The 71391-nt window shown below is 47.8% G+C and overlaps 1 pseudogene; it reads left to right on the top strand.

Annotated features, from left to right (window-relative positions):
* The first annotated feature begins 31955 nt into the window (after positions 1-31955).
* On the top strand, positions 31956-38579 carry LOC148774622 (uncharacterized; annotated as a pseudogene).
* The last annotated feature ends 32812 nt before the right edge of the window (positions 38580-71391 follow it).

Raw genomic sequence — 71391 nt, 5'->3', positions numbered from 1 at the left:
GAGAATTTCATGGTTTTTCTCGAATTGCGTCTGGAAGCTTGAAGGTTTTCTCTAGTTGCGACAGGAACCACTGGGACCCACTAGTTTTGCTTCAGAGAATTCAGGTCTGCTTTCCTGTTGAAAGTGGAACCTCGGGATTCCTTTCGAGTCGATGCAGGGCATGAGGGCCACATTTACACTTGAGTGAGAAAACTCACAGTTCCTCTCCAGTGGTCACAGGGATCCTTGGGTTGCTATGAAGTTTCCACTGGCGAGTCAGGCCTAGTCTTTGTTGAGGATGGAACTCTGCTTTCCTCCCGCCTTTAAAAGGATTTTCAGGTCTGCTGTCTGTTCAAGCGGGGAATTTGGGCTGTCTCGAGAAGCTCAGCATGTGATTCATGTCTCAGTTCAAGTTGCTAGTTGATAATCTGTGTTCCACTGGAGGTGCTTTAAGTGCACCATGGCTCATCTCTAGTTGAGTGTGAACTCGGAGGCCTTTGATCTTGCTGCAGGATCCACAGGGTTGCCCTTGAGTGTCAAAAGATGTGAAAGGACTCGACAAGTTGTGGGAGGGGAAGTTGGAATTCCTCTTCAGTTGAAAGTGGAATAGCCCATTATCTTCAGCGGAGGTGTGACCACAGGGCTTCTCTTAAATCGTGGCTCGAAATTCGGTTTTCTTCTCTCATTGGGTTGGGTATCTCTGAGCAACCAATCAGTTGCATCAAGGATTTCAAAACTCATATCGATATGGAGAAGGAAGTCGGGACTTCTGTCTATGTGCTGCAGGAAAAAAGGGGGCTCATCTTGCTTTCAAAGAGGAATTTCGTGGTTTTTCGTGAGTTGCTGCAGGAAGTGTGGTGATCCTCGCAAGTAATGACGGGAATATCAGGGAGACTCCTGTGTTGTCTCTCGGAAGTCAGAACACCTTTCCTTTTGCAAGGGGAACCTCGGGATTCCTTGGGAATCGCTGCAGAGAAATAGGTCTGCATCTAGATTCGAGACCGTTTAACTCAGGATTCCTCTCCAGTAGCAACAGGGAATTCGGGGTTGCTCTGAAAGTTCACCTGGGGAGTCAGGCCTCATCTCGTGTTCAGACATGTTTACTACACTTTCTTCCCCAGATGCAAAAGGGATGTTAGGCCACAGTTGAATTGAATTTGGACCTGGAGGTTTTATTGAGAATGCTCGGGGAGTCAGGTCTCCACTAGTCTTGTGAGTTGATACTCAAAGATACATTAGAATCTGTGCAATGGAATCAGACAATATTTCAAGTGGGTGGGGGCATCGGTACCTTTTCCAAGTGTGTTTTGAAATCTCGGGGATTCTGCTGAGTTTCAAGGTGGTACCAGCCTCCTCATACTGTGCGACGGGAACTTCTGGTTTCCATTCCAGACAAAGCTGGGGATCCTGCTGTCATCTGGAAAAGAGGACTGGAAAACGGTGCACTTTGTCAGTTGTGGTGGGAAATTCGGTGTTCCTCTTGATTGGGGCTGAGTATGTCAGTGTAGTTTTTGAGTGACATAAAGGATATTAAGTCACTTGTCGAGTTTCAAGCGGGAATGTGGGACTTATCTTGAGAATCTGCAACGCAAATGTTCCTCATCTCGCCTTGAGGGCAGAATCTTGTGGTTTTTCTCGAGTTGCGGTGGGAAGCTTGGGGTCTCTCTCGAGTTGCAACGGGGACCTAGGAACTCGCTCATGTTGCTTCAGGGAAGTCAGGTCTCCTTTCGTGCTGGAAGGGGTACTTCGGGATTACTCATCTACTGTTGATTCCGAAAATTGTGTGTTCCTCTCCAGTGGGGACGGCTATATCGGTAGATTTTGAGTCGAATAAAGGGGATCAAGTACCCGTTCGGGTTTCAAGCTGGAATGTGGGATTTATCTTGAGAATCTGCAGCGGACAATTTTCTCATCTCGCATTGAGGGGAGAATCTTGTGGTTTTTCTCCTGTTGCGGTCAGAAGCTTTGGGTTCTTCTTCACTTGTGACTTGGACCAACGAACTCGCTGGTGTTGCCCCAGGGAATTCAGGTCTGCTATCGTGCAGAAGGGAAACCTCTGGATTCCTCTTGAGGCACAGCAGAGGAATAGTGCCGCATGCAGCGTTGAGTCGGTCAACTGTGTGTTCTTCTGCAGTGACGACGGGGATCTCGGGGTTGCTATGAAGGTTCTACTGGGGAGTGAGGTTTAGTCTCGATTTGAGGCATTGAATTCTGCTTTCCTTTCGAGTTGTAAAAGGGGAATCAGTCCTCCTGTGGTGATCAGGCGGCTCATTAGGGCTTTTTCTCTCGGCTCAGCATGGGTGTCAGGTATCCCATCATGTTTTGATGTCAAGTCGGTGTTCCCTTGGAGCTTTGCTAGATCATCAGGATTTACCTCAACTGGAGGGGGATTTCAGAGTCCTTTATCCCTGTAGCAGTATCCGCGGGAGTGCACTCTAGTTTCAATAGGAGACAGAGACCTCCTCTTGTGATGGGAGAATAAGAAAGGATTCCTCTTGATTTAAAGCAGGGTTTGAACCCTCATATCGTGAGGAGGTTAGGAATACGGAGCTCTTCTAGAAGTGTGGACAGAAACTCAAGGTTTCTCTTGATTGAAGACGGGTATTCTGGGAGCCCCTTGAATTGTAAATAGGAATTCAAGCCTCCTATCATTATCTTATGAGAGAAGTCCGGATTGCTCTCCAGGAGCTGCAGAAAAGAATGACATCTGGTGACGATGACTGGGGCATCTCTTGGTTTTGGCGAGTTGCGGGGGAAGTTTGGCATTCCTTTCGAGTTTTGATGGGGAACTCAGGTTGACACTCTGTTGCCTCAGGGAAGTTTAGTTGCGAGGGGAAGGTCGTGATTGCTCTCGAGTCAATGCAGAGGAATCGGGCTTCAATTCGCATTGAAAGGGATAACCCCAAAGTTTTTCTCGACTTGGGGCAGGAAATTTTCAGATTCCACGCTTGGCAACAGGGGTTTCAAGGAGCCTCTCAAGTTGTCTGTGGGAAGTCCGGAATCCTTTTGAGGTGTGAGGAGACTTTGGGATGCCTTTGGATGCAGTGCAGGGGAATAGGGTCTCATCTGGTGTTGAGGCGCTATCCTCAGGGTGCCTCACCAGTTCCGACAAGGATCTCAGTGATCCTATGAAGTTTCAACAGGAGAGTCATGCCACGTCTCTTGTTGAGGCCTGGATCTCCGCTATCTTTTCGAGTTGTAAAGGGGGTTGGAGGCCTCCTGTCGAGTTGAATTTTTGTCCTGGGGCTTTTTCTCCATGATGCACCTGGGAAGTCAGGCCTCCCTCTGTGGTGTTAATTGATCCCAGGGGTTCTCTTTGAATCAGTACAGTGGAATCAGTCCTTAAATTGGGCGGATGTGGAAATCGGTGTTATTTCAACTGTGGCATGACTGCCTGGGGTCCTTTCGATTTTCAAGGGGAGATTGGCCTCCTCTTCAAATTCGCCGGGAACATAGGGATTAATTACCAGACGAGGCAGGGGAATCGATCCTCCCCTAGAGATGACAAGTGCAAAATGTGTCTCTTCTTGAGCTGTGGCAGGAACCAGGCTGCTCCTCTCAATTTTGGCCGGGATCTCGGTGAACTTCTTGAGTTGCGTATAGGGTGCCAATTATCCTTCTGTGTTTGAAGAGCGAATGTGGGATTTCTCTTATTACGCTGCAGTGGAAAGGGGCGTCCTGTGGTGTGGAGTGGAGAATTTCATGGTTTTTCTCAAGTTGCATCTTGATGCATGGAGGTCTTCTCGAGTTACGTCAAGAACCACTGGTACCCGCTAGTTTTGTTTCAGAGAAGTCAGGTCTGCTTGCCTGTTGAAAGTGGAACCTCGGGATTCCTTTCGAGTCACTGCAGTTCATGAGGGCCACATTTAGACTTGAGTGGGTAAACTCAGTGTTCCTCTCCAGTTGCCACAGGAATCTTGGGTTTGCTATGAAGTTTCCAGTGGGGAGTCAGGCCTAGTATTTGTTGAGGATGAACTCTGCTTTCCCCCCGAGTTTAAAAGGATTGTCAGGGCTGCTGTCTGTTCAAGTGTGAAATTTGGGCTGTCTCAAGAGGCTCAGCAGGGGATTCATGCCTCAGTTCATGTTGCGAGGTGATACTTCATGTTCCACTGGAGCTACCTTAAGTGCAACATGACTCATCTCTAGTTGAGTGTGAACTCGGAGGCGTTTGACCTTTGTGCACGATCCACGGGGTTGCCCTGGAGTGTCAATAGAGGTGAAAGGACTCGACAAATGGTGAGAGGAGAAGTTTGGATTCCTCTTCAGTTGAAAGTGGAATGGCCCCTTATCTTCAGCTGAGGTGTGACCACGGGGCTTCTCTTAAATTGTGGCGGGACATTCGGTTTTCTTCTCTCATCGGGACGGGTACCTCTGGGAGACCCTTCAGTTGCATCACGAATTTCAAAACTAACATCGATTTGGAGAAGGAAGTCGGGACTTCTGTCTATGAGGGACAGGAAAAAAAGAGCCTCATCTGGCTTTCAAAGAGGAATCTTGAGGTTTTTTGTGAGTTGCTGTGGGAAGTGTGGTGATCCTCTCGAGTAACAACGGGAATATCAGGGAGCCTCCTGTGTTTTCTCAAGGAGGTCAGAACGCCTTTCCATTTGCAAGGGTAAGCTAGGGATTCCTTTGGAGTCGCTTTAGAGAAATAAGTCTGCATCTAGGTTCGAGTCCGTTTAATTCAGGATTCCTCTCCAGTATTAACAGAGTTCTCGGGATTACTTTCAAAATTCACCTGGGGAGTCAGGCCTCGTCTCCTGTTCAGTCATGTAACTCCACTTTCTACTTGATTTGTAAAAGGGGTGTGAGGCCACAGGCCTGTTGAATTTGTACCTGGAGATTGTTTTGAGAATGGTCGGGGAGTCATTGTGAGTCGATACTCGAGGATACATTTGAATCTGTTCAGTGGAATCAGACAATACCTCGAGTGGGTGGGGACATTGATACCTTTTGTAATTGTGTTTTGAAACCCCGGGATTCTTCCAAGTTTCAAGGTGGTACCAGTCAACTCATACTGTGCGACGGGAACGTCCGGATTCCATTTCAGGAAAAGCAGAGGAATCGACTACCATCTGGAAATGAGGACTAGAAAATGGGACACTGTCAGTTGTGACTGGAAATTCGGTGTTCCTCTTGGTTGGGACTGAGTATGTCGGTGTAATTTTTGAGTCGCATAAATGACGTTAAATAACCTGTCTAGTTTCTTGCGGGAATGTGGGATTTCTCTTGATAATCTGCAACGGAAATGTTTCTCATCTCGCCATGAGGGCAGAATCTTTTGGTTTTTCTCGAGTTGTGGCGGGAAGCTTCGGGTCCCTCTGAGTATGCGACGGGGACCTCAGGAACTTGCTCGTGTGGCTTCAGGGAAGTCAGGTCTCCTTCCATTTTGGAAGGGGAACTTCAGGATTACTCTTGAGGCGTGGAATTGGAATAAGGGCTCATCTAGAGTTGAGTCCGTAAATTGTGTGCTAATCTTCAGAGGGGACGGCTATGTCACGGAACTTTTTGAGTCGCATAAAGGGTGTCAAATAACCATTCAAGTTTCTTGTGGGAATGTTGGATTTCTCTTGAGACTCTGCAGCAGAAAAATTCCTCACCTCGCATTGATGGGGCAGTCTTGTGGTTTTTCACGAGCTGTGGTGGGAAGCTTGGGGTTCCACTCGAGTTGCGACGGGGACCTCAGGAACTCGCTTGTGTTATCACAGGGAAATCAAGTCTCCTTTCTTGTTGGAAGGGGAACCTTGGCATTCCTTTCGAAGAGTGGCAGAGGAATAGGGCTGCATCTAGCTTTGTTTACGTAAACTGCGTGCTCCTCTTCATTGAGGATGGCTACGTTTGGGAATTTTTGAGTCACATAAAGGGTGTCAAGTAGCCGTTCTAATTTCAAGTGGGAATGAGGGATTTCTCTTGAGACTCTGCAGCAGAAAATGTCCTCATCTCGCATTGAGGGGAGAATCTTGTGGCTTTTCTTGAGTTGCGGCAGGAAGTTTGGTGTTCTTCTCAAGTTGGGACGGGGAACTCAGGAACTCACTCGTGTTGCCCCAGGGATTTCAGGTCTCCTCTGGTGTTCAAAGGGAAACCTTGGGATTTCTCTCAAGGCGCAGCAGAGGAATAGGGCCGCCTCTAGCATTGGGTCGGTAAACTGTGTCTTCCTCACCAGTGGCGACAGGGATCTCGGGGTGGCTATGAAGGTTCCACTGGGGAGTAAGTCTTCGTCTCGATTTGAAGCATGGAATTCTGCTTTCCTTTCGAGTTGTAAAATGGGAATCAGTCCTCTTGTAGTGATCAGGCTGTTCATTAGTGCTTTTTCTAAAGACTTCGCATGGTTGTCAGGTTAACGATCATTTACTGAGGGTATATTTGGTATTCCATGGGAGCTTTGCTAGATGCTCAGGACTTACCTCAATTGGAGGGGGAACTCACAGTCCCTTATCCTTGCAGCAGGAACCGCGGGAGTGCACTTGAGTCTCAATAGGAGACAGAGGCCTCCTCTTTTGGTGGGAGAGAAAGAAAGGATTTCTCTAGTGTTGAAGCTGTGTAAGAACGCTAATATCATGATTAGTTGGGGAATACGGAGCTCTTCTAGAGCTGTGGATGGAAACTTAGGGTTTCTCTCGATTGAAGATGGGTATTCTGGGAGCTCCTTGAATTGTAAACAGGGATTCAAGCCTCCTATGGTATCTTGAAAGAGAACTCTGGATTGCTTTCCAGGCGCTGCAGGAAAAAAAGTGCCTCATGTGATGTTGCCTGGGGTTTCTCGTGGTTTTTGGGGAGTTGCAGAGGGAAGTTTGGCTTTCCTTTCTAGTTATGACAGGGAACTCAGGGAGACAATCGTGTTGTCTCGGGAAGTCAGGTTGCGAGGGGAAGGTCGTGATTGCTCTCCAGTCAATGCAGAAGAATCAGGCTTCAATTAGTATTGAAAAGGGTAATCCCACAGTGTTTCTCGAGTTGGGGCAGTAATCTATCGGATCCCTCGAGTTACAAAAGGGGCTCACGGAGCCTCTCAAGATGTCTCTGGGAAGTCCAGAATCCTTTTGAGGTGTGAGGAGCCTTTGGAATGCCTTTCGTGTTAGTGCAGGGGCATAGGTTCTGATCTGGTGTTGAGGCGCTAACCTCAGGGTGTCTCTCCAGTTCTGAAATGGATCTCAGTGTTCCTATGAAGTTTCAACAGGGGAGTCACGCCATGTCTCTTGTTGAGGCATGGAACTCCGCAATCTTTTCGAGTTGTCAATGGGGTGGGAGGCCTCCTGTCAAGTTGAATTTCAGTCCTGGGGCTTTTTTTCCCATGATGCACTGGGGAAGTATGGCCTCTCTTCCTGATGTTAGTTGACCCCGGGAGTTCTCTTTGAATCAGTACAGTGGAATCAGTCTTTATGTCGAGTGAATGAGGGAAATACGTGTCTTTATGAATTGTGGCATGACTCCCTGGGTCCTGTCGAGTCTCAAGGGGACATCGGCCTCCTCTTCAGATTCGATGGGAACATCGGGATTCATTTCCACACGAAGCAATGGCATCAATACTCACCTCGATGTGACGAGTGGAAAACGGGTCTCTTCTTGAGCTTTGGCAGGAACCTGGTTGCTCCTCTCGAGTTTGAGTTGCCTATAGGGTGCCGAGTATCCTTTGGAGTTTGAAGAGGGAATGTGGGATTTCTCTTAAGTCAATGCACTGGAAGGGGGCGTCCTGTCTGGTGGAGTGGAGAATTACATGGTTTTTCTCGAGTTGCGGCTTGAAGGTTGGAGGTCTTCTGGAGTTACGACGGGAACCACTGGAACTCGCTAGTATTGCCTCAGGGAAGTCAGGTCTCCTTCTGTGTTGAAAGTGGAACCTCCGGATTAAATTCGAGTCACTGCAGGGCATGAGGGCCACATTTAGACTTGAGAGGGTATACTCAGTTTTCCTGTCTCATGTCCACATGGATCCTGGGGTTGCTATGTAGGTTCCACTGGTAGTCAGACCTAGTCTTTGTTGAGGAGGGAACTGTGCTTTCCCCCCGAGTTGTAAAAGGATTGCCATGTCTGCTATCTGTTTTAACGGGAAATTTGGGATTTTTCCAGAGGTTCAGCGGCAAATTCATGCCTCCAATCATGTTGGGAGTTGATACTCCATGTTCCACTGGAGCTGCTGCAAACACAACACGACTCATTTTTAGTTGAGTGTGAACTCGGAATCCTTTGACCTTGCTGCAGTATCTAAGGGTTTGCCCCCGAGTGTCAATAGATGTCACAGGACTCATCAAGTGGTGCGAGTGGAAGTTGGGATTCCTCTTCAGTTGAAAGTGGAATGTCCCATTATCTTCAGGTGAGGTGTTATCACTGGCCTTCTCTTAAATTGTGGCAGGGAACTTCGGCTTTCTTCTCTCATCGGGACAAGTATCTCTGGGAGACCCTTAAGTTACATAAACAATTCAAGCCTCATATCGAATTTAGAGAAGGTATTTGGGACTTCTGTCTATGAACTGAAGGAAAAAAAAAGGGCCTCATCTTGCTTTAGAAAGAGGAATCTCGAGGTTTTTTGTGAGTTGCTGTGGGAAGTGTGGTGATCCCCTCGAATAACAACGGAAATATCAGGGAGCCTCCTGTGTTTTCTCAAGGAAGTCAGAACGCCTTTCCATTTGCAAGGGTAAGCTCATGATTCCCTTGGAGTCGCTTTAGAGAAATAAGTCTGCATCTAGATTTGAGTCCGTTTAACTCAGGATTCCTCTCCAGTAGGAACAGAGTTCTCGGGATTACTTTCAAAATTCACCTGGGGACTCAGGCCTTGTCTCGTGTTCAGACATGCAACTCCGCTTTCTACTTGATTTGTAAAAGGGGTGTGAGGCCACAGTCGTGTTGAATTTGCACCTGAGATTGTTTTGAGAATGGTCGGGGAGTCAGGTCTCCACTCTTCTTGTGAGTTGATACTCGAGGATACATTTGAATCTGTGCAGTGGAATCAGACAATATCTCGAGTGTTTGGGACAATGGTAACTTTTCTAATTGTGTTTTAAAACCCTGGGTATCCTCCCGAGTTTCAAGTTGGCACCAGCCTCCTCGTACTGTGTGAATGGATTGTCCGGATTCCAATACAAACATAGCAGGGGAATCGTCTGTCATCTGGAAAAGAGGACTGGAAAATGGGATACTTTGTCAGGTGTGGCAGGAATTTCGGTGTTCCTCTCGATTGGGACTCGGTATGTAGGTGTAACTTTTGACTTGCCTAAATGATGTTAATTAACCTGTCGAGTTTCAAGCAGGAATGTGGAATTTCTCTTGAAAATCTGCAATGGAAATATTCCTCATCTCGCCTTGGGGGCAGAATCATGTGGTTTATCTCGATTTGTGGCGGGAATCTTCGGGTCCCTCTCGAGTTGCAACGGGAACCTCAGGAACTCGCTCCTGTTACTTCAGGGAAGTCAGGTCTCCTTTCATGTTGGAAAGGGAACTTCGGGATTACTCTCAAGGCATGGAATTGGAATAAAGGCTCATCTAGAGTTGAGTACGTAAACTGTGTGTTCCTCTTCAGTGGGGATGGTTATGTCGGGGAAGTTTTGAGTCCCATAACGGGTGTAAAGTACCCATTCGAATTTCAAGCGGGAATGTGGGATTTCTCTTGAGAGTCTGCAGCGGAAAATTTCCTCATCTCGCATTGAGGGGAGAATCTGATGGTGTTTCTTGGATTGCTGCGGGAAACTTGGTGTTCTTCTCGAGTTGAGATGGGGACTTTAGGGACTCGCACGTGTTGCCTCAGGGATTTAGGTCTCCTCTCATGTTGAAAGGGGAACCTCGCATTTTCTATCGAGGCACAGCAGAGGAATACGGCCGCATCTAGCATTGAGTCGGTCAACTCTGTGTTCCTCTTCAGTGGCGACAGGGATCTCTGGGTTGTTATGAAGGTTTTACTGGGGAGTCAGGCTTCCTATCGATTTGAGGCATGGAATTCTCCTTTCCTTTCGAGTTGTAAAAGGGGAATCTGTCCTCGTGCCGTGATGAGGCGTTTCATTAGGGCCTTTTGTATCAGCTCAGCATGGGTGTCAGGTTTCCCATCCTGTTGTGAGGGGATCGTCGGTGTTCCATTATAGTTTTGTTAGATGATCAAGACCTACCTCGATTGGAGGGGAGACTCAGAGTCCTTTATCTTGCAGCAGGATTCTTGGGAGTGCACTCAAGTTTCAACAGGAGACAGGGGCCTCCTCTTGTGGTGGGAGAAGAGGAAAGGATTCCTCTAGAGTTGAAGCAGGATTTGAACATTCATATCATGAGGAGGTGTGGATTACAGAGTTCTTCTAGAGCTCTGGTCGGAAACACGGGTTTTCTCTCGATTGAAGGTGGGTCACTGAGAGCCACTTGATTTGTAAATAGGATTCAAACCTCCTATGGTATCTTTAGAGAGAACTCGGGATTGCTCTCCAGGCGCTGCAGGAAAAAGAGGGAGTCATGAGACGTTGCCTGGGGCTTCTCGTGGTTTCTAGCGAGTTGCGAAGAGAAGTTTGGCTTTCCTTTCGAGTTGCGACGGGGAACTCAGGGAGACACTCATGTTGCCTCAGGGAATTCAAGTTGCTAGGGGAAGGTCATGATTTCTCTCGAGTCAATGCAGAGGAATCAGATTTAATTTGCATTGAATGAGGGTAATCCCAAAGTGTTTCTCAAGTTGGGGCAGGAATCTTTCAGATCACTCAAGTTGAAAAAGTTGCCTCACGGAGCGTCTCAAGTTGCCTCTCAGAAGTCTGGTATCCTTTTGCGGTGTGAAAACCCTTTGGAATGCGTTTCGAGTCAGTAGAGTGGAATAGGGTCTGATATGGTGTTGAGGCGCTAACCTCAGGGTGCCTCTCCAGTCCTGACATGGATGTCAGTGTTCCTATGATGTTTCAACAGGGGAGTCATGCCACGTCTCTTGTTGAGGCATGGAACTCCGCTATGTTTTCGAGTTGCAAAATGTGTGGGAGGTGTCCTGTGGAGTTGAATTTCTGTCCTGGGGCTTTTTCTCCATGATGCTCCTGGGAAGACAGGCTTCCCTTCTTGGTGTTAGTTGATCCCGGGGGTTCTCTTTGAATCGGTACATTGGAATCTGTCCTTATTTCGAACGGATGTGGAAATCATTATCTTTTTGAATTGTGGCATGACTCCACAGGGTCCTCTCGAGTTTCAAGGGGACATCGGCCTCCTCTTCAGATTCGACGGGAACATCGGGATTAATTTCCAGATGAAGCAGGGGAATCAATCCTCACCACGAGATGACGAGTGGAAAACGGTTCTCTTCTCGAGCTGTAGCAGGAACCTCGCTTCTCCTCTCGAGTTTGTCTGGGTATCTCGGGTAACTACTGTGTTGCATATATGGTGCCAAGTATCTTTTCGAGTTTGAAGAGGGGATGTGGTATTTCTCTTAAGACGCTGCAGCGGAATGCATTGTCCTGAAGGGTGGAGTGAAGAATTTCATGGTTATTCTCGAGTTGCGGCTTGGAGGTCTTCTCGAGTTATGATGGGAACCATTGGGACTCACTTGTTTAGCCTCAGGAAAGTCACGTCTCCTTTCCTGATGAAAGTTTAACCTCGGGATTCCTTTCGAGTCACTGCAGGGCATGTGGGCCACATTTAAACTTGAGTGGGTAAACTCAGTGTTCCTCTCCAGTGGTCACAGGGATCTTGGGGTTGCTATAAAGGTTCCAGTGGGGAGTCAGGCCTAGTGTTTGTTGAAGAGGGAACTCTGCTTTCCCCTCGAGTTTTAAGAGGATTGTAAGGTCTGCTATCTGTTTTAGCTGGAAATTTGGGCTTTTTCGAGAAGCTCAGTGGGGGATTCATGCCTCCGATCATGTTGGAAGGTCATACTCGGTGTTCCACTGGAACTGCTGCAAATACAACATGACTCATCTCTAGTTGGGTGTGAAGTCAGAGTCCTTTGACCTTGCTGCAAGATCCACGGGGTTGCCCTTGAGTGTCAATAGATGTGACTGGACTCGTCACGTGGTGCTAGGGGAAGTTGGGATTCCTCTTCAGTTGAAAGTGGATTGGCCCATTATCTTCAGCTAAGGTTTGATCACGGGCCTTCTCTTAAATTGTGGCGGGGAAATTCGGTTTTCTTCTCTCATCGGGATGGGTGCCTCTGGGAGACCCTTAAGTTGCATCAAGGAAATCTAGCCTCATATCGAAGTTGCAGAAGGAATTCAGGACTTCTGTCTATGTGCTGCAGGAAGAAAAGGGCCTCATCTTGCTTTGAAAGAGTAATCTCAAGGTTTTGCTCAAGTTGCTGTGGGAAGTTTGGAGATCCTCTCGAATAACGACTGGAATATCAGGGAACCTAATGTGTTGTCTCTAGGAAGTCAGAATTCCTTTCCATTTGCAACGGAAACTTCAGGATTCCTTTGGATTTGCTGCAGAGAAACAGGTCTGCATCTAGTTTCGAGTCCGTTTAACTCGATTCCTCTCCAGTATCAACACAGTTCTCGGGGTTGCTCTCAAAACTCCCCTGGGGAATCAGGACTCATCTCGTGTTCAGACACGGAACTTCACTTTCTTCTCAAGTTGTAAAAGGAGTTTTAGGCCACAGTCGAGTTGTTTTAGTACCTGGAGATTGTATTGAGAATGCTTGGGGAGTCAGGTCTCCACTAGTCTTGTGAGTTGATACTAAAGGATACATTTGAATCTGGGCAGTGGAATCATACAATATCTCGAGTGGGTGGGAACATCGGTACCTTTTGCAATTGTGTTTTGAAACCCTGGTGATCCTCCCGATTTCATGGTCGTCCTTTGCGATGGGAACATCCGGATTCCATTCCAGACAAAGTAGGGGAATCGACTGTCATCAGGAAAAGAAGACTGGAAAACGGGACCCTTGTCAGTTGTGGCAGGAAATTCGGTGTTCCTAATTTTTGAGTCGCATACAGGATGTTAATTAACCTGTCTTGTTTCAAACTAGAATTTGGGATTTTTCTTGAGAATCTGCAACGGCAGATTCGCCTTGAGGGCAGAATCTTGTGGTCTTTCTCGAGTTGTGACGGGAAGCTTGGGGTTTCACTCGAGTTGTGACGGGACCTCAGGAACTCGCTCGTGTTTCCCAGGGAAGTCAGGTCTACTTTCTTGTTGAAAGGGGAACCTCCAGATACCTCTCGTGGCGCGGCATAGGAATAGGGCCGCATCTAGAGTTGTGTACATAAAGCGTGTGCTCCTCTTCAGTGTGGACGGCTATGTCGGGGAAGTTTTGAGTCGCATAAAGGGTGTCAAGTACCCATTCGAATTTCACGCGGGAATGTTGGATTTCTCTTGAGACTCTGCAGCGGAAAATTTCCTCATCTCCCATTGAGGGGAGAATCTGGTGATTTTTCTCGAATTGCAGCAGGAAGCTTGGGGTTTTTCTCTACTTGCTACGTGGGCCCTTAGGAACTCGCTCCTGTTTCCCCATGGAAGTCAGGTCTCCTCTCGTGCTGAAATGGGAACCTTGGGAATACTCTCGATGTGCAGCAGAGGAATAGGGCTTCATCAAATGTGGAGTCAGTCAACTGTGTGTTCCTCTCCAGTGGAAACAGGCATCTCGGGGTTGCTATGAAGATTCTACTGGGGAGTCAGGCTTCGTCTCGATTTAAGGCATGGCATTCTGCTTTCCTTTCGAGTTGTAAAAAGGGAATCAGTTCCCTTGTCGTGATCAAGCGGTTCATTAGGGCTTTTTCTATCGGCTCAGCATGGGTGTCAGCTTTCCCGTCACCTTGTGAGGGGATAGTCATTCTTCCATTGGAGCTTTGCTAGATCACCAGGACCTACCTCGATTGGAGTGGGAACTCAGAGTCCTTTATACTTGCAGCAGGATACGCGGGAGTGCACTCGAGTTTCAATAGAAGACAGACGCCTCTTCTTGTTGTGGGAGAGGAAGAAAGGATTCCTCTAGAATTGAAGCAGGGTTTGAATGCTCATATCGTGAGAAGGTGGGGAATACGGATCCCTTCTACAGCTGTGGACGGAAACTTGGGCTTTCTCTCGCTTGAAATGGGTATCCTGCGAGCCCCTTGAATTGTAAATAGGGATTCAAGCCTCCTCTAGTATCTTGAGAGAGAACTCGAGATTGCTCTCCTGGCGCTGCAGGGAAAAAGGGCCTCAAGTGACGTGACCTGGTGTTTCTCGTGGTTTTTGGCGAGTTGCGGAGGGAAATTTGACTTTCCTTTCGAGATACGACAGGGAACTCAGGGAGATACTCGTGTTGCCTTAGGGAAATCAAGTTGTGAGGGGAAGGTTGTGATTGCTCTCGAGTCAATGCAGAGGAATCAGGCTTCAATTCGCCTTGAAAGGCGTAATCCCAAAGTGTTTCTCAAGTTGGGGCAGTAATCTTTCAGATCCCTCGAGTTGCAAAGGGGCCTAACGAAGTATCTCAAGTTGTCTCTGGGAATTCCGGAGTTCTTTGGAGGTGGGAGGAGCCTTTGGGATGCCTTTCGAGTCAGTGCAGGAGCATAGGATCTGATCTGGAGTTGAGGCGCTATCCTCAGGTTGCCTCTCCAGTTCTGACATGGATCTCAGTCTTCCTATGAAGTTTCAACAGGGAAGTCATGCCACGTCTCTTGTTGAGGCATGGAACTTCACTATCTTTTTGATTTGTCAAAGGGGTGGGAGGCATCCTGTCGGGTTGAATTTCTGTCCTGGGGTTTTTTCTCCATGATGCACCTGGGAAGTCAGGACTCTGTTCTTGGTGTTAGTTGATCCTGGGAGTTCTCTTTGAATCAGCCCTTATGTCGAGCATATGGGGAAATCGATGTCTTTTTGAACTGTGGCACGACTCTGTGCGGTCCTCTCGAGTTTCAAGGGGACCTCGGCCTCCTCTTCAGATTCAAAGGGAACATCGGAATTAATTTCTAAATGAAGCAGGGGAATCGACCTCACCTCGAGATGACGAGTGGAAAACGGGTCTCTTCTTGAGCTGTGGCAGGAACCTCCCTACTCCTCTCGTGTTTGGCCGGGTATATCGGGAACTTCATATTTTTTTTTTATTGGAGGCTAATTATTTTACAATATTTTATTGGTTGGTTTTGCCGTACATTGACATGAATCTGCCCCTGGTGTACATGAGTTCCCCTTCCTGAACCCACTCCTTCCTCCCTCCTCCCTTTATCCTCCCTCTGGGTCATCCCCTCACACCAGCCCTGAGCATCCTGTAACATGCATTGACCCTGAACTGGTGGTTCATTTCACATATGACAACATACATGTTTCAATGCCATTCTCCCAAATCATTGCACCCTCACCCTCTCCCACAGAGTCCCAAAGACTGTTCTATACATCTGTGTCTCTTTTGCTGTCTCATATACAGGTTTATCGTTTGCATGCAAATAGAGACCAAAAGAAAGAAGGAATAACAATACTCATATCAGATAAAATAGACTTTAAAACAAAGGCTGTGAAAAGAGAAAAGAATGAAACTAAATAATTATCAAAGGATCAATCCAAGAAGAGGAAATAACAATTATAAATATTGATGCACACAACATAGGAGCACCACAATATGTTAGACAATTACTAACAATTATGAAAGATGAAATTATCAACAATGCAATAATAGTTGGAGATTTTAATACCCCATTTACATCTATGGATAGATCAGCTAAACAGAAAATTAACAAGGAAACATAAACTTTAAATGATACAATAGACCAGTTAGACCTAATAGATATCTACAGGACATTTCACCCCAGAACAATGAATTTCACCTTTTTCTCAAGCGCACACGGAAGCTTTTCCAGGATAGATCACATCCTGGGCCATAAATCTAGCCTTGGTAAATTAAAAAAAAATGAAATCATTCCAAGCATCTTTTCTGACCACAATGCAGTAGATTAGATCTCAATTACAGGAGAAAAGCTATTAAAAATGCCAACATATGGAGGCTGAGCAACACGCTGCTGAATAATGAACAAATCATAGAAGAAATCAAAAGAGAAATCAAAATATGCATAGAAATGAATGAAAATGAAAACACAACAACCCAAAGCCTCTGGGACACTGTAAAAGCAGTGCTAAGGGGGAAGTTAATAGCAATACAGGCACACCTCAAGAAACAAGAAAAAAGTCAACTAAATAACCTAACTCTACATCTAAAGCAACTAGAAAAGGAAGAAATGAAGAATCCCAGGGTCAGTAGAAGGAAAGAAATTATAAAAATTAGGGCAGAGATAAATGCAAAAGAAGCAAAAGAGACCATAGCAAAAATCAACAAAGCCAAAAACTAGTTCTTTGAGAAGGTAAATAAAATTGACAAACCACTATCCAGACTCATTAAGAAACAAAGGGAGAAGAACCAAATCAATAAAATTAGAAATGAAAATGGAGAGATCACAACCGACAACACAGAAATACAAAGGATTATTAGAGAAAACTATCAGCAGTTATATGGCAATAAAATGAATAACCTGGAAGAAATGGACAAATTTCTAGAAAAGTACAACCTTACAAAACTGAACCAGGAAGAAATAGAAAATCTAAACAGACCCAACACAAGCACGGAACTAGAGGCTGTAATCAGAAATCTTCCAGCAAACAAAAGCCCAGGTCCAGACGGCTTCACAGCTGAATTCTACCAAAAATTTAGAGAAGAGTTACCACCTATTCTACTCAAACTCTTCCAGAAAATTGCTGAGGAAGGGAAACTTCCAAACTCATTCTATGAGGCTACCATCACCCTAATCCCAAAACCTGGTAAAGATCCCACAAAAAAAGAAAATTACAGGCCAATATCACTGATGAACATAGATGCAAAAATCCTTAATGAAATTCTAGCAATCAGAATCCAACAATACATTAAGAAGATCATACATCATGACCAAGTGGGCTTTATCCCAGGAATGCAAGGATTCTTCAATATCCGCAAATCAATCAATGTAATACAACAGATTAAAAAACTGAAAAATAGAAATCATATGATTATCTCAATAGATGCAGAAAAAACCTTCGACAAAATTCAACATCCATTTATGATTAAAAAAAAAAACCCTCCAGAAAGTGGAAATAGAAGGGACATAGCTCAACATAATAAAAGCTATATATGACAAACCCACAGCAAACATTATCCTCAATGGTGAAAAACTGAAAGCATTTCCCCTAAAGTCAGGAATAAGACAAGGGTGCCCACTGTCACCACTACTATTCAACATAGTTCTGGAAGTTTTGGCTACAGCAATCAGAGCAGAAAAACACATAAAAGGAATCCAAATTGGAAAAGAAGAAGTAAAATTTTCACTGTTCATTGATGACATGATCCTCTACAAAAAAAAAATCCTAAAAACTCTACCAGAATACTACTAGAGCTAATCAATGAATACAGTAAATTTGCAGGATATAAAATCAACCACAAAAATCCCTTGCATTCCTATACACTAATAATGAGAAAATAGAAAGAGAAATTAAGGAAAGTATTACATTCACTGTTGCAATGAAAAAAATTAAATAATTAGGTAGAATATGTCTACCTAAGGAAAAAAAAAGACTTGTACATAGAAAACTATAAAACACTAGTGAAAGAAATCATAGAGGTCACTAATATATGGGCGAACTTCTTGAGTTGTGTATAGGTGCCAAGTATCCTTTCGAGTTTGAAGAGGGAATGTGGGATTTCTCTTAAGACACTGCAGCAGAAAGGGGCGTCCTGTCGCGTGGAGTGGAGAATATCATGGTTTTTCCCGAGCTGTGGCTTGAAGCTTGGAGGTCTTCTCGAGTTATGACGGGAACCACTGGGACTCACTAGTTTTGCCTCAGGGAAGTCAGGTCTCCTTTCGTGTTGAAAGGGGAACCTCGGGATTCCTTCCGAGTCTCTGAAGGGCATGAGGGCCATATTTAGACTTGAGTGGGTAAACTGAGAGTTCCTCTCCAGTGGCCACAGGGATCTTGGGGTTGCTATGAATGTTCCATTGTGAAGTCAGGCCGAGTGTTTGTTGAGAAGGGAACTCTGGTTTCGCCCCGAGTTGTAAAAGGACTGTCAGAGCTGTTATCTCTTTTAGTGGTAAATTTCGGCTTTTTTGAGAGGCTAAGCAGGGTATTCATGCCTCTGATCATTATGGGAGGTGATACTCCGTGTTCCACTGGAGCAGCTGCAAACACAACACGACTCATCTCTAGTTGAGTGTTAAGTCTGAGTCCTTTGAGCTAGCTGCAGAATCTACGGGATTGCCCTCGAGTGTCAATAGATGTGACAGGACTCGTCAAATGGTGCGAGAGGAAGCTGGGATTCCTCTTCAGTTGAAAGTGGAATGGCCCATTATCTTCAGCTAAGCTGTGATCACGGGCCTTCTCTTAAAATGTGGTGGGGAAATTCGGTTTTCTTCTCTCTGGGCGACCCTTAAGATGCATCAACGAATTCAAGCCTCATATCAAATTTGGAGAAAGAATTCGGGACTTCTGTCTATGTGCTGCAGGAAAAAAAGGGCCTCATCTTGCTTTGAAAGAGGAATCTTGAGGTTTTGCACGAGTTACAGAGGGAAGTGTGGTGATCCTCTAAAGTAACGACGGGAATATCAGGGAGCCTCCCGTGTTGTCTCTCAGAAGTCAGAACGCCTTTCCATTTGCAAGGGGAACCTTGGGATTCCTTTGGAATCGCTGCAGAGAAATAGGTCTGCATCTAGATTCGAGTCCGTTTAACTCAGGATTCCTCTCCAGTAGCAACAGAGTTCTCGGGGTGGCTCTCAAGATTCACCTGGGGAGTCATGCCTCGTCTCGTGTTCAGACATGGAACTCCGGTTTCTTCTCGAGTTGTAAAAGGGGTGTTAGGCCACAGTCGAGTTGAATTTGTACCTGGAGACTGTATTGAGAATGCTCGGGGAGTCAGTCCTCCACTCGTCTTGTGAGTTGATACTAGAGGATACAATTGAATCTGTGCAGTGGAATCAGACAATATCTCGAGTGGGTGGGTACATCGGTACCTTTTCCAATTGTGTTTTGAAATCCCGGGTATCCTCCTGAGTTTCAAGGTGGTAACCGCATCCTCTTACTGTGCGACAAGAATGTACGGATTCCATTCCAGACATTCCAGGGGAATCGACTGTCATCTCAAAGAGAGGACTGGTAAACGGGACACTTTGTCACTTGTGGAAGGAAACTCGGTGTTCCTCTCGGTTGGGACTGGGTATGTCGGTGTAATTTTTGAGTCGCATAAAGGAAATTAAGTAACCTGGCGAGTTTCAAGCGGGAATGTGGGATTTCTCTTGAGAATCAGCAACGGAAATGGGCCTCATCTCGCCTTGAGGGCAGAATCTTGTGTTTTTTCTCGAGTTGCGGCGTGAAGCTTCAGGTCCATTTCGAGTTGCTACGGGAACCTCAGGAACTCGCTTGCATTGCTTCAGGGAAGTCAGTTCTCCTTTTGTGTTGGAAGGGGAACTTCAGGATTACTCTTGAGGCGTGGAATTGGAATAAGGGCTCATCTAGATTTGAGTCCGTAAATTGTGTGCTCCTTTCCAGTGGGGACGGCTATGTCAGGGAAGTTTTTGAGTTGCATAAAGAGTGTCCAGTACCCGTTCGAGTTTCAAGCGGGAATGTGGGATTTCTCTTGTGTCTCTGCAGCAGAAAAATTCCTCATCTCGCATTGATGGGGGAATCTTGTGTTTTTTCTCGAGTTGCGGCGGCAAGCTTGGGGTTCCTCTCGAGTTGCGACGGGGACCTCCGAAACTCGCTCGTGTTGTCCCAGGTAAGTTAGGTCTCCTTTCATGTTCGAAGGGGAACCTCGGGATTCCACTTGAGTCGCGGCAGAGGAATAGGGCTGCATCTAGGGTTGTGTACCTATACTGTGTGCTCCTCTTCAGTGATGATGGCTATGTTGGGGAAGTTTCGAGTCGCATAAAGGGTGTCAATTACCCGTTCAAATTTCAAGCGGTAATGTGGGATTTCTCTTGAGACTCTGCAGTGAAAAATTTCCTCATGTGGCATTGAGGGGAGAATCTGGTGGTTTTTCTCGAGTTGCGGCAGGAAACTTGGGGTTCTTCTCGAGGTGCGACGGGGACCTTAGGAACTCGCTCGTGTTGCCCCAGGGAAGTCAGATCTCATCTCATTATTGAAAGGGTAGCCTCAGGATTTCTCCCGAGGCGCAGCACAGGAATAGAGCCTCAACTAGCTTTGAGTTGGTAACTGTGTGTTCCTCTCCAGTGGCGACAGGGATCTCGAGGTTGCTATTAAGATTCTACTGGGGAGTCTGGCTTCATCTAGATTTGAAGCATGGAATTCTGCTTTCTTTTTGAGTTGTAAAATGTGAATCAGTCCTCGTTTCTTGATCAGGCTGTCCATTAAGGCTTTTTCTATCGGCTGAGCATGGGTGTCAGGTTTCCCATCATGTTGTGAGGGGATAGTGGGTGTTCAATTGGAGATGAACCTACCTCGATTTGAGGGGTAACTAAGAGTTCTTTACCTTGCATCAGGATCCGTGAGAGTGCACTCGAGTTTCAATTGGAGACATGGGCCTCCTCTTGTGGTGGGAAAAAAAGAAAGGATTCCTCTATAGTTGAAGCAGGTTTTGAACACTCATATCGTGAGGAGGTGGGGAATATGGAGCTCTTCTAGAGCTGTGGATGGAAACTTGGATTTTCTCTCGATTTAAGATGGGTATCCTGGGAGCCGCTTGATTTGTAAATAAGCTTCAAGCCTCCTATGTTATCTTTAGAGAGAAGTCGGGATCGCTCTCCAAGTGCTGGAGGAACAAAAGGGCCTCTTGTGCCGTTGCCTGGGGCTTCTTGTTATTTTTGGTGAGTTGCGAAGGGAAGTTGGGCTTTCCTTTCGAGTTACGACGGGGAACTTAGGGAGACACTCGTGTTGCCTCAGGGAAGTCCAGTTGCAAGGGGAAGGTTGTGATTGCTCTCGAGTCAATGCAGAGGAATCAGGCTTCAATTCGCCTTGAAAGGGGTAATCCCAAAGTTTTTCTCGAGGTGGGGCAGGAATCTTTCAGATCCCTCGAGTTGCAAAGGGGCCAAACGAAGTATCTCAAGTTGTCTCTGGGAATGCTGGAATTCTTTGGAGGTGGGAGGAGAATTTGGGATGCCTTTCGAGTCAGTGAAGGGGCATAGGGTCTGATCTGGAGTTCAGGCGCTAACCTCAGGGTGCCTCTCCAGTTCTGACATGGATCTCAATGTTCCTATGAAGTTTCAACAGGAGAGTCATGCAATGTCTCTTGTTGAGGCATGAAACTCCGCTATCATTTTGAGTTGACAAAGGGGTGGGAGTCCTCCTGTCGAGTTAAATTTCTGTCCTGGGGCTTTTTATCCATGATGCACCTGGGAAGTCAGGCCTCCCTTCGTGGTGTTAGTTGACCCCGGGATTTCTCTTTGAATCGGTACAGTGTAATCAGTCTTTATGTAGAGCGGATGGAAAATCTGTGTCTTTTTGAATTGTAGTACGACTCCCCAGGGTCCTCTCGATTTTCAGTGGAATATCAGCATCCTCTTGAGATTCGATGGGAGCATCGAGATAAATTTCCAGACTAAGCAGGGAAATCGATGCTCAACTCGAGATGCCGAGTGGAAAACGGGTCTCTTCTTGAGCTGTGGCAGGAACCTCGCTGTTCCTCTAGAGGTTCTCTGGGTATCTCGGGGAGCTTCTTGAGTTGCGTATATGGTGCCAATTATCCTTTCGAGTTTGAAGATTGAATGCGGGATTTCTCTTAAGACACTCCCATGGAAAGAAAGGTCTTGTTGCGTGGAGTGGAGAATTTCATGGGTTTTCCCGAGTTGCGGCTTGAAGTTTGGAGGTCTTCTCGAGTTATGACGGGAACCACTGGGATTTGCTAGTTTTGCCTCAGGGAAATCAGGTCTCCTTTCATGTTGAAAGTGGAACCTCGTGATTCATTTTGAGTCGCTGCAGGGCATGAGGGCCACATTGAGACTGGAGGGGGCAAACTCAGTGTTCCTTTCCAGTGGGCACAGTGATCTTGGGTTTGCTATGAAGGTTTCTACTGGGGAGTCAGGCCTAGTCTTTGTTGAGGAGGGAGCTCTGCTTTCCCCCGGAGTTGTAAAAGGATTGTCAGGTCTGTTTTCTCTTTAGCGGGAAATTTGGGCTTTTTCCAGAGGCTCAGCGGCAAATTCATGCCTCCGATCATGTTTGAAGTTGATACTCCGTGTTCCACTGGAACTGCTGCAAACACAACACGACTCATCTCTAGTTGAGTGTGAACTTGGAGTCCTTTGACCTTGTAGCAGTATCTACGTGGTTGCCCTCGAGTGTTCATAGATGTGACAGGACTAGTCAAGTGGTGCAAGGGGATGTTGGGATTCCTCTTCAGTTGAAAGTGGAATGGCCCATTATCTTCAGCTGAGGAGTGTTCATGGGCCTTCTCTTAAATTGTGGGGGGAACTTCGGTTTACTTCTCTCATCGGGACGGGTATCTCTGTGTGACCCTTAAGTTGCATCAACTATTCAAGCCTCATATAGAATTTGGAGAAGGATTTTGGGACTTCTGTCTATGTGCCGCAGGAAAAAAAATAAAAAAAGGCCTCATCTTGCTTTGAAAGAGGAATCTCCAAGTTTTTCTCGAGTTGCTGTGGGAAGTGTGATTATCCTCTCGAGTCACGATGGGAATATTTGGGAGCCTCCCTTGTTGTCTCTGGGAAGTCAGAATGCCTTTCCATTTGCAAGGGGAACCTCGGGATTCCTTTGGAATCGCTGCAGAGAAATACGTCTGCATCTAGATAAGAGTCCATTTAATTCAGGATTCCTCTCCAGTAGAAACAGAGTTCTCGAGGTTGCTCTAAAAATTCACCTGTGGAGTCTGGCCTCCTCTCGTGTTCAGACATGTAACTCCGCTTTCTTCTCGAGTTGTAAAAGAGGTGTTAGGCCACAGTCGAGTTGAATTTGTACCTGGAGATTTTATTGAGAATGCACGGGGAGTCAGGGCTCCACTTGTCTTGGGAGTTGATACTCAAGGATACATTTGAACCTGTGCAGTGGAATCAGACTATATCTCGAGTGGGTGGGGATACTGGTTCCTTTTCAAGTTGTGTTTTGAAACCCAGGGGATGCTCCCGAGTTTCCAGGTGGTACCTGCCTCTTCGTATTGTGTGATGGGAACGTATGGATTTCACTCCAGAAAAATCAGGGGAATTTACTGTAATCTGGAAGAGAGGACTGGAATACAGGACACTTTTTCAGTTGTGACAGGAATCTCGGTGTTCCTCTCGATTGGGACTGAGTATGTCGGTGCAATTTTTGAATCACATACAGGATGTTAATTAACCTGTAGACTTCAAAAAGAAATGTGGGATTTCTCTTAAGATGCTTAAGCAATTAAACTATCCTTGCTGCTAGAGCTGCTGCATCCATTCAACTGTGGAAATGCAAGCTGAAAAACACCCATCTTTCCGAGAAAGCCTCCAAAAGGGTTTAGGAAGCATTGGAAACCAGATGGGATTATATGCATGTCCATAGAAACTTGACACCTCTCAACAAATGCATTTCAAATGTTTCCTAGTTATACGTTTAGGGCAAAAAGGTTCACAAATACAGAAGAAAATGGAGCAGACATTAGACACAAGCTCTGAGTCTTCACACACAATACAGAAAGACACTACACAAAGTGTAACCAGGGAAAACAGTGAACTTTGTCAAATTCAAGATTTGAACTCTGGAAGAGACCGTCTGAAAAACGCAAACGAAACCTCCCAAGCAGGGAGACAGCTGTTTGCATAAACAGAGCTTAGGCAGTATTTGGCTCCTAATACACAAACGACATGATCACAAATGAGGCTGAAGATGAGGTCTGAAGGGACACCAGGAGAAGAAAAGGACACGGAGAATACACCGAATGATGCCCAGCACTGAGGGCCTGAGAAACTCGGTCTATGTGCACTCCCTGAGCCCCGTGGGACCCTGGACTAGGTCTGTTCTACCTGGAGGCTCACAGAGATGGACAGTGAAGAAGGAGAAGAGAAATCCTTGGCATTTCTAACACTCACAGCAAATGCTTAGAAGGAGAAGGCAAGGATCAACCTCACCGACAGTGACATTCCCTGAAAGGTAATAGCTAGGAGTCCATCTAACACAGGAGGGAAGCTCCTCTTCTCAGAGAACTGCAAAAGATGGATGAAAGAATTTGAAACCCACCAATCCAATGGAAAAGAAGCTGTGTTCAAGGATCAGAAGAATTCCTCCTGGTAAGATGATGTCACATCCACCTCCGCCCTACCCCCACCGTGGAGCAATCCAGAGGTTCCACGCTCTTCCTCTCAAAATACCAACGGCTGCTCTCAGGGCATTTTAACCAACCAATTCCAAAATGTCTATGGAAACACAAAGGACTCAAAAGAGTCAATGCAATCTGCCGCAATGCTCTGAAAAGGACGTAGCAGGCTGCCTAATAGCCAATTAGCCTATCACACTAGGATCATCAGGACAGCATGGTACTGGGAAGAAATCAAACAGGCAGAACCAGCTCCATGGAATGGAATTGAGGGTCAAGAAATAAACCAAAGATGGTCAATTCATCGACGCCAAAGGAGGGAAGGTGATACAAATGGGAAAAAGAGCCTCTGCAAAAAAAAAGGCCATGGAAATTGGAAATGGAAATTGGAAACAATCACATTGACTTTTGGTCTCATAGCACCTCAGATTCAGTGAAACTCATCAACACAAAGCCTGAAGTGATGAAACTCCTGGAAAGAAGCACGGGCCACAGGCTCCTTAATGTCCGGGACTTCTCAACATGTGTGTGGGGGAAGCAAAACTGGGTCTCTTCAACTCAAGGGAACAGGAAACCAAAGGACACCCACGGACTTCCATCCACTTTAACACCTTGGCAACAGAAAAGGTAAGCATTCACAAATCAAAATGGTAACAAACTGAACACAAAAGAATATTTTCAAGCAGAATATCAGAGAAGGGGTTCCTAAGTAAAAGAGACTGAGAACACACACGACTAAGTCTCACAGAACAAACCCAGACGTGTCCCTTCCCCTTACACCAGCTCCAACCCCAAACCTTTACCTCACTCAAAAGGAAACCCTAAAGCCTCACCATAGGTCAACTGTAAACAGGCGTACCTGCATTCACATGCATGCGAGCATCCATAGGAGAGACACAGAGAGGAAGAAACAGACTGAATTTCAAAAGGTCAAGAAAGAGATGTTATGAAGTCGAGAGACTGAACAATGGAGAGAGGAAATGAGTCGATTTTACAGAATTTGCCTGTATCTCTCTTGAGGTTGGAAACAATGACAGTGCTTATTCCCCGTGCAAGGGGGAAAATGACCCAAGATGATGAGACTCAAAGACACAGTTGAGTGTAGCCACTGTTGGAGCAGCCTCCCCAACCCCTCGAGGCTGAGTGGGACACTTGAGGAGGACGAGGATGTTTGATATCAGAGGGGACAATGTCTGAATATGACCTTCCGGTCCTTCTAATACGGAGGTCAAGAAAAAGGCAGGAAGGGGACTGCCTTTTCCCAGGTCCCAGAGCCCATCCAGGACTGATTCTGCCCCATTCTGTGCTAGTTCAGCCCTGTGTGGAATCCGTCCTTTGAGTAGTGTCAGTGTACAAGCTCCTTGTGATAGTGGCCCAAAGTGTGAACAGGCAATGGAGCTTTTCGTAGGCTGACAGACCTAGGCAGGAGATGGGAGAGTGACACCCACTCTGCAGATGGAGAGACTGGGGAAACCTTGTGGGGCACATTTCTTGCCCAGGGCCACATCACTTCTGAGAAAAGGAGCCTGGGCTGAAAGCAGCTGTGTCCTCAGAGCTCAGGCCCTGGCTTCACCCAGGTCTCCCCAAGGCTGTGGGGTGGGCTGTGTGGGTATCACTGTGCCTGCATGTGGCCTAAGGGCATGAGGAACAGCCAGAACCCCAGCGGTTCCCTTGGGGAGCTATGTGGAAGGGACCTCGGCCACGACCCAGGAAATGATGTCACTTCCTGGCAACAGAACCCAACAGAACCCACAACCCAGGTATCCAGGCCACCCCTTTGGAGAGGAGCCCCCAGCCAAATCGCTTGCCCTCAAGATGTTCTGCTGTTGGCCCTTGCCCAGAGCCTGGAGTCTCAGGCTAGCTCACAGGCAGAGTGTCTTGGAACATGGTCGACGCTGGCTCAGGGCCCCCCAGAGAGGGCCCTTTGCCTGAAGCAAAATAAAGGTAAGAGGGGAGCCCTAGGCCATGTCAGGCCACCTCTCCAGTCCCACCCGTAGAAGACTGAGGCCTTTTTCTGTGTGTGGATGGGGGTTTCTTGGGGTGTGTCTGCCTGAATTAAGCCCAGCCGCATGTGGGCCATGAGCCCGTGGGCCGCTTGTGTCTACACCCCAGGGGAGAGCAGGCTGGGTTGCATGCGGAGAGTCCAGGAAGAACCGGCTTCCCAGGCTGACCTCATGCCCTTAGGGGTATGTCCGTCCTCCCAGGTGGGTATCTGAGCAGATACTCGTCTCTGCTCTTTAGCAGACAGGCAGAAGTAGCAGCCATCCTGGCCAGGCTCAGCTCAGAAATATCGAGGTAGGGCTGGCTGATAGTCACTATCATTGCAGAGCGTCCCACCTGAGGTGGCCCCTGAGGGGCACACCCCATCCACCTCCCAGAGGGTGAGCTCAGAGCCCCAGCCCCCTGCCCGGGAGGCCCAGTGCAGGCTCCAGGTGAGCGTGGCCATGGACGGCTCATGCCAACTTGCGATGAAAAGGAAGCGGAGAAGGCCTGCTGCCCAGACACCACCCACCATACACTCTGGAGCCCAGTTTCAGCCTGCCACGGAGCTCAGTAGAGCCGGCTCTGAACCAGAGTTCAGAGAAGCCTTGTCTCGGAGGCAGCAGGAGGACCTGGAACCCACTACGGCAGAGTAAAGAGGTGAGGCGGCTGGGGCTGCTGCATGTGAGTGTGGGGAGGCTGTCCTGAACCACACAGGGAGGAGTCCCCCAGAGCTGGGGCTGGGCCTGGACCAAAGGCTGGCCTCACACCACCAATCTTGGAGACTGCAGAGAAGACTCTGATGCTGGGCGTTCTTGGCCAATCTCTATGAATCCTTCTTGCCTACTTAGGCACATGGCAAGGCTGGCCTGTGACAAACTCTTCTTCTCCCCCAGCTTGCGCTCTGGCCATCAAACTCAGCCATCCTCCACGTCCAATACCTGTCCCTATAGAGGTGGGAACTCCATATCCAAGACCCAGGGATCCACTGAGGGGTAGATCGAGACCTGAGACGTCCCATCCCAAAGACACAGGGCCAGCCTGGTACTGGCAAGCACCCTCAGCACATCGGATCTCTGTGCCTGCACGACCCCCAGCCCCAGGCCCCGATGTCCCAGACTGCCTTCCAGAACTTCCACGTCCAAGTGCACTTACACCTGCTCGAGCTTTGGCCACAAACCCTGAGTCAGGGCTTGAGTGACCACCTGTGCATGGGCAGCCAGCCCTGGATCCTGCCATGGACTCAGACGCCCACCATGACTGTCCCACCCCTGCAGGGAGAACAGGCCCCTGCTCTGGACAGTGACCCAGAACCTTTTCGGCAAACACCTCGTCCAGGGGCGAGGGTGGCTATGCAGCCTCCATCCCTGTGTGTTCCACGTGGATGCCGTCCACTCCCTCCCCACACAGGGGAGATTGATTTCCCTTCTCCTGATCTGATTTTCATCAGGCTCCTAAGCAAGGTTCTTCTTATCTTGTATGTCTTTTATGGCTTTCTGTATATTTTGCTCGCAAGTGTGTGTCAATAAATTTTCCTTCCTCAAGCCATTTGGAAATATGGAGGCCTTCACCATGCTGTGTAAGCATCACCACTGTCTACATTCGGACACCCTCTTTCTATCTCACCCACTTCCCAGCAAAGCCTGGATTCATGGCAAGCACTCCCTGTTCCTCTCTACCCCGCCTGACAACATTGAGTCTAACTCTCTTCATTTCTTCCCATTCTTTCGGGGTCCCCAATAAATGCCAATCACTGAAATGATAGGAAACTGGATTTTGCTCTGACTGAAGGTGAAAGTTATAGTCTCTCAGTATTGTTAGAGTCTTGGCATCCCCATGAATGCTACAATCCATGGAATTCTCTAGGTCAAAGTCCTTGAGTGGGTAGCTTTTCCCTTCATCAGGGGATTGTTCTGACTCTCCAAATATTGGAAGACCATACTGAAGAATTCTGGTCTCTATATCATTTGAAGTAGGCTTTGGGTATCTGAAAGGACAGTGTAGGTCCTTCAAGATGTCTTCTGCCAGACAAAGCCCTCTTGGCAAATGTGCTCAGAATCTCCAGGTAGGCAGTGCTGTTGTATGTGGGACACCTCAGTCACAAAGGAAATGCTGAGTTCTTCCACCAGCACACACAATCTCACAAAAATAAACCAGGCAGGAGAAATATAAAGATAAACCCACAGCAACAAAGGGATAAGTGTTCCTCAGAATACAAGGCCAGAGAAAGACATACCATCCTTGTGGCCCCCACATGCTTGAGAAAATCAATGATTGGGAAGGAAACAGAAGAAACATGTGCATGACCAACGTGAGGCAATGCACATGGCTAGTGTAGCTCAGAGATGGCCTGACGCTTAGCATGGACACGCGGGCAAAGGGAAACACAGTGAAGGTGGCGGTGGTCATCATCTCAGAGCTAGGTGCTCAGGATGGTGACAACCGGCCTTCGGGACGACAAGAGGGAGTGCAGGGCCTAGCAGCGCCCATAGACATCTCTCTCGCTCTCTGGGAGAAGAGTGTGCCGGACCCATCAAAGTCCCACAGAAGCATCTCTTGATGATCAGTGCCCACCCTGAGGGTGGATCCCACTCCACTTCTGACACGGTTGCTCCTGGCCTCTGAGATGCTCACCGCTGGCCGTCCGAAGCCACAGGCCTGCTGGGTGCCTGTGGGAACAAAATTCCCTTCAGCTGCTCTCACAGCCAAGGGCACACAAGGATGCTTGTGCCTGCGGCTCACAGATGGATGATCAGCGCCCTGTCAAACCGACCTGGGGATCGGTGCTGAAAGATAGGCCGCACCCGATTCCCCTTTCACTGGACACAGGGTCCCTGCTGCTAGAGCTGCTGAATCCATTCAACTGTGGAAATGCAAGGTGAAAAACACCCATCTTGCCAAGAAGGTCTCCAAAAGGGTTTAGGAGCAACGCATTTGGAAACCAGAGGGGATGACATGCATGTCCATGGGAACTTGACACCTCTCAACAAATGCACTTCAAATGATTCCTAGACTTATGTTCCATGCAAAACAGTTCACAAATCCTGAAGGAAATGGAGCAGACATTAGACATGGGCTCTGAGTCTTCACACACAATACAGAAAGGCCCTACACAAAGAGTAACCAGGAAACACAGTGAAGTTTGTCAAATCCAATATTTGGACTCTGGGAAAGACCGTCTGAATAAAGCAAATGACACTTCCCAAGCTGGGAGACATCTGTTTGCATACACAGAGCTTAGGCAGGATTTGGCTCCTAATACACAAACGACATGAACACAAAGAAGCCTGAAGTAGAGGTCTGAAGGGACACCAGGCGAAGGAAGGGACACGTAGAGTACAAAGAATGATGCCCAGCACTGAGGGCCTGAGAAACACGGTCTACGTGCACTCCCCTACCCCCGTGGGACCATGGGCTAGGCCTGTTCTACGTGGAGGCTCAGAGAGACGGACAGTGAGGAAGGGGAAGGGAAATCCTTGGCATTTCTAACACTCACAGCAAAGGCTTAGAGTGAGAAGGTAAGGATCAACCCCACCGACAGTGACATTCCATGAAAGGCAATAGCTAGGAGTCTATCTAACCCAGGAGGGAAGACTCTCTTCTCAGAGAACTGCAAGAGATGGATGAAAGAAGGTGAAGCCCACCAATCCAATGGAAAATAAGCTGTGTTCACGGATCAGAATTCCTCCTGGTAAGAGGATGTCACCCCCCCCCCCCACTGACCCCCACCATGGGGCAATCCTAAGGTTCCACGCTATTCCTCTCAAAATACCAATGGCTGTTCTCAGGGCATTATAACCAAAGAATTCCAAACTGTCTATGGAAACAGAAAGTAGTCATAAGAGTCAATGTCATCTGCAGCAAAGCCCTGAAATGGACATAGCAGCCTGCCTAATAGCCAATTAGACTATCACACTAGGATCATCAGGACAGCATGGTACTGGGAAGAAATCAAAGACACAGAAGCAGATCCGAGGAATGGAATTGAGGGTCCAGAAATCAACTCAAGTTTCTATGGTCAATTCCTCGACGCCAAAGGAGGGGAGCCGATACGAATGGGAACAAGAGCCTCTGCAACGAGAGGCCGTGGGCATTGGAGATGGTCCATCTGAAGAATCACATTGGCTTTTGGTCTCATAACACTTCAGATTCAGTGAAACACATCAGCGAAAAGCCTGAAGTGATGAAACTCCTGGAAATAAGCACGGGTCATAGGCTCCTTAATGTCAGGGACTTCTCAACATATGTGAGGGGGGAGCAATATTGGGTCTCTTCAAGTCAGGAATCAGGAAACCAAAGGATACTCACAGGCTTCCATTCACTTGAACAGCTTTGCAACAGAAAAGATAACCATTCACAAATCAAAATGGTAACAAACTGAACACAAAAGAATATTTGCAAACAGAATATCAGAGAAGGGGTTCTTACATAAAAAAGACAGAACTCACAGCACTAAGTCTCCCAGAATAAACCCCAGACCTATCCCTCCCCCAACACCTCCCCAACAGCAAAACTTTAACTCACTCTACATGAAACCCTAAAGCTTCGCCCTAGGTAAACAATATACATGTGTACATGCATTCACAGGCATGCGAGCATCTACAGGAGAGACACAGAGAGGAAGAGACAGACTGAATTTGGAAAGGTCAAAAAAGAGATGGAAGGAGGGCGAGAGACTGAACAATGGAGAGAGGAAATGTGTCGATTTCACAGAATTTGCATGAATCTCTCTTAAGGTTGGAAACAATGACAGTGCCTATTCCCCATGCAAGGGGGAAAATGACCCAAGATGATGAGACTCAAAGACAAGGATGAGGGGAGCCACTGTTGGGGCAGCCTCCCCCACCCCTGGCGGCTGAGTGGGACACTTGAGTAAGAAGAGCAAGGTTGATGTCAGAGGGGACGATGTCTGAATATGACCTTCCAATCTTCCCCATGCGGGGGTCAAGAAATAGGCAGGAAGGGGATTTCCTTTTCCCAGGTCCCAGAACTCATTGAGGCCTGATTCTGCCCCATTCTGTGCTAGGTCAGCCTGTGTGGAATCCGTCCTATGGGAAGTCTCAGTGTCCAAGCTCCATGTGATAGCGCGCCAAAGTTTGAACAGGCACTTTAGCTGTTCGTAAGCTGACAGACCTAGGCAGGGAATGGGAGAGTGACCCCCACTCTGCACATGGAGAGACGAGGGAAACCCTGCGGGGCACATGGCTTGCCCAGGGCCACATCACTTCTGAGAAGAAGGAGCCTGGGCTGGACTGAAAGCAGCTGTGTTCTCAGAGCTCAGGCCCTGGCTTCACCCAGGTCTCCCCAAGGCTGTGGGGTGGGCTGTGTGTGTGTCACTGTGCGAGCACGTGGCCTAAGGGCGTGGGGGAACAGCCAGAAACCCAGAGCTTCCCTTGGTGAGCTTAGTGGAAGGGAGCTCGGGCACGAACCCAGGGAATGATGTCACTTCATAGCAACAGAACCCAAAAGATCCTAAAACCCGGGTATCCAGGCCTCGCCAGTGGAGAGGAGCCCCCAGCCAGATCGCTTGCTGTCAAGATGTTCTGCTGTTTGCCCATGCCCAGAGGCCGGTTCCTCAGGCGAGCTCACAGGCAGAGTGTGTGGGAACGCGTTCGATGCTGGCTCAGGGACCCCCAGAGAGGCCTAGGGCCCTTTGCCTGAAGGAACAAAAAGGTAACAGGGGTGGCCCAGGCCAAGTCAGGCCACTTCTCCCGTCCCACCTGGGGAAGCCTGAGGCCCTTCCATGTGTGTGAATGGCGGCTTCTCGGGGTGTGTCTGCCTCAAGCAAGCTCAGCCGCATTTGGGTCAGAAGCCGGTGGGCCGCTTTTCTTCTCACCCCAGGGGAGAGATGGCTGGGTGGCATGGGGAGAGTCCAGGCAGAGCTTGCTCCCAGTCTTACCTCATGCCTTCAGGAGGATCTCCATCCTCCCAGGTGAGCATCTGAGCAGACACTCGTCTCTACTCTTTCTGGGAGCATAAGGTCAGATGGGCAGAAGCAGCAGCTGTCCTGGCTAGGTTCAGCTCTGAAATATCCAAGTGGGGCTTGCTCATGGTCACTATCATTGCAGAGCGTCCCAATCGAGGTGGCCCCTGTGGGGCACACTTCATCCACTTAACAGAGGGAGGGCTGAGAGTAGCAACCCCATGCCCGGGAGGACAATTACAGGATCCAGGTGAGCATGGAGATGGAGGGCTCAGCCTAACAGGGGATGAAGTGAAAACGGGCAAGTCCTGCTGACCTGACACCATCCAGCACACACCCGGGGACCCAGTCTCAGGCTGCAAAGGGACTCAGCACAGCCAACTCTGACCCAGAGCTCCGAGAAACCCTGCCTCGGGGGCAGCAGGAAGACCTGGAGCCCAGCATGGCAGAGCACAGAGGTGAGGCGGCTGGGTCTGCTGCATGTGAGTGTGGGGAGGCTGTCCTGAACCACACAGGGAGGAGTCCCCCAGAGCTGGGGCTGGGCCTCGACCAATGACTGGACTCACACCACCCATACTGCAGACTGCAGAGAAGACTCTGATGCTGGTCCTTCTAAGCCAATCTCTAAAAAGCTTTCATGTCCACTTAGGCACATGGCAAGCCTAGCCTGTGGCAAACTCTTCTTCTCCCACAGCTCTAGCTCTGGCCATCAAACTTAGCCAGTCTCAAGTCCAAGACCTGTCCCTACAGAGGTGATAGCTCCAGGTTCAGGACCCAGGGATCCACTGAAGGGAGATCGAGACATGAGACGTACACTCCCAAAGACAAGGAGCCAGCTGGGTACTGGCCAGCAACCTCAGAACATCGGATTTCTGTGTGTGCATGACTCCCAGCCCCAGGCCCCCATGTCCCACCCCACCTTCCAGTACCTCCAACCTCCACGTGCACTTGCAACTGCTCGGGCTTTGGCAGCAAAACCCGAGTCAGGGCCTGAGTGACCACCTAAGCAGGGGTAGCCTGCCCTGGTTCCTGCCAAGGACTCAAACACCCACCATGACTCTCCCACCCCTGCAGGGAGAACAGGCCCCTGCTCTGAACAGAGGCCCAAGCCCTTTCGGCAAACACCTCTTCCAGGGGCGCGGTTGGCTCTGAAGCCTCCATCCCTCTGTGTTCCCCATGGATGCCATCCACTCCCACCCCAGCCAGGGGAGATTGACTTCCATTCCCCTGAGCTGATTTTCATTAGGCTCCTAGGCATCTTTCTCCTCATCTTTTATGTCTTTTATGGCTTTCTGTATATTTTGCTCCTAAGTGTGTGTCAAATTTTTTCCTTCCTTGATGCTTTTTGGGAATATAGAGGCCTTCACAATGCTGTGTAAGCATCACCGTTGTCTACATTCGAACACCCTCATTCTTCCCCCCCCCACTTCCCAGCAAAGCCTGGAATCATGTCAAGCCATCTCTGTTCCTCTCTCCCCCGCATAACAACATTGATTGTTCTTGTCTCTGCATTTCTTCCCATCCTTTAGGTGTCCCCAATCAATGTCAATCACTGAAATGATAGAAAACTGGATTTTGTTCTGATTGGAGGTGAAAATTATACTCTCTCAGTATTCTTAGAGTCTTGGCATCCCAATGAATTCTACAGTCCATGGAATTCTCTAGGCCAGAATACTAGAGTGGGTAGCTTTTCCCTTCTCCAGGGGATTGTTCGGAATCCCCACATTCTGGGAGACCAAATTGGAGAATTTTGATTTCTATATCATTTGAAATAGCCTATGGGTATCTGAAAGGACTGTGTAGGTCCTTTCAAGATATCATCTGCCAAACGAAGCCCTCTCTGCAAATGTGCTCAGAATCTCCAGGTAGGCAGTGCTGTTGTTAGTGGGACACTTCAGGCACAAGGGAAAGGCTTGGTTCTTCCGCTGGCACAAACAAACTCACAGCAATAAAGCAGACAGGAGAAATGGAAAGATAAACCCACACCAACAAAGAAAAATATGTTCCTCAGAACACAAGGCCAGAAAGAGACCCACCATCCGTATGGCCCACACAGGCTCGAGAAAATCAGTGATCGGGAAGGAAACAGAAGAAACATGTACAGGTATAATGAGAGGCAATGCACACTGCTCGTGTAGCTCAGAGATGGTCTGACGCTTAGCATGGTCACGTGGGCCAAAGGAAACACAGTGCAGGTGGAGGTGGTCATCATCTCAGAGCTAGGTGCTCAGGATGGTGAAAACCAGCCTTCGGGACTACAAGAGGAGTGGAGGGCCTAGCAGAGCCCATAGACATCTCTCTCACTCTCTGGGAGAAGAGAGTGCCGGACCAATCAAAGTCCCACAGAAGCATCTCTTGATGATTAGTGCCCACCCTCAGGGTGGATCACACTCCACTTTTGGCACGGTTGCTCCTGGCCTCTGAGATGCTCACCTCTGGCGGTCCGAAGCCGCAGGCCTGCTGGGCGCCTGTGGAGACAAAAACTCACTTCAGCTGCTCACACAGCCAAGGGCACACAAGGATGCCTGTGGCCTCTGGCTCATAGATGTAAGATCAGCGCCCTGTCAAACCGAGCTGGGGATCAGTGCTGAAAGGGAGGCCGCTCCCAATTCCCATTTCACTGGACACAACGTCCCTGTTGCTAGAGCTGCTGAATCCATTCAACTGTGGAAATGGAAGCTGAAAAACACCCATCTTTCCGAGAAGGTCTCCAAAAGTGTTTAGGAGCAATGCATTTGGAAACCAGTGGGGATGACATGCATGTCCATGGAAACTTGACACCTCTCAACAAATGCACTTCAAATGATTCCTAGATATATGTTCCATGCAAGACTGTTCAAAAATAAAAAAGAAAATGGAGCAGGCATTAGACATGTGCTCCGAGTCTTCACACACAATACATAAAGGCACTTCACAAAGAGTAACCAGGGAACACAGTGAACTTTGTCAAATCCAAGATTTGGACTCTGCGAAAGACCGACTGACAAACACAAACTACACCTCCCAAGCTGGGAGACAACTGCTTGCATACACAGAGCTTAGGCAGGATTTGAATCCTAATACACAAACGACATGAACACAAATGAGCCTGAAGGAGAGGTCTGAAGGGACACCAGGCAAAGGAATGGAAACGGAGAGGACACCGAATGATGCCCAGCATTGAGAGCCTGAGAAACACGGTCTAGCTGTACTCCCCGAGCCCCAAGGGAACCTGGGATAGTCCTGTTCCACCTGGAGGCTCAGATAGATGGACAGTGAAAAAGGGGAAGAGAAATCCTGGGCATTTCTATCATTCACAGCAAACGCTTAGAAGGAGAGGGCAAGCATCAACCTAAGCGACAGTGACATTCCCTGAAAGGAAATAGCTAGGAGTCCATCTAACACAGGAGGGAAGCCCCTCTTCTCAGAGAACTGCAAGAGATGGATGAAAGAAGGTGAAGCCCACCAATCCAATGGAAAAGAAGCTGTGCTCATGGATCAGAAGAATTCCTCCTGGTAAGATGATGTTACTTCCCCCTCCCTCCTCCCCTCACCATGGGGCAATCCAGAGGTTCCACGCTATTCCTTTCAAAATACCAACGACTGTTCTCAGGGCATTTTAACCAAAGAATTCCAAAATGTCTATGGAAACACAAAGGACTCAAAAGAGTAAATGCAATCTCCCGCAAAGCCCTGTAATGGACATAGCAGCCTGCCTGATAGCAAATTAGCCTATCACACTAGGATCTTCAGGACAACATGGTACTGGAAAACAATCCAACATGCAGAACCAGATCCATGGAACGGAATTGAGGGTTCAGAAATAAACCCAAGCTTCTATGGTCAATTCCTAGACGCCAAAAATGGGGAGGCAATAAGAATGGGAACAAGAGCCTCTGAAACGAAAAGCCATGGGAATTGGAGATGGTACCATCTGAACAATCACATTGGCTTTTGTTCTCATAGCACTTCAGATTCAGTGAAACACATCAACGCAAAGCCTGAAGTGATGAAACTCCTGGAAATAAGCATTGGCCACACGCTCCTTAACGTCAGGGACTTCTCAACATATGTATGTGAGCGGAAGCAAAATTGGGTCTCTTCAAGTCAAGGAGGCAACCAAAAGACACCCACAGTCTTCCGTCCACTTGAACAGCTTTACAACAGAAAAGCTAAGCATTCACAAATCCATATGGTGACAAACTGAACACAAAAGAATATTTGCAATCAGGATATCGGAGAAGGGATTCCTATGTAAAAGAGACTGAGAAGTCACACCACTACGTCTCCAAGAACAAACCCTAGAACTCTCCCTTTCCCTATCACCAACTGCAACCCCAAAACTTTACCTCACTTGAAAGGAAACCCTAAAGCCTAAACCTAGGTCAACAATATCATGCATAAATGCATTCACAGGCATGCTAGCATCCACAGGAGAGACACAGAGAGGAAGAGACAGACTGAATTTGGAAAGGTCAAGAAGAGATGGAAGGAGAGCAAGAGACTGAACAATGGAGAGAGGAAATGAGTCGATTTCTCAGAATTTGCATGAATTTCTCTTGAGGTTCGAAAAAATGACCGTGCCTATACACCTGCAAGGGGGAAAATGACCCAAGATGATGTGACTCAAAGACAAGGATGCGGGGAGCCACTGTTGGGGCAGCCTCCCCCACCCCTCGAGGCTTAGTGGGACACTTGAGGAGGACGAGGAAGGTTGATATCAGAGGGGGCAATGTCTGAATATGACCTTCTGGTCCTCCCAATGCGGATGCCAAGAAATAGGCAGGAAGGGGACTGCCTTTTCCCAGTTCCCAGAGCCCATCCAGGCCTGATTCTGCCCCATTCTGTGCTAGGTCAGCCCTGTGTGAAATCCGTCCTTTGGGAAGTCTCAGTGTCCAAGCTCCATGTGAAAGCGGCCCACAGTTTGAACAGGCACGGGAGCTGTTCGTAGACTGACAGACCTAGTCAGGAGACGGTAGATTGAGCCCCACTCTGCAGATGGAGAGACTGGGGAAACCCTGCGGGGCATGTGGCTTGCCCAGGACTACATCACTTCTGAGAAAAAGGAGCCTGGGCTGAAAGCAGCTGTGTCCTCAAAGGTCAGGCCCTGGCTGCCCCCAGGTCTCCCCAAGGCTGTGGGGTGGGCTGTTTGGGTGTCTCTCTACCTGCAAGTGGCCTAAGGGCTTGGGGGAACAGCCAGAAACCCAGAGGTTCCCTTGGGGAGCTTTGTGGAAGGGACCTCGGCCACGAACCAGAAAATGATGTCACTTCCTGGCAACAGAACCCACCAGAACCCGCAACCCAGGTATCCAGGCCTCACCAGCAGTGAGGAGCCCCTGGCCAGATCGCTTGCTGTGAGGATGTTCGGCTGTTTGCGCCTGCCCAGAGGTCTGGGCCTCAGGCGAGCTCACAGGCAGAGTGTGTGGGAACGCTGTCTACACCGGCTCAGGGCCCCCTGGAGAGGCCTCTGGCCCTTTGATCGAAGGAAGGGAAAGGTAACAGGGGAGCCCCAGGCCGGGTCCGGCCACCTTTCCTGTCCCACCTGGGGAGGTGGCCCCTGAGGGGCACACCCCATCCACCTGCCAGACGGAGGGCTCAGAGCAGCAGCCCCCTGCCCGGGAGGCCCAGTGCAGGCTCCAAGTGAGCGTGGCCATGGAGGGCTCAGCCCAACTGGGATGAATAGGAAGCAGGCAAGGCCTGCTGCCCAGATGGCAACCAGCACACACCCCGGGGCCCAGTCTCAGGCTACCACGGAGCTCAGGACAGCCGGCTCTGAATCAGAGCTCTGAGAAGCCCTGCCTCGGAGGCAGCAGGAGGACCTGGAGCCCACCACTGCAGAGCACAGAGGTGAGGCCGCTGGGGTTGCTGCATGTGACCATGGGGAGGCGGTGCTGAGCCACACAGGGAGGGGCCCCCAAAGCTGTGGCTCAGCATGGAAAAAAGCCTGGCCTCAGACCACCCACCTTGGAGACTAGAGAGAAGACTCCGATGCTGAGCTTTCTCAGCAAATCTCTAGGAAGCTTTCATGTCAACTTAGGCACATGTCAAGGCTGGTCTGTGGCAAACTTTTCTTCTCCCCCAGCTCTAGCTCTGGCCATCAACTCAGCCAGCTTCTGCATCCAAGACCTGTCCCTAATGAGGTGGGAGATCCAGGCGCAGGACCCAGGGATCCACTGAGGGGAGATTGAAACTTGAGACGTACCCTCCCAAAGACACGGGGCCAGCCGGGTACTGGCCAGCACCCTCAGCACATCGGATATCTGTGCCTGCATGACCCCCATCTCCAGGCCCCGATGTCCCACCCCGCCTTCCAGAACCTCCACCTCCACGTGCACTTGCACCTGCTCGGGCTTTGGCAGCACAACCAGAGACAGGCCCTGACTGACCACCTGTGCAGGGACAGCCTGTCCTGGCTCCTGCCAAGGACTCAGATGCCCAACATGACTGTCCCACCCCTGCAGGGAGAACAGGCCCCTGCTCTGGACAGAAGCCCGGAGCCCTTACGGCAAACACCTCGTCCAGGGGCGCAGTTGGCTCTGCAACCTTCATCCCTGTGTGTTCCCTGTGGACGCCATCCACTCTCTCCCCACAAAGGGGAGTTTGACTTCCCTTCACCTGAGGTGATTTTCATCAGGCTTCTAGGCATCTTTCTCCTCATCTTTTATGTCCTTTATGGCTTTCTGTGTATTTTGCCTGTAAGTGTGTGTCAATAAAGTTTCCTTCCTTGATGCCAGATGGGAATATAGAGGGCTTCACAATGCTGTGTAAGCATTAACACTGTCTACATTCGGACACCCTCATTCTATCCCCCCACCACTTCCCAGCAAAGCCTTGATTCATGGCAAGCAGTCCCCATTCCACTCTCCCCCGCCTGACAATATTGAGTTTTCTTCTCTCTGCATTTCTGCCTGTCCTTTCGGGGTCCTCAATCAATGCCAATCACTGAAAAGATAGGAAACTGGATTTTGCTCTGACTGAAGGTGAAAGTTATAGTCTCTCAATATTGTTAGAGTCTTGGCATCCCCATGAATTCTACAGTCCATGGAATTCTCTAGGCCAGAATCATGGAGTGGGTAGCTTTTTCCTTTTCCAGGGGAATGTTGTGACTCCCCACATATTAGAAGACTAAAGTGGAGAATTCTGGTTGCTATGTCATTTGAAGGAGCCTTTGGGTATCTGAGAGAACTGTGTATGTCCTTTAAAGATGTCATCTGCCAAACTAAGCCCTCTGGGCAAATGTGCTCAGAATCCCCAGGTAGGCAGTGCTGTTGTAATAGGCATACCTCAGATACAAGGGAAATGCTGATTTCCTCCACCGGCACAAACAAACTCACAACAATAAACCAGGCAGGAGAAATGGAAAGATAAACCCACACCAACAATGGGACAAGAGTTCCGCAGAATACAAGGCCAGTGAAAGCCCCACCATCCTTGTGGCCCCCACATGCTCGAGAAAATCAGATATCTAGAAGGAGACAGAAGAAATATGTGCATGTCCAATGAGAGTCAATGCACATGGCTAGTGCAGCTAAGAGACAGGCTGCTGCTTTACATGGACACACGGGCAAAGGGAAACACAGTGTAGGTGGTGGTGGTCATCATCTCAGAGCTAAGTGCTCAGGATGGTGACAACCAGCCTTCAGGACCACAAGAGGGAGCGGAGGGCCTAGAAGAGCCTATAGACATCTCTCTCGCTCTCTGGGAGAAGATTGTGCCAGACCCATCAAAGTCCCACAGGAGCATCTCTTGACGATCATTGCCCACCCTCAGGGTGGATCCTACTCCACTTCTGGCACAGTTGTTCCTGGCCTCTGAGATGCTCACCTCTGGCGGTCCGAGCTGGGGGCATGCTGGGCGCCTGCGGAGAAGAAACTCCCTTCAGCTGCTCACACAGCCCAGGGCAAACGAGGATGCCAGTGGCTTGTGGCTCACAGATGGAAGATCAGTGCCCTGTCAACCCGACCTGGGGATCGGTGCTGAAAGGCGGCATGCACGCGACTGCCCTATCCCTGGACACAGTTAAAGTCTAATTGGCTAATATGCGACAGGACCGTGCGTTGGGACACATGTAAATCTAATTGGATATTGTGCATCGGGAATGTGCGGAAAGTCTAATTAGCAGAAAAGGGCGTCCTGTTGCATGGAGTGGAGAATTTCATTGTGTTACTGAAGTTGCAGATTGAAGCTTGGAGGTCTTCTCGAGTTATGACGGGAACCACTGGGACTCTCTAGTTTTCCCTCAGGGAAGTCAGGTCTGCATTCGTGTTGAAAGTGGAACCGCAGGATTCCTTTCGAGTCACTGCAAGTCATGAGGGCCATATTTAGACTTGATAGGGTAAACTCAGTTTTCCTCTTCACTGGCCACAGGGATATTGGGGTTTCTATGAAAGTTCCACTCGGGAGTCAGGCCTAGTCTTTGTTCAGGAGGGAACTCTGATTTCCCCCCGATTTGTAAAAGTATTATCAGGCCTGCTATCTGTTTGAGCAGGAAATTTGGGCTTTTTCGAGAGATTCAGTGAGGGATTCATGCTTCCGATCATGTTGGGAGATGATACTCTGTCTTCATCTGGAGCTGCTGCAAACAGAACAGGACTCATCTATAGTTGAGTGTGAACTCGGAGTCCTTTGAGCTTGCTGCAGTATCTACGGGGTTGCCTTCGAGTATCAATAGATATGCCAGGACTCGTCAAGTGGTGCAAGGGGAAGTTGGGATTCCTCTTCAGTTGAAAGTTGAATGCCCCATTATCTTCAGCTGAGGTGTGATCACGGGTGTTCTCTTAAATTGTGGCGGGTAAATTCGGTTTGCTTCTCTCATCAGGACAGGTATTTCTGGGTGACCCTTAAGATGCATCAAGGAACTCAAGCCTCATATCGAATTTGGAAAAGGAACTCGCGACTTCTGTCTATGTGCTGCAGGGGAAAAAAATGGCCTCATCTTGCTTTGAAAAAGGAATCTCGAGGTTTTTCTCAAGTTGCTGCGGGAAGTGCGGTGATCATCTCGAGTAATGATGGGAATATCAGGGAGCCTCTCGTGTTGTCTCTGGGAAGTCAGAACGCCTTTCCATGTGTAAGAGGAACTTTGGGATTCCTTAGGGTCGCTGCACAGAAATAGGTCTGCATCTAGAATCGAGTTTGTTTAACTCAGGATTCCTCCCCAGTAGCAACAGAGTTCTCGGGGTTTCTCTCAAAATTCACCTGGGAAGTCAGGCCTCGTCTCTTGTTCAGACATGGAAGTCTGCTTTCTTCTGGAGTTGTAAAAGGGGAGTTAGGCCACAGTCTAATTGAATTTGTACCTGGAGACTGTATTGAGAATGCTCTGAGAGTCAGGTCTCCACTCGTCTTTTGAGTTGATACTTGAATATACATTTGAATCTATGCAGTGGAATCAGACAATATCTCGAGTGGTTGGGAACACCAGTACCTTTTCCAATTGTGTTTTGAATCCCCAGGGATCCTCCCAAGTTTCAAGCTAGTACAGGCCTCCTCGTACTGTGCGATGGGAACGTCCGGATTCCATTCCAGACAAGCAGGGCAATCAATTGTCATCTGGAAAAGAGTACTGGAAAACGGGGCACTTTGTCAGTTGTGGCAGGAAACACGGTGTTCCTCTTTTGGGACTGGGTATGTCGGTGTAAGTTTTGAGTCCCAAGGAAGAATGTTAACAACTGGTAGATTTTCAAGCGGGAATGTGGAATTTCTCTTGAGACTCTGCATCGGAAAATTTCCTCATCTCAAATTGAGGGTAGAATCTGATGATTTTCTCAATTGCGGTGGGAAACTTGGGTTTCTTCTTGAGTTGTGATGGGGACTTTATGAACAGGCTAGTGTTGACCCAGGTAAGACAGGTCTCCTCTCATATTGAAAGGGGAACCTCAAGATTTCTCTCGAGGATCAGCAGAGGATTAGGGCCGGGTTGAGTTGGTCAACTGTCTGTTCCTCTCCAGTGGTGACAGGGACCGATCTCAGGGTTGCTATGAAAGTTCTACTGGGGAGTCAGGGCTCGTCTTGAATAGATGCATGGAATTCTGCTTTCCTTTCGATTTGTAAAATGGGAATCAATCCTCGTGTTGTGATCAGTCGGTCATTAGGGCTTTTTCTATCATCTCAGCAAAGATGTCAGGTTTTCCATCATGTTGTGAGGGGATAGTCGGTGTTCCATTGGAGCTTTGCTAGATCATCAGGACCTACCTCGATTGGAGGGGGAACTCAGATTCCTTTATCTTTGCAGAAGGATCCGCGAAAATGCACTCAAGTTTCAATAGAAAATAGAGGCTTCCTCTTGTGGTGGGAGAAGAAGATAGGAATCCTCTAGAGTTGAAGCAGGTTTAGAACGCTCATACCGTGAGGAGGTGGGGAATACAGAGGACCTCTAGAGATGTGGACAGAAACTCAGGCTTTCTCTCGATTGAAGATGGGTATTCTGGGAGCCCCTTGTATTGTAAATAGGGATTCAAGTCTCCTATGGTATCTTGAGAGAGGAGCTGCAGGAAAAAATGGCCCCATGTGACATTGCCTGAGGCTTCTTGTGGTTTTTTGGCGATTTGCAAAGGGAAGTTTGGCATTTCTTTCGAGTTACGCCAGGAAACTCAGGGAGACACTCGTATTGCCTCAGGGAAGTCAAGTTGCTAGAGGAAGGTCGTCATTGCTCTAGAGTCAATGCAGAGTAATCAGGCTTCAATTCGCATTGAAAGGGGTAATGGCAAAGTGTTTCTCGAGTTGGGGCAGGAATCTTTTGGATCCCTCGAGTTGCAAAAGGGGCCTCACGAAGCCTCTCAAGTTTTCTCTGGGAAGTCCGAAATCCTTTTGTGGTGTGAGGAACCTTGGGATACATTTCGAGTCAGTGCAGGGTAACAGGGTCTGATCTGCATCTCAGGCGCTAAACTCAGGGTTCCTCTCCACTTCTGACATAGATCTCAGTGTTCCTATTAAGTTACAACAGGGGAGTCATGCCACGTATCTTGTTGAGGCATGGAACTCCGTTATCTTTTCGAGTTGTAAAAGGGGTGGGAAGCCTCCTGTCGAGTTCAATTTCTGTCTTGGGGCATTTTCTCCATGATGCACCTGGGAAGTCAGGCCTCCCTTCGTGGTGTTAGTTGATCCCGGGTGTTCTCTTTGAGTTGGTACAGTGGAATCAGTCCTTATGTCTAGTGGATGGGGAAATCGGTGTCTTTTTGAATTGAGGCATGACTCTACGGGTTCCTCTCAAGTTTAAAGGGGACATCAGCCTCCTATTCAGATTCAACGGGAATATCGGGATTAATTTCCAGACGAAGCAGGGGAATCGATCCTCACCTCGAATTGACAAGTGGAAAATGGGTCTCTTCTTAAGCTGTGGCAGGAACCTCGCTGCTCCTCTCTAGTTTGGCTGGGTATCTCGGGTAACATCTTGAATTGCATATAGGGTGCCGAGTATCTTTTCGAGTTTGAAGAGGGAATGTGGGATTTCTCTTAAGAGGTTGAAACGCAATGGGGTGTCCTGTCATGTGGAGTGGAGAATTTTATGGCTTTTCTTGAGTTGGGGCTTGAAGCTTGGAGGTCTTCTCGAGTTACGAAGGGAACCACTGAGACTCGCTATTTTTGCCTCAGGGAAGTCACGTCTCCTATGGTCTTGAAAGTGGAACATCGGGATTCCTTTCGAGTCGCTGCAGAACATGAGGGCCTCATTTAGACTTGAGTGGGTAAACTCAGTGTTCCTCTCCAGTGGCCACAGGGATCTTCGGGTTGCTATGAAGGTTTCACTGGGGAGTCAGTCCTAGTCTTTGTTCAAGAGGGAACGCTGCTTTCCCCCCCGATTTGTAAAAGAATTGTCAGGTCTGCTGTATGTTTGATTAGGAAATTTGGGCTTTTTCGAGAGGTTCAGCAGGAATTCATGCCTCCGATCATGTTGGGAGTTGATACTCCGTGTTCCACTGGAGCCGCTGCAAACACAACATGACTCATCTCTAGTTGAGTGTGAAGAAGTCCGTTGACCTTGCTGTAGTATATTCGGGGTTGCCTTCGAGTGTCAATAGATGTGACAGGAATCGTCAAGTGGTGCGAGGGGAAGTTGGGATTCCTCTTCAGTTGAAAGTGGAATGGCCCATTATCTTCAGCTGAGGTGTGATCACGAGCCTTCTCTTAAATTTTGGGGGAGAAATTCGGTTTTCTTCTCTCATCGGACGGGTATCCCGGGACGACCCTTAAGTTGCATCAAGGAAATCAAGCCTCGTATCAAACTTGGAGAAGGAACTCGGGACTACTGTCTATGTACTGCAGGAAATAAAGGGCTTCATCTTTCTTTGAAAGAGGAATCTCGAGGTTTTGCTCGAGTTACTGAGGGAAGTGTAGTGATCCTCTCGAGTAACGATGGGAATAAGAGGGAACCGCCATTGTTTTCTCTGGGAAGTCAGAACGCCTTTTCATTTCCAAGGGGAACCTCGGGATTCCTTTGGAGTCTCTGCAGAGAAATAGGTCTGCATCTAGATTCAAATCCTTTTAATTCAGTATTCCTCTCCAGTAGGAACAGAGTTTTCGGTGTTGCTCTCAAAATCCACCTGGGGTGTCAAGCTTCATATCGTGTTCAAACATGGAACTCCACTTTCTTCTGCAGTTTTAAAAGGAATGTTAGGCCATAGTCGAATTGAATTTGTACCTGGAGATTGTATTGAGAATGCTCGGGGAGTCAGATCTCCACTCGTCTTGTGAGTTGATACTCGAGAATACATTTGAAACTGTGCAGTGGAATCAGAAAATATCTCTACTTGGTGGGGACATTGGTACCTTTTCCAAATGTGTCTTTAAACCCCGGGATTGTCCCATGGTTCAAGGTGGTACCGGTCTCCTCGTACTGTGTGACGGGAACATCCAGATCCCATTTTAGATAAAACAGAGGAATAGACTGTCATCTGGAAAACAGGACTGGAAAACGGGGCACTTTGTCAATTGTGGCAGGAAACTCGGTTTTCCTCTCTTTTGATACTGGGTATGTCGATGTAATTTTTGAGTCCCATAAAGGATGTTAAGTAACCTGTACAGTTTCAAGCGGGAATGTGGGATTTGAATTGAGAATCTGCAATGGAAATGTTCCTCATCTCGCCTTGAGGGCAGAATCTTGTGGTTTTTCTCGAGTTGCAGCGGGAAGATTCAGTTCCCTCTCGGTATGCGACGGGGACGTCAGGAACTCGCTCGTGTCGCTTCATGTACATCACATCTCCTTTCGTGTTAGAAGGGGCATTTTGGGATTATTCTTGAGGCATGGAATTGGAATAAGGGCTCATCTCGAGTTGAGTCCGTTAATTGTGTGCTCCTCTCCAGCGGGGATGGCTATGTCAGGGAACTTTTTGAGTCGCATAAAGGGTGTCAAGTACTCGTTCGAGTTTCAAACGGGAATGTGGGATTTCTCTTGAGACTCGGCAGCAGAATGGTTCCTCATCTCGCATTGATGGGGGAATCTTGTGGATTTACTAGAGTTTCAGCGGGAAGCTTGTGGTTCCTCTCGAGTTGTGACGGGAACCTCAGGAACTCGCTCGTGTTGTCCCAGGGACGTCAGGTCTCCTTTCATGTTGGAAGGGAACCTCGGGATTTCTCTCGATGTTCATCAAAGGAATAGGGCCCCATCTAGTGTTTTGTACATAAACTGTGTGCTCCTCTTCTGTGGGGACGGCTATGTCACAGAAGTTTTGAGTCGCATAAAGGGTGGCAAGTACTCGTTCGAGTTTCAAGCAGGAATGTGGGATTTCTCTTGAGACTCTGCAACGGAAAAATTCCTCATCTCGCATTGAGGGGAGAATTTGGTGGTTTTTCTCGAGTTGCGGCAGGAAGTTTGGGGTTCTTCTCGAATTGCAACTGGAGCCTTAGGATCTCGCTCGTGTTGCCCCAGGGAAGTCAGGTCTCCTTTCGTGTTGAACGTGGAACTTCGGGATTTCTCTCGAGGTGCAGAAGAAGAAAAAGGCCGAGTATAATATTGAGTCGGTCAACTGTCTATTCCTCTCCTATGGCGACAGGGATCTCAGGGTTTCTATCAAGGTTCTACTGGGGAGTCAGGGATCATCTCGAAAGGAGGCATGGAATTCTGCTTTCCTATCGAGTTCTAAAATGGGAATCAGTCCTCGTTTCATGATCAGGGGGTTCATTCAGGAATTTTTTGTGAGCTCAGCATGGTTGTCAGGTTTCCCATCTGTTGTCAGGGGATAGTTAGTGTCCCTATGGAGCTTTATTAGTTAATCAGGACCTACGTCGTTTGGAGGGGGAACTCAGAGTCCTTTTTCCTTGCAGCAGGATCCGCGGGAGTCCACTTGAGATTCAATAGGAGACAGAGTCATTGTCTTGTGGTGGGAGAAGAAGAAAGGAAAGCTCTAGAGTTGAAAAAGATTTTGAATGCTCATATCATGAGTTGGTGGGGAATACGGAGATCTTCTAGACTGTGGATGGAAACTGGCCTTTCTCTCAATTGAAGATGGGTATTCTGGGAGCCCCTTGAATTGTAAATAGGGATTCAAGCCTCCTATGATATCTTGAGAGAGAACTCGGGATTGCTCTCCAGGCGCTGCAGGAATAAAAGGCCTCACGTGATGTTCCCTGTGGGTTCTTGTGGTTATTGGTGATTGCGAAGGGAACTTTGGCTTTCCTTTTGAGTTATGCTGGGGAACTCAGTAAGACACTCGTGTTGCCTCAGGGAAGTCAAGGTGCTAGGGGAAGGTCGTGATTGCTCTCGAGTCAATGCAGAAGAATCGGGCTTCAATTCGCATTGAAAGGGGTAATGGCAAAGTGTTTCTCGAGTTGGGGCAGGAATCCTTCGGATCCCTTGAGTTGCAAAAGCGGCCTCACGGGGCCTCTCAAGTTGTCTCTGGGAAGTCCGGAATCCTTTTGAGGTGTGGGGAGACTTTGGGATGCCTTTCAAGTCAGTGCAGGGGAATAAGGTCTGATATGGAGTTGAGGTGCTAACCTCAGAGTGAGTCTCCACTTCTGACATGGATCTCAGTGTTCCTATGAAGTTGAAACAGGGGAGCCATGCCATGTCTCTTGTTGAGGCATGGATCTCCATTAACTTTTCGAGTTGACAAAAGCATGGGAGGCCTCCTGTTGACTTGAATTTCTGTCCTGGGTTTTTTTTTTCATGATTCACCAGGGAAATCTGGCCTCCCTTAGTGGTGTTACTTGATCCCGGGAGTTCCCTTTGAATCGGTACAGTGGAATCAGTCCTTATGTGTAGTAGATGGGGAAACTGGTGTCTTTTTGAATTGTGGTACGACTCCGTGAGGTCCTTTCAAGTTTCAATGGGACATCGGCCTCCTCTTCAGATTCGATGGAAACATCGGGATGAATTTCCAGACGAAGCAGGGGAATCGGTCCTCTCCTCAAGATGATGAGTGGAAAACGGGTCTCTTAAGGCTAATAGAATTTTGTCAAGAAAACGCACTGGTCATAGCAAACACCCACTTCCAACAACACTAGAGAAGACTCTACACATGGACACCACCAGATGGTCAACACTGAAATCAGATTGATTATATTCTTTGCAGCCAAAGATGGAGAAGCTCTATACAGTTAGCAAAAACAAGACCAGGAGCTGACTGTGGCTCAGATCATGAACTCCTTTTTGCCAAATTCAGACTTAAATTGAAAAAAGTAGGGAAAACCACTAGACCATTCAAATATTACCTAAATCAAATCCCTTATGATTATACAAGGGAAGTGAGAAAAAGATTTAAGGGATTAGATCTGATAGATAGAGTGCCTGATGAACTCTGGACGGAGGTTCGTGACATTGTACAGGAGACAGGGACCAAGAGCATCCCCATGGAAAAGAAATGCAAAAAAGCAAAATGGCTGTCTGTGGAGGTCTTACAAATAGCTGTAAAAAGAAGAGAAGCGAAAAGCAAAGGAGAAAAGGAAAGATATAAGCATATGAATGCAGAGTTCCAAACAAAGCAATGAGAGATAAGAAAGCCTTCCTCAGTGATCAATGCAAAGAAATAGACGAAAACAACAGAATAGGAAAAACAAGAGATCTCTTCAAGAAAATTCGAGATTCCAAGGGAACATTTCATGCAAAGATGGGCTCGATAAAGGACAGAAATTGTATGGACATAACAGAAGCAGAAGATATTAAGAAGAGGTGGCAAGAATACACAGAAGAACTGTACAAAAAAGATCTTCACGACCAAGATTGTCACTATAACGTGATCAGTGACCTAGAACCAGACATCTTGGAATGTGAAGTCAAGTAGGCCTTAGAAAGCATCACTAAAAACAAAGCTAGTGGAGGTGATGGAATTCCAGTTAAGCTATTTCAAATCCTGAAAGATGATGCTGTGAAAGTGCTGCCCTCCATATGCCAGCAAATTTGGAAAACTCAGCAGTGGCCACAGGACTGGAAAAGTTCAGTCTTCATTCCAATTCCAAAGAAAGGCAATGCCAAAGAACGCTTAAACTACTGCACAATTGCACTCATCTCACACACAAGTAACGTCATGCTCAAAATCCTCCAATCCAGGCTTCAGAAATATGTGAACCGTGAACTCAAAGATGTTCAAGTAGGTTTTAGAAAAGGCAGAGGCACCAGAGATCAAATTGCCAATAACCGCTGGATCATGGAGAAAGCAAGAGAGTTCCAGAAAAACATCTATTTCTGCTTTATTGACTATGCCAAAACCTTTGACTGTGTGGATCACAGTAAACCGTGGAAAATTCTGAAAGAGATGGGAATACCAGACCACCTGACCTGCCTCTTGAGAAACTTGTATGCAGGTCAGGATGCAACAGTCAGAACTGTACATGGAACAACAGACTGGTTCCAAGTAGGAAAAGGAGTACGTCAAGGTTGTATATTGTCACTTGCTTATTTAACTTATATGCAGAATACATCATGAGGAACGCTGGGCTGGAAGAAGCACAAGCTGGAATCAAGATTGCTGGGAGAAATATCAATAACCTCAGATATGCAGATGACACTACCCTTAATGCAGAAAGTTAAGAGGAACTCAAAAGCCTCTTGATGAAAGTGAAAGAGGAGAGTGAAAAGGTTGGCATGAAGCTCAACATTCAGAAAACAAAGATCATGGCATCTGGTCCCATCACTTCATGGGAAATAGATGGCAAAACAGTGGAAACAGTGTCAGACTTTATTTTTGGGGCTCCAAAATCACTGCGGATGCTGATTACAGCCATGAAATTAAAAGATGTCTTCTCCTTGGAAGGAAAGTTATGACCAACATTGATAATATATTAAAAAGCAGAGACATTACTTTGCCAACAAACGTCAGTCTAGTCAAGGCAATGGTTTTTCCCGTGGTCATGTATGGATGTGAGAGTTGGACTGTGAAGAAATCTGATCCCCGAAGAATTGATGGTTTTGAACTGTGGTGTTGGAGAAGACTCTTGAGAGTCCCTTTTACTGCAAGGAGATTCAACCAATCCATTCTAATGGAGATCAATCCTGTGTGTTCATTGGAAAGACTGATGCTAAAGCTGAAACTGCAATACTCTGGCCACGTCTTGCGATGAGTTGGCTCACTGGAAAAGACTGTGATGCTAGGAAAGTTTGGGGGCGGGAGGATAAGGGGACGACGGAGAATGAGATGGCTGGATGGCATCACCGACTCTGTGGACATGAGTTTGAGTGAACCTCGGGATTTGGTGATGGACAGGGAGGCCTAGCATGCTGTGATTCATGGGGTCGTGGAGAGTCGGTCACGACTGAGCGACTGAACTGAACTGAAATCTTGAGCTGTGGCAGGAACCTCGCTGCTCCTCTCGAGTTAGACTGTGTATATCGGGGAAATTCTAGAGTTGCATATAGGGTGCCTAGCATCCATTAGAGTTTGGAGAGGGCAGGTGGGACTTCTCTTAAGATGCTGCAGCGGAAAGGGGCATCATGTCAGGTGGAGTGGAGAATTTCATGGTTTTTCTTGAGTTGTGGCTTAAAGCTTGGAGCTCTTCTCGATTTAAGACTTGAACCACTGGGACCGGCTAGTTTTGCCTCAGGGAAGTCAGGTCTCCTTTCCTGTTGAAAGTGGAACTTTGGGATTCTTTGGAGTCGCTACAGGGCATGAGAGGCACATTTAGACTTGAGTTGGTAAACTCAGTGTTTCTTTCCGGTGACCACATGATTTTTGGGGTTGCTCTGAAGGTTGCACTGGGGACTCAGGTTAGTCTTTGTTGAGGAGGGAACTCTGCTTTACCCCCAAGTTGTAGAAGATCTACTATGTGTTTGAGAGGGAAATTCGGTTTTTTTGAGAGGCTCAGTGGGGGATTAATGCCTCCGATCATGTTTGGAGTTGATACTCCGTGTTCCACTGGAGGTGCTGCAAACACAACAAGACTCATCTCTAGTTGAGTGTGAATTCGGAGTCCTTTGACCTTGCTGCAGTATCTACGGGGTTGCCCTCGAGTGTCCATAGGTGTGACAGGACTCGTCAAGTTGTACAAGGGGAAGTTGGGATTCCTCTTCAGTTGAAAGTGGAACTCCCATTATTGTCAGCTCAGGTGTGATCATGGGCCTTCTCTTAAATTGTGGCATGGAAATTCGGTTTTTTTCTCTCATCAGGACTGGTATATCTGGGAGGCCCTGAAGTTGCATCAAGGTACTCAAGCCTTAAATAGAATTTGGAGAAGGCACTCGGGACTTCTGTCTATGTTCTGCAGGAAGAAAAGGGCCTCATCTTGCTTTGAAAGAGGAATCTCAAGGGTTTTCTCGAGTTGCTGTGGGAAGTGCGGTGATCCTCTCGAGTAACGACGGGAATATCTGGGAGCCTCCCGTGTTGTCTCTGGGAAGTCAGAACCCCTTTCCATTTGCAAGTGGAACCTCGGGATTCCTTTGGAGTCACTGCAGAAAATAGGTCTGCATCTAGATTCGAGTCGATTTAACTCAGGATTCCTCTCCAGTAGAAACACAGTTCTCAGGGTTTCTCTCAAAATTCTCTTGGGGAGTCAGGCCTCGTCTTATGTTTAGACATGGAACGCCGCTTTCTTCTTGAGTTATAAAAGGGGTGTTAGGCCACAGTCAAGTTGAATTTGTGCCTGGAGATTTTGTTGAAAATGCTCACGAGTCAGGTCTCCATTCGTCTTGTGAGATGACACTAGAGGATACATTTGAATCTGTGCAGTGGAATCAGGCAATATCTCGAGTGGGTGGGGAAATTTTTACCTTTACCAATTGCATTTTGAAACCTGGGATTCTCCCAAGTTTCAAGGTGGTACCAGTCTCCTGGTAATGTGCGACGGGAATGTCCGGATTCTATTCCAAACCAAGCAGGAGAATAGACTGTCATCTGGAAAAGAGGATTGGAAAACGGGACGCTTTGTTAGTTGTGGCAGGATATTCGATGTTGCTCTTGGTTTGTACTGGTTACGTCGGTGTAATTTTTGAGTCGCATAAAGTATGTTAAATAACCTGTCGAGTTTTAAGTGGGAATGTGGGATTTCTCTTGAGAATCTGCAACGGAAATGTTCGTCATCTCGCCTTGAGGGCAGAATCTTGTGGTTTTTCTTGAGTTGTGGCAGGAAACTTCAGTTCCCTCTCGAGTTGCGATGAGGACCTCAGGAATCCGCTCTTGTTGCTTCAGGGAAGTCAGGTCTACTTTCGTGTTGGAAAGGAACATCGGGATTATTCTCGAGGCACGGATTTGGAATAAGGTTTCCTCTAGAGTTGAGTCCGTAAATGGTGTGCTCCTCTCCAGTGGTGACGGCTATGTCAGGGAACTTTTTGAGTCTCACAAAGAGTGTCAAGTACCCATTCGAGTTTCAAGGGGGAATGTGGGATTTCTCTTGACACTCTGCAGCAGAAAATTTCCTCATATCACATTGATGCGGGAATCTTGTGGTTTTTCTCGAGTTGCGGCGGGAAGCTTGGGGTTCATCTCGAGGTGTGACGGGGATTTCCGGAACTCGCTCGTTTTGTCCCACGGAAGTCAGGTCTCCTTTTGTGTTGGAAGGGGAACCTTGGGATTCCTCTCAAGGCACGGCAGAGGAATAGGGCCGCATCTAATGTTGTGTACGTAAACTGTGTGCTCCTCTTCAGTGGGGATGGTTATGTCGGGCATGTTTAGTTCGCATAAAGGGTGCCAAGTACCCGTTCGAATATCAAGTAGGAATGTGGGATTTCTCTCGAGATTTTGCAGCGGAAAATTCCTCGTATCACATTGAGGGGAGAATCTGATGACTTTTGTCTAGTTGCGGCGGGACGTTTGGGGTTCTCCTCGAGTTGTGATGGTGACCTTATATACTTGCTCGTATTGCCCCAGGGAAGTGAGGGCTCCTCTCTTGTTGAAAGGGGAACCTCGGTATTTCTCTCGAGGCACAGCAGAGGAATAAGGCCGCATGTATCGTTGAGTCGGTCAACTGTGTGTTCCTCTCCAGTTGCAACGGGGATCTCTGGGTTACTATGAAGGTTCTAATGGGGAGTCAGACTTCGTCTCGATTTGAGGCATGGAATTCTGCTTTCCTTTTCAGTTGTAAAAGGGGAAACAGTCCTAGTGTCGTGATCAGGCGGTTCAGTAAGGCGTTTTCTCTGGGCTCAGCATGGGTGTCAGGTTTCCCATCATGTTCTGAGGGGATAGTCGTTGTTCCATTGGAGATTTGCTAGATCATCAGGACCTACCTAAATTGGAGGGGGAACTCAGAGTCCTTAATCCTTGCAGTAGGATGGGCAAGAGTGCACTTGAGTTTCAATAGGAGAGAGAGGCCTCTTGTATTGGGAGAAGAAGAAAGGATACCTCTAGAGTTGAAGCAGGGTTGAAATGCTCATATCATGAGCAGGTGGGGAATTCGGACTTCTTCTAGAGCTGCGGACAGAACCTGGGCTTTTCTCTAGATTGAAAATGGGTATTCTGGGAGCCCCTTGAACTGTAAACAGGTATTCAAGCCTCCTATGATATCTTGTGAGAGGACTCGGGATTGCTCTCCAGGCGCTGCATGAAAAAAGGGCCTCAAGTGACTTTGCCTGTTGCTTCTGGTGATTTTTGGCTGTTGCGATGGGAAGTTTGGCTTTCCTTTCGAGTTATGCCGGGGAACTCAGGGAGACACTCCTGTTGCCTCAGGGAAGTTAAGTTGTGAGGTGAAGGTCGTGATTGCTCTCGAGTCAATGCAGAGGAATCGGGCTTGAATTCGCATTGAAAGGGGTAATGCCAAAGTGTTTCTCCAGTTGGGGCAGGATTCGTTCAGATACCTCGAGTTGCAAAAGGGGCCTCACGGAGCTTCTCAAGTTGTCTTTGGGAAGTCTGGAATCATTTTGATGTGTGGGGAGCCTTTGGGATCCCTTTTGAGTCAGTGCAGGGAAATAGGGTATGATCTGGAGTTGAGGCGCTAAACTCAGGGTGCCTCTCCAGTTCTGACATGGATCTCAGTGTTTCTATGAAGTTTCAACAGGGTAGTCATGCCATGTCTCTTGTTGAAGCATGGAACTCTGCTAACTTTTGGAGCTGTCAAAGGGGTGGGAGGCCTCCTTTCAAGTTGAAAATCTGTCCAGAGGTTTTTTCTCCATGATGCACCTGGGAAATCAGGCCTCCCTTAGTGGTATTACTTGATCCCAGGAGTTCCCTTTGAATCGGTACAGTGGAATCATTCATTATGTCGAGCAGATGGGGATATTGGTGTCTTTTTCACTTCTGGCACGACTCCCTGCGGTCCTCTCCAGTTTCAATGGGACAACAGCCTCCTCTTCAGATTCGACGGAGCATCGGGATTAATTTCCAGACAAAGCAGGTGAATTGATCCTCACCTCGAGATGATGAGTGGAAAACGTATCTCTTCTTGAGCTTTGGCAGGAGCCTCGCTGCTCCTCTCGAGTTTGGCCAGGTATCTTGGCGAAATTCTTGAGTTGCCTATAGGGTGCCAATTATCCTTTTGAGTTTGAAGAAGGAAGGTGGGACTTCTCTTAAGACATTGCAGCGGAAATGGGCGTCCTGTCGCGTGGAGTGGAGAATTTCATGGTTGTTCTCGAGTTCTGGCATGAAGCTTGGAGCTCTTCTCGATTTATAACGGGAACCACTGGGACTCGCTTGTTTTGCCTCAGGGAAGACAGGTCTCCTTTCCTGTTGAAATTGGAACCTCAGGATTCCGTTGGCTTCGCTGCAGGGCATGAGGGCCACATTTAGATTTGACTGGGTAAAGTCAGTGTTCCTTTCCAGTGACCACATGGATCTTGGGGTTTCTCTGAAGTTTACACTGTGGAGTCAGGCCTAGTCTCTGTTGAGGAGGGAATTCTGCTTTACCCCAAAATTGTAAAGGTATTGTCAGGTCTGCTATCTTTTCGAGAGGGAAATTTGGGGTTTTTCGAGTGGCTCAGCGGTGGATTCATGTCTCGGATCATGTTGGGAGTTGATACTCCGTGTTCCCCTGGAGCTGCTGCAAACACAACATGACTCATCTCTAATTGAGTGTGAACTCGGTGTCCTTGGCCAAGCTGCAGTATCTACAGGGTCGCCCTCGAGTGTCCATAGATATGACAGGACTAGTCAAGTCGTGCATGGGGAAGTTGGGATTCCTCTTCAGTTGAAAGTGGAACGCCCATTATCTTCAGCTTAGGTGTGATCACGGGCCTTCTCTTCAATTGTGGAGGGGAAATTCGGATTTCTTCTCTCATCGGGAATGGTATCTCTGGAGACCCTTAAGTCGCATCAAGGAACTCAAGTCTCATATCGAAATTGGAGGAGGCACTTGGGACTTCTGTCTATGTGCTGCAGAAAAAAAGGGCCTCATCTTGCTTTCAAAGAGGAATCTCGAGGTTTTTCTCGAGTAGCTGCGGGAAGTGTGGTGATCCTCTCGAGTAATGATGGGAATATCTGGGAGCCTCCAGTGTTGTCTCTGGAAAGTCAGAACGCCTTTCAATTTTCAAGGGGAATCTCGGAATTCATTTGGAGTTGCTGCAGAGAATATTTTCACCTTGCTTATTTAACTTATATGCAGAGTACATCATGAGGAATGCTGGGCTGGAGGAAGCACAACCTGGAATCAAGATTGCCGGGAGAAATATCAATAAACTCAGATATGCAGATGACACTACCCTTATGGCAGAAAGTGAAGAGGAACACGAAAGCCTCTTGATGAAAGTGAAAGAGGAGACTGAAAATGTTGTCTTGAAGTTCAACATTCAGAAAACAAAGATCATGGAATCTGATCCCATCACTTCATGGGAAATAGAAGGAAAAAACAGTGGAAACAGTGTCAGATTTATTTTTTTGGGCCCCAAAATCACTGCAGATGCTGATTGCTGCCATGAAATTAAAAGACGCTTACTCCTTGGAAGGAAAGTTATGACCAACCTTGATAGTATATTAAAAAGCAGAGACACTACTTTGCCAACCAAGGTCCGTCTAGTAAAGGTTATGGTTTTTCCCATGGTCATGTATGGATGTGAGAGTTGGACTGTGAAGAAAGCTGATCGCCGAAGAATCAATGCTTTTGAACTGTGGTGCTGGAGAAGACTCTTGAGAGTCCCTTGTACTGCAAGGAGATCCACCCAGTCCATTCTAAAGGAGATCAATCCAGGGTGTTCATTGGAAGGACTGATGCTAAGCTGAAACTGCAATACTTTGGCCACCTCATGCGATGAGTTGACTCACTGGAAAAGACTCTGATGCTGGTAAAGGTTGGGGGCGGGAGGATAAGGGGATGACAGAGAATGAGATGGCTGGATGGCATCACCGACTCTGTGGACATGAGTTTGAGTGAACTCCGGGAGTTGGTGATGGACAGGGAGGCCTGGCGTGCTGTGATTCATGGGGTCGTGGAGAGTCGGACAGTACTGAGCGACTGAACTGAACTGCAGAGTAATATGTCTGCATCTAGATTCCAGTCCATTTAACTCAGGATTCCTCTCCAGTAGCAACAGAGTTCTCAGGGTTTCTCTCAAAATTCTCTTGGAAAGTCACGCCTCGTCTCATGTTTAGACATGGATCTCTGCTTTCTTCTCGTGTTGTTAAAGGAGCGGTAGGCCACAGTCGAGTTGAATTTGTACCTGGCGATTTTGTTGAAAATGCTCGGGAGACAGGTCTCCACTAGACTTGTGAGTTGATACTCGAGGACACATTTGAATCTCTGCAGTGAAATCAGACAATATCTTGAGTGGGTCGGACATTGGTAACTTTCCCAATTCTGTTTTGTACCCGGGATTCTCCCAAGTTTTACGGTGGTACCAGTCTCCTCGGACTTTGTGATGGGAACTTCCGGATTCCATTTCAACCAACGCAAGGGAATTGACTGTCATCTGGAAAACGGGGACTCTTTGTCAGTTGTGGCAGGAAATTCGGTGTTTCTCTCGGTTGGAACTGGATTTGTTGTTGACATTTTTGAGTCCCATAATGGATGTTAAGTAATCTGTCGAGTTTTAAGCGGGAATGTGAGATTTCTCTTGAGAATCTGCAATGGAAATATTCGTCATCTCGCCTTGAGGGCAGAATCTTATTATTTTTGTCGAGTTGCTGTGGGAAGTTTCGGGTCCAACTCGAGTTGTGATGGGCAGCTCAGGAACACGCTTGTGTTACTTCAGGGAAGTCAGGTCTCCTTTCATGTTGGAAGGGGAAATTCTGGATTACTCTCGAGGAGGGGATTTGAAATAAGGGCTCATCTAGAGTTGAATCAGTAAATGTTGTGCTCCTCTCCAGAGGGGACGGGTATGTCAGGGAACTTTTTGAGTCACATAAACGGTGTCAAGTACCCATTCGAGTTTCAAGCAGGATAGTGGGACTTCCCTTGAGACTCTGCAGCAGAAAATTTCCTCATCTCGTATTGATGGGGGAATCTGGTGGTTTTTCTCGTGTTGCGTCGGGAAGCTTCGGGTTCCTCTCCAGTTGTGACAGGGACTTCCAGAACTCACTCGTGTTGTCCCAGGGAAGTCAGGTCTCCTTCAGTGTTGGAACGGAAACCTCGGGATTCTTCTCGAGGCGTGGCAGAGGAATAGGGCCGCATCTAGGGTTGTATACGTAAACTGTGTGTTCCTCTTCAGTGGGATTGGCTATGTCGGGGAAGTTTTGAATAGCATAAGGTTTTCAATTACCCGTTCGAATTTCAAGCGGGAATGTGGGATTTCTCCTGAGACTCTGCGGCGGAAATGTTCCTCATCTTGAATTGAGGGGAGAATCTGGTGGTATTTATCGTGTTGCGGCCGTAAGTTTGGGGTTCTTCTCTAGTTGTGACGGAGAACTTATGAACTCGCTCGTGTTGCCCCAGGGAAGTCAGGTATCCTCTGAGTTGAAAGGGGAAACTCGGGATTTCTGTCTAGCCGCAGCAGAGGAATAGGGCCGCATCTAGCGTTGAGTCGGTCAACTTTGTGATCCTCTCCAGGGGCGATGGGGATCTTGGGGTTGCTATGAAGGTTGAACTGGGGAGTCAGGCTTCATCTCGATTTGAGGCATGGAATTCTGCTTTCCTTTCGAGTTGTAAAAGGGGAAACAGTCCTCATGTTGTGATCAGGCGGTTCATTAGGGCTTATTCTCTCGGCTCAGCATGGATGTCAAATTTCCCATCATGTAGTGAAGGGATAGTCGGTGTTCCATTGGAGCTTTGCTAGATCATAAGGACCTACCTCGATTGGAGGGGGAATTCAGAGTCCTTTAACCTTGAAGCAAGATTCTCAGGAGTGCACTGGAGTTTCAATAGGAGACAGAGGCCTCCTCTTGTGTTGGGAGAAGAAGAAAGGATACCTCTAGAATTGAAGGAGAGTTTGAACGCTCATATCATGAGGAGGTGGGGAATACGGAGCTCTTCTAGAGCTGTGGAGGGAAACTGGGCTTTTCTCTCGATTGAAGATGGGTATTCTAGGAGCCCCTTGAATTGTAAATAGGGATTCAAGCCTCCCATGGTATCTTGAGAGATAACTCGTGATTGCTCTCCAGGCACTGCAGGAAAAAAGGGCCTCAAGTGACGTTGCCTGGGGCTTCTCGTGTTTTTTGGCGGTAGAGAAGGGAAGTTTGGCTTTCCTTTCTAGTTACGCTGTGGAACTCAGGGAGACACTCCTGTGGCCTCAGGGAAGTCAACTTGCGAGGGAAGGTCGTCATTGCTCTCGAGTCAAAGCAGAGGAATCGGGCTTCAATTCGCTTTGAAGAGGGTAATGCCAAAGTGTCTCCCGAGTTGAGGCAGGACACTTTTGGATCCCTCAAGTTGCAAAAGAGGCCTTACCGAGCCTCTCAAATTGTCTCTGGGAAGTCTGGAATCCTTTTGATGTGTGGGTAGCCTTTCAGATGCCTTTCGAATCAGTACAGTGAAATTGGGTCTGATCTGGTGTTGAGGCGCTAACCTCAGGGTGCCTCTCCAGTTCTGACATGGATCTCAGTGTTTGTATGAAGTTTCAACAGGGGAGTCATGCCACGTCTCTTCTTGAGCCATAGAACTCTGCTATCTTTTCGAGTTGTAAAAGAGGTGGGAGACCTCCTGTCTAGTTGAATTTTTGTCCTGGGGCTTTTTCTCCATGATGCACCTGGGAAATCGGGCCTTCCTTAGTGGTGTTACTTGATCCCGGGAGTCCCCTTTGAATCGGTACAGTGGAATCAGTCCTTATGTCGAGCAGATGGGGAAATTGGTGTCTTTTTGAATTGTGGCATGACTCCCGAGGGTACTCTCGAGTTTCAAGGGGACATGGGCCTCCTCTTAAATTTGACGGAATCATCAGGATTAGTTTCCAGACAAAGCAGGGGAATCGATCCTCACGTCGAGATGATGAGTGGAAAACGTGTCTCTTCTTGATCTGTGGCAGGAGGCTCGCTGTTCCTATCAAGTTTGGCCATGTATCTCGGGTAAATTCTTGTGTTGCCAATAGGATCCCGAGTATCCTTTCGAGTTTGAAGAGGGAAGGTTTGACTTCCCTTAAGATGCTGCAGCGGAAAGTTGCGTCCTGTCGCGTGGAGTGGAGAATTTCATGGTTTTTCTGAAGTTGCGGATTGAAGCTAGGAGGTCTTGAGTTTCGACGGGAACCACTGGGACTCGCTAGCTTTTCCTCAGGGAAGTCAGGTCTCCTTTCCTGTTGAAAGTGGCACCTCGGGATTCCGTTGGTGTTCCTTCAGGGCATGAGGGCCACATTTAGACTTGCGTGGGTAAAGTCAGTGTACCTTTCCAGTGACCACATGGATCTTGGGGTTGCTCTGAAAGTTTCACTGGGGAGTCAGTCTTAGTCTTCGTTGAGGAGGAATTTCTGCTTTACCCCCAAGTTGTAAAAGGATTGTCAGGTCTGGTATCTTAGCGGAAATTTTGGGCTTTTTCGAGAGGCTCAGTGGGAGATTCATGCCTCTGATCATGTTGGGAGTTGATACTCCATGTTCCACTGGAGCTGCTGCAAACAGAACACGACTCATCTCTAGGTGAGTGTGAACTCGGAGTCCTTTGACCTTGCTGCAGTATCTACGGGGCTGCCCTCGAGTGTCCATAGATATGACAGGACTCATTAAGTGGTGCGAGTGGAAGTTGGGATTCCTCTTCAGTTAAAAGTGGAAGGCCCATTATCTTCCACTGAGATTTGATCACTGGCCTTCTCTTAAATTATGGTGGGGAAATTTGGCTTTCTTCTCTCATCGGGAGTGGTTTCTCTGGAGATCCTTCAGTTGTATCAAGGAACTCAAGCCTCATATCAAATTTGGAGAAGGCACTCGGGACTTCTGTCTATGTGCTGCAGGAACAAAAGGGTGTCATCTTGTTTTGCAAGAGGAATCTCAAGGTTTTTCTCTAGTTGCTGTGGTAAGTGTGGTGATCCTCTTGAGTAACGACGGGAATATCTGGGAGCCTCCAGTGTTGTCTCTGGGAAGTAAGAACGCCTTTCCATTTGCAAGGGGAACCTCAGGATTCCTTTGGAGTCGCTGCAGAGAAATAGGTCTGCATCTAGTTTCGAGTCCGTTTAACTCAGCATTCCTCTCCAGTGGCAACAGAATTCTCAGGGTTCTCTCAAAATTCTCTTGGGGAGTCAGGCCTCGTCTCCTATTCAGACATGGGACTCCTCTTTTATCTAGAGTTGTAAAAAGAATGTTAAGCCACAGTCGAGTTGAATTTGTACCTGGTGATTTTCTTAAAAATGCTCGGGAGCCAGGTCTCCACTCGTCTTTTGAGTTGATACTCGAGACACATTTGAATCTGTGCAGTGGAATCAGAAATTATCTTGACTTGGTGGGGACATTGGTACCTTTTCTAATTTTGTTTTAAAACCCGGGATTCTCCCGAGTTTCATGGTGGTACCAGTCTCCTCTTAGTGTGCAATGGGAACTTCCGGATTCCATTCCAGACAAAGCAGGGGAATCACCTGTCATCTGGAAAAGCTGAGTGGAAAACGGGACACTTTGTCAGTTGTGGCAGGAAATTCGGTGTTCCTCTCATTTGGGACTGGTTTTGTTGGTGACATTTTTGATTTGCATAAAGGTTAAAAGTAACCTGTCAAGTTTTAAGTGGGAATGTGGGATTTCTCTTGAGAATCTGCAATGGAATTGTTCGTCATCTTGCCTTGAGGGCAGAATCTTGTGTTTTTTCACGCGTTCTGGTGTGAACATTCGGGTCCCTCTCAAGTTGCGACGAGGACCTCAGGTATTCGCTTGATTTGCTTCAGGGATGTCAGGTCTCCTTTGGTATTGGAAGCGGAACTTCGGGATTAACCTCAAGGCGTGGAATTGGATGGAATAAGGGCTCATCTAAATTTGAGTCCGTAAATGGTGTGCTCCTTTCCAGTGGGGACGGCTATGTCAGGGAACTTTTTGAGTTGCATAAAGTGTCAAGTACCCGTTCTTGTTTCAAGTGGGAATGTGGCATTTCCCTTGAGACTCTTCAGCAGAAAATTTCCTCATGTCATATTGATGGGGGAATCTGGTGGTTTTTCCCTAGTTGCGGCGGGAAGCTTGGGGTTCCTCTTGAGTTGAGACAGGGACCTCCGGAAATCGCTCGTGTTGTCCCATGGAAGTCAGGTCTCCTTTCTTGTTGGAAGGGGAACCTCGGGATTCCTGTCGAGGTGCAGCAGAGGAATAATGCTGCATCTAGCATTGTGTACGTAAACTGTGCGCTCCTCTTCATTGGGGACGGCTATGTTGGGGAAGTTTTGAGTCTTATAAAGAGTTTCAAGTACCCTTTCGAATTTCAAGCGGGAATGTGGGATTTCTTTTGAGACTCTGCAGCAGAAAAGTTCCTCATGTCACATTGAGGGGAGAATCTGGTGGTTTTTCTCGATTTGAGGCGGGAAGCTTGGGGTTCTTCTCGAGTTGTGACAGGAACATTATGAACTCACGCCTGTTGCCCCAGGGAAGTGAGCTCTCCTCTGGAGTTGAGAGGGGAAACTCGAGATTTCTCTCGATGCACAGCAGAGGAATACGGACGCATCTACCATTGAATCGGTCAACTTTGTATTCCTCTCCAGAGGCGACGGGGATCTCTGGGTTGCTATGAAGGTTCTAATGGGGCGTCAGCCTTTGTCTCTATTTGAGGCATGAAATTCTGCTTTCCTTTCAGTTGTCAAAGGGGAATCAGTCCTTGTGTCGTGATCAGGTGGTTCATTAGGGCCTTTATCTCGGCTCTGCATTGGTGTCAGCTTTCCCACCATGTTGTGAGGGGATAGTCGGTGTTACATTGGAGCTTTGCTAGATCATCAAGACCTAACTCGATTGGATAGGGAACTCAGAGTCCTTTATCCTTGCAGCAGGATCCGAGGGAGTGCACTTGAGTTTCAAAAGGAGACAGAGGCCTCCTCTTGTGGTGGGAGAAATAGAAAGGATACCACTAGAGTTGAAGCGCTGTTTGAACCTTCATATCATGAGGAGGTGGGGAATACGGAGTTCTTCTAGAGATGTGGGTGGAAACTGGGCTTTTCTCTCAATTGAAGATGGGTATTCTGGGAGTCCCTTGATTGTAAATAGGTATTCAAGCCTCCTGTGATATCTTGAAAGAGAACTCGGGATTTCTCTCCAGGCACTGCAGGGAAAAAGGGCCTCAAGTGACGTTGCCTGGGCTTCTCGTGGATTTTGGTGATTGCGAATGGAACTTTGGCTTTCCTTTCGAGTTACACTGGGGAACTCAGGGAGACACTCGTATTGCCTCAGGGAAGTGAAGTTGCGAGGGGAAGGTCGTGATTGCTCTCGAGTCAGTGCAGAGGAATGGGGTTTCAGTTCGCATTGAAAGGGCTAATCCAAAAGTGTTTCTTGAGTTGGGGCAGGAAACTTTTGGAACCCTCGAATTGCAGAAGGGGCCTCACGGAGCCTCTCAAGTTGTCTCTTGGATGTCTGGAACGTTTTATAGGTGTGGGGAGCCTTTGGGATGCCTTTCGAGTCAGTGCAGGGAAATAGGGTCTGATCTGGTGTTGAGACGCTAACCTCAGGGTGCCTCTCCAGTTCTGACATGGATCTCAGTGTTCGTATGAAGTTTCAACAGGGGAGTCATGCCATGTCTCTTGTTGAGGAATGGAACTCCGCTAACTTTTCGAGTTGTAAAAGGGGTGGGTAGCCTCCTGTCGAGACGAATTTCTATTCTGGGTTTTTTGTCCATGATGCACCTTGGAAATCAGGTCTCCCTTAGTGGTGTTACTTGATCCCGGGCGTTCCCATTGAATTGGTACAGTGGAATCAGTCTTTTCGTCAAGTGGATGGGGACATTGGTGTCTTTTTGTCTTGTGGCACGGCTCCCTTGGGTCCTCTCGAGTTTCAAGGGGACATCAGGCTCCACTTCAGATTCGATGGAAACAACGGGATTAATTTCCAGACGAAGCAGGGGAATTGATCCTCACCTCGAGATGACAAGGGGAAAACAGGTCTCTTCTTGAGCTGTGGCAGGAACCTCGCTGCTCCTCTCATGTTTGGTCGGGTAACTCCTGGAAATTCTTGAGTTGCCTATAGGGTGCCGAGTATCCTTTTGAGTTTGAGTAGTCAAGGTGGGACTTCTCTTAAGACGCTGCAGCGGAAAGGGACATCCTGTTGCGTGGAGTGGAGAATTTCATGATTTCTCTAGAGTTCGGGCTTGAAGCTTGGAGGTCTTCTCGAGTTATGATGAGAACTACTGGGACTCGCTAGTTTCGCCTCAGGGAAATCAGGTCTCCTTTCCTGTTGAAAGTGGAACCTTGCGATTCCGTTGGAGTCGATGGAGGGCATCAGGGCCACACTCAGTATTCCTTCCCAGCGACCACCTGGATATTTGGGTTGCTCTGAATGTTGCACTGGGGAGTCAGGCCTAGTCTTTGTTGAGGAGGGAACTCTGCTTTACCCTCAAGTTGTAAAAATATTGTCAGATCTGCTATCTGTTTTAGCGGAAAATTTGGGCTTTTTTGAGGGGCTCAGCGGGGGATTCATGCCTCTGAACATGTTAGGAGTTGATACTCCGTGTTCCACTGGAAATGCTGCAACACACAACAGGACTGCAAACACAACAGGACTCATCTCTAGTTAAGTGTGACCTCGGAGTCCTTTGACCTTGCTGCAGTATCTACGGGGTTGCCCTCGAGTGTCCATAGATATGAAAGGACTCATCAAGTGGTACGAAGGGAAGTTGGGATTCCTCTTCAGTTGAAAGTGGAATACCCATTACCTTCAGCTGAGGTGTGATCACGGGTCTTCTCTTAAATTGTGGCGGGGAAATTTGGTTTTCTTCTCTAATCGGGACTGGTATCTCTGGAGACCCTTAAGTTGCATCAAGGAACTCAAGCCCCATATCGAATTTGGAGAAGGCACTCGAGACTTCTGTCTATGTGCTGCAGGAAATAAGGGGCCTCATCTTGCTTTCGAAGAAGAATCTCGAGGTTTTTCTCTAGTGGCTGCTGGAATTGTCGTGATCCAGTCGAGTAACGACGGGAATATCTGGGAGCCTCCCGTGTTGCCTCTGGGAAGTCAGAGCACCTTTCCATTTGGGATTCCTTTGGAGTCGCTGTAGAGAAATAGGTCTGCATCCAGATTCGAGTCGGTTTAACTCTGGATTCCTCTCCAGTAGAAACACAGTTCTCAGGGTTGATCTCAAAATTCTCTTGGGGAGTCAGGCAAGTCTCGTGTTCAGACATGGAACTCCGCTTTCTTCTGGAGTTGTAAAAGCAGTGTTAGGCCACAGTCGAGTTGAATTTACACCAAGAGATTTTGTTGAAAATGCTCGGTAGAAGTTCTCCACTTGTCTTGTGAGTTGATATTCGAGGACACATTTGAATGTGTGCAGTGGAATCAGACAATATCTCGAGTGGCTGGGGACATTGGTACATTTTCCAACTGTGTTTTGAAACCCGGTATTCTCCCAAGTTTCTAGGTGGTACCGGTCTCCTGTACTTTGCGACGGTAACGTCCAGATTCCATTCCACTCAAAGCAGGGGAATCGAATGTCATCTGGAAAAGAGGACTTAAAAATGGGACACTTTGTCCATTGTGTCAGGAAATTAGGTGTTCCTCTCAGTTGGGACTGGATACGTCGGTGACATTTTTGAGTCCCATAAGGGATGTTAAGTAACCTGTCGAATTTCTTGCGGGCGTGTTGGATTTCTCTTGAGAATCTGCAATGGAAATGTTCATCATCTCGCCTTGAGGGCAGAATCTTGTGGTTTTTCTCGAGTTGTGGCAGGAAGCTTCGGGTCCCTCTCAAGTTGTGATGGGCAACACAGGAACTCACTCTCGTTGCTTCAGGGAAGTCAGGTCTTCATTCGTGTTGAAAGGGAAACCTTGGGATTCCTTTCAAGGCAGGGAGAGGTATAGGACCTCATCTAGCCTTGTGTACGTAAAATGTGTTCTCCTCTTCAGTGGGGACTGGATATGTCGGGGAAGTTTTGAGTCGCATAAAGGGTGTCAAGTACCAGTACGAATTTCAAGTGGGAATGTGGGATTTTTCTTGAGACTCTGCAGTGGAAAATTTCATCTCGCAATGAGGGGAGAATCTGTTGGTTTTTCTCGAGTTGAGGCGGGAAGCTTGGGGTTCTTCTCGAGTTGTGACGGGGACCTTATGAAATCGCTCATGTTGCCCGAGGGAACTCAGGTCTCCTCTCGTGTTGAAAGGGGAACCTCGGGATTTCTCTCGAGGCACAACAGAGGAATAGGCCCTCATCTCGCGTACAGTCGGTCGACTGTGTGTTCCTCTCCAGTTATGACAGGGATCTCGGTGTTGCTATGAAAGTACTATTGGGGCGTCAGGCTTCGTCTTGATTTGAGGCATGGAACTTTGCTTTCCTTTCGAATTGTAAAAGGGGAATCACTCCTGGTGTTATGATCAGGCGGTTTATTAGGGACTTTTCTCTTGGCTCAGCATGGGTGTCAGGTTTCCCATCATGTTGTGAGGGGATAGTCGGTGTTCCATTGGAACTTTGCTAGATCATCAGGACCTACCTCGATTGGAGGGGGAACTCAGAGTCCTTAATCTTTGGCACAGGGTCCGCGGGAGTGCATTTGAGTTTCTATAGGAGATAGAGCCCTCCTCTTGTGATGGGAGAAGAAGATAAGATACCTCTAGAGTTGAATCAGGGTTTGAAGGCTCATATCTTGAGGAAGTGGGGAATACGGAGCTCTTCTAGAGCTGTGGACGGAAACTGGTTTTTTCTCTCTATTGAAGATGGGTAATCTGGGGATCCCTTGAATTATAAATTGGGATTCAAGCCTCCTAATGTATCTTGAGAGAGAACTCGGGATTTCTCTCCAGGCGCTCCAGGAAAAAATGACCTCATGTGAAGTTGCCTGGGGCTTCTCGTGGTTTCTGGAGGTTGAGAAGGGAACTTTGGCTTTCCTTTCGAGTTACGCTGGGGAACTCAGGGGGACACTCATGTTGCCTCAGGGAAGTCAAGATGCGAGGGGAAGGTCATGATTGCTCTCGAGTCAATGCAGAGGAATCGGGCTTAAATTCGCATTGAAAGGGGGTACTGCCAAAGTGTTTCTTGAGTTGCAAAAGGGTCCTCACAGAGCCTCTCAAGTTGTCTCTGGGAAGTCTGGAATCCTTTTGAGGTGTGGGGAGCCTTTGGATGCATTTTGCTTCAGTGCAGGGGAATAGGGTCTGATCTGGTTTTGAGGCGCTAACCTCACGGTGTCTCTCCAGTTCTGACATGGATCTCAGTGTTTCTATGAAGTTTCAACAGGGGACTCATGCCGCGTCTCGTGGTGAGGTATGGAACTCCACTAACTTTTCGAGTTTTCAAAGGGGTGGGAGCCTTCCTGTCAAGTTGAATTTCTGTCCTGGGGCTTTTTCTCCATGATGCAGCTGGGAAATCAGGCCTCCCTTAAACTGTTACTTAATCCTGGGTGTTCCCTTTGAATCCGTACAGTGGAATCAGTCCTTATTTCGACCGAATGGGAAATTGGTGTCTTTTGTCTTGTGGTACGACTACCCGGGGTCCTCTTGAGTTTCAGGAGACATCTGCCTCCTCTTCAGATTTGAAAGAAAAATCGGGATTAATTTCCGGATGAAGCAGAGGAATCGATCCTTACCTCTAGTTGACGAGTGGAAAACAGGTCTCTTCTTGAGCTGTGGCAGGAACCTCGCTGCTCCTCTCGAGTTTGGCCAGGTGTCTCGGGTAAATTCTTGTGTTGCCAACAGGGTCCCGAGTATCCTTTCGAGTTTGAAGAGGGAAGGTTGGACTTTTCTTAAGACGCTGCAGCGGAAAGGTGTGTCCTGTCACGTGGAGTGGAGAATTTCATTGTTTTTCTCGAGTTGAGGCTTGAATCTTGGAGGTCTTCTCGAGTTACGAAGGGAACCACTGGGACTCGCTAGTTTAGCATCAGGGAAGACAGGTCTCCTTCCCTGTTGAAAGTGGAAATTCGGAATTACGTTCGAGTTGCTGCAGGGCATGAGGGCCACATTGAGATTTGAGTAGGTTAACTCATTGTTCTTCTCCAGTGCCACAGGGATCGTAGGGTTGCTCCGAAATTTGAACTGGGGAGTCAGGCCTAGTCTTTGATGAGGTGGGAACTCTGCTTTCCCCCTGAGTTGCAAAGTATTGTCAGATGTGCTACCTGTTTTAGCGGGTAATTCAGGCTTTTACTAGAGGCTCAGTTTGGGAATCTTCCCTCTGTTCATGTTGGGAGGTGATACACTGTGTTCCACTGGAGCTGCTGCAAACACAACACGACTTGTCTCTAGTGGAGTGTGAACTAGGTGTCCTTTGACCTTGCTGGAGTATCTATGGGGTTGCCCTCAAGTGTCAATAGATGTGACAGGACTCGTCAAGTGGTGTGATGGGACGTTGGGATTCCTCTTCATTTGAAAGTGGAATGGCCCATTATTTTCTGCTGAGGTGTGACTACGGGCCTCTACTAAAATTGTGGTGGGGAAATTCGGTTTTCTTCTCTCATCGGGACGGGTATCTCTGGGCGACCCTTAAGTTGCATCAAGCAACTCAAGCCTCATATCGAATTTGGAGAGGGAACTCGGGACTTCTGTCTATGTGCTGCAGGAAAAAATAGGGCCTCATCTTGCTTTAAAAGAGGAATCTCAAGGTTTTTCTCAAGTTGCTGAGGGAAGTGTGTTGATCCTCTCGAGTAAAGACGGGAATATCAGGGAGCCTCTCGTGTTGTCTCTGGGAAGTGTGAATGCCTTTCCATTGGCAAGGGGAACTTCGGGATTCCTTTGCAGTCACTTCAGAGAAGTAGGTCTGTATCTAGATTCGAGTTCGTTTAATTCAGGATTCCTCTCCAGTAGCAACAGAGTTCTCGGGGTTGCTCTCAAACTCACCTGGGGAGTCATGCCTCGTCTCGTGTTCAGACATGGAACTCCGCTTTCTTCTCGAGTTGTAAAGGGGTGTTAGGCCACAGTCGAGTTGAATTTGTACCTGGAGATTGTATTGAGAATGCTCGTGGAGTAAGATCTCCACTCGTCTTGTGAGTTGATACTTGAGAATACATTTGAAACTGTGCAGTGGAATCAGAAAATATCTGTAGTTGGTGGGGACATTGGTACCTTTTCTAAATGTGTTTTTAAACCCCGTGAATCTCCCATGGTTCAAGGTGGTACCAGTCTCCTCGTACTGTGTGACGGGAATTTTCGGATTCCATTCCAGAAAAAGCAGGGGAATCGACTGACATCTGGAAAAGAGGACTGGAAAATGGAACACTTTGTCGGTTGTGGCAGGAAATTCGGTCTTCCTCTCAGTTGGGACTGAGTATGTCAGTGTCATTTTTGAGTCCCATAAAGGATGTTAAGTAACCTATCGAGTTTCTTTCGGGAATGTGGGATTTCTCTTGAGACTCTGCAGCAGAAAGTTCCTCATCTCGCTTTGACGGGAGAATCTGGTGGGTTTTCTCGAGTTGCAGTGGGAACCTTATGAACATGCTCGTGTTCCCCCAGGGAAGACAGGTCTCCTCTCGTGTTGAAATAGGAACCTCGGGGTTTCTCTCGAGGTGCAGCAGAGTAATAGGGCCGCATCTAGCGTTGAGTCGCTCAACAGTGTTTTCCTCTCCAGTGGCGATGAGGATCTTGGGGTTGCTATGAAAGTTCTACTGGGGAGTCAGGCTTCATCTCGATTTGAGGCATGGAATTCTGCTTTCCTTTCGAGTTGTAAAAGTGGAATCAGTCATCGTGTTGTGATCAGGCAGTTCAATAGGGACTTTTCTCTCGGCTCAGCATGGGTGTCAGGATTCCCATCATGTTGTGAGGTGATAGTCAGTGTTCCATTGGAGCTCTGCTTGATCATCAGGACCTACCTCGATTGGAGGGGGAACTCAGAGTCCTTTAACCTTGCAGCAGGATTGGCGGGAGTGCACTTGAGTTTCAATAGGAGACAGAGGCCCCCTCTCGTGTTGGGAGAAGTAGAAAGGACACCTCTAGAGTTGAAGCACTGTTTGAACTCTTATATCATGAGGAGGTGGGGAATACAGAGCTCTTCTAGAGCTGTGGACAGAAACTGGGCTTTTCTGTCTATTGAAGATGAGTATTCTGGGAGCCCGTTGAATTGTAAATAGGGATTCAAGCCTCCTATGATATCTTGAGAAATAATTCGGGATTTCTCTCCAGGTGCTGCAGGAAAGAAGGGCCTCACGTGACATTGCCTGGGGCTTCTCGTGGTTTTTGGCAGTTGTGAAGGGAAGTTTGGCTTTCCTTTTAAGTTACTCCGGGGAACTGAGGGAGACACTCGTGTTTCCTCAGGGAAGTCAAGTTGCGAGGGGAAGGTCGTGATTACTCTCGAGTCAATGCAGAGGAATCGGGCTTCAATTTGCACTGAAAGGGGTAATGCCAAATTGATTCTCGAGTTGGGGCAGGAAAATTTTGGAACACTCGCGTTGCAAAACGAGCCTCATGGAGCCTCTCAAGGTGTCTCTGGGAAGTCCGGAATACTTTTAAATTGTGGGGAGCCATTGGGATGCCTTTTCAGTCAGTGCAGAGGAATAGGGTCTGATCTGGGCTTGAGGCGTTAACCTCAGGGTGCCTCTCCATTTCTGACATGGATCTCAGTGTTCCTATGAAGTTTCAACAGGGGAGTCATGCCACGTCTCTTCTTGAGGCATGGAACTCTGCTAACTTTTCGAGTTGTCACAGAAGTGGGAGGCTACCTGTCGAGTTGAATTTCTGTCCTGGGGCTTTTTCTCTATCATGCACCTGGGGAATTTGGCCTCCCTTCGTGGTGTTACTTGATCCTGGGAATTCCCTTTGAATCGGTACAGTGGACTTAGTACTTTTGTCAAGCGAATGGGGAAATTGGTGTCTTTTTGACTTGTGGCACGACTCCCCGGGGTCCTCTAGAGTTTCAAGGGGACAATGTCCTCCTCTTCACATTCGACAGAAACATCGGGATTAATTTCCAGACGAAGCTTCTCGAGTTACAATGCAAACCACTGGGACTCGCTAGTTTTGCCTCAGGGAAGTCAGGTCTCCTTTCCTGTTGAAAGTGGAACCTCGGAATTCCATTGGAGTTTCTGCAGGACATGAGGGGCACATTTAGAGTTGAGTGGATAAACTCAGTATTCCTTTCCAGTGACCACATGATTCTTGGGGTTGCTCTGAAAGTTGCACTGGGGAGTCAGGCCTAGTCTTTGTTGAGGCGGGAACTCTGCTTTACCACAGAGTTGTAAAAGGATTGTCAGGTTTGCTACCTCTTTGAGTGGGAAATTTGGGCTTTTTTGATAGGCTCAGCGGTGGATTCATGCCTCCGATCATGTTGGGAGTTGATACTCTGTATTCCACTGGAACTGCTGCAAACACAACACGACTCATCTCTAGTTGAGTGTGAACTCGCAGTCCTTTGACCTTCCTGCAGTATCTATGTGGTTGCCCTCGTGTGTCCATAGATGTGACAGGACTTGTCAAGTGGCGCGAGGGGAAGTTGGGATTTCTCTTCAGTTGAAATTCGAGCGCCCATTATCTCCAGCTGAGGTTTGATCACTGGCCTTCTCTGAAATTGTGGCAGGGAAATTCGGTTTTCTTCTCTCATTGGGACTGGATTCTCTGGGAGACTCTTAAGTTGCATCTAGGAACTCAAGACTTATATCGAATATGGAGAAGGACCTCAGGATTTCTGTCTATGTGCTTCAGAAAAAAAAGGGACTCATCTTGCCTTGAAAGAGGAATCTCGAATTTGTTCTCGAGTTGCTGCGGGAAGTGTGGTGATCCTCTCGAGTAACGACGGGGATATCTGGGAGCCTCCCGTGGGGTCTCTGGAAAGTCAGAACGCCTTTCCATTTGCAAGGGGAACCTCGGGATTCCGTGGGAGTTGCTGCAGAAAAATAGGCCTGCATCTAGAATCGAGTCCATTAAACTCAGGATTCCTTTCCAGTAGAAACAGAGTTCTCAGGGTTGCTCTCAAAATTCTCTTGGGGAGTCAGACCTCGTCTTGTGTTCAGACATGGAACTCTGCTTTCTTCTCGAGTTGTAAAAGCAGTGTTAGGCCACAGTCGAGTTGAATATGTACCTGGAGATTTTGTTGAAAATGCTCGGGAGACAGGTCTCCACTCATCTTGTGAGTTGATACTCGAGGACACATTTGAATCTGTGAAGTGGAATCAGACAATATCTCGAGCGGGTGGGGACATTGGTACTTTTTCCAACTATTTTTTGAAACCCGGGATTCTCCCGAGTTTCAAGGTGGTACCGGTCTCCTTGTACTGTGCAATGGGAACATCCGGATTCCATTCCAGACAAAGCAGGGGAATCGATTGTCATCTGGAAAAGAGGACTGGAAAACGGGACACTTTGTCTGTTGTGGCAGGAAATTCTGTGTTCCTCTCGGTTGGAACTGGTTATGTTTGTGACATTTTTGAGTCACATAAAAGACGATAAGTAACCTGTCAAGACAAGTGGGAATGTAGAATTTCTCTTGAGAATCAGCAACGGAAATGGTCCTCATCTTGCCTTGAGGGCAGAATCTTGTAGTTTTTCTCGAGTTGCGGCTGGAAGCTTCGTGTCCCTCTCGAGTTGCGACGGGCACCTCAGGAACTCTCTCGTGTTGCTTCAGGGAAATCAGGTCTCCGTTCGTGTTGGAAGGGGAACTTCGGGATTACTCTAGAGGCGTGGATTTGCAATAAGGTGTCATCTAAAGTTGAGTCCGTAAATTGTGTGTTCCTCTCCAGTGAGGATGGCTATGTCAGGGAACTTTTTGAGTCACATAAAGGGTGTCAAGAACCCTTTCACG

Source organism: Moschus berezovskii, chromosome 20 (assembly GCF_049115385.1).
Source record: "Moschus berezovskii isolate FMDL1 chromosome 20, NW_MosBer_1.0, whole genome shotgun sequence".
Lineage (NCBI taxonomy): Eukaryota > Metazoa > Chordata > Mammalia > Artiodactyla > Moschidae > Moschus > Moschus berezovskii.
Note: the sequence above shows the minus strand (reverse complement) of the source record. Positions and strands in the feature narration are given on the sequence as shown.